This window comes from Varanus komodoensis, unplaced genomic scaffold (assembly GCF_004798865.1).
Source record: "Varanus komodoensis strain SLA01 unplaced genomic scaffold, ASM479886v1 scaffold1, whole genome shotgun sequence".
Taxonomy (NCBI): domain Eukaryota; kingdom Metazoa; phylum Chordata; class Lepidosauria; order Squamata; family Varanidae; genus Varanus; species Varanus komodoensis.
Window position 1 is genome coordinate 62,800,504 of NW_025335268.1, and position 72,089 is coordinate 62,872,592.

Sequence of the window (72,089 nt, forward strand, 5' to 3'; positions counted from 1 at the left end):
GTATCAGATTTCATGCAAACTTTGTCCTTTGCTTTTAGAAAATATATGTTTGTTGTACACTGTCCTTTAAGTTTGGGATTTAGGTGAGAAATGGAATTAGGAGGAATAGGAAAAAATAGGACTTAGACTCAAGAGTGAGAGTAGGAACCTGAGGTTAACAGGAGGGGGTGGATGGAAAGGCATCAGAAGTAGTAGACTAGAGTGGAAGATTGTTCTCTTGTTCTCCTTGAAGAACTAGTCTAGTTTCTCTTAACTCCAACTGAACTTACCAAAATATGAACTTGTAGAATTATAGGACATGTACTGGAAAACTGATATGGATGCACAGTCTGCCTTAGGATGTTGGGAAGTGGTAGACCGTAAACATAATGTACTTTTGGCTCTGAGAAGGCAGACTGGGGGTTTACATGAAACAAAGGTCAGAGATTTTTCACAAGATATGGTGTTTATAGCACTGTTGCACCTCTAACTTTCTGTGACAGAAATAAAACAGGTTATCTTAACCAAGGCAGGAAAAGTCAAGAACAGTGTTTTGGGACACACGATTCCTGGCTAGAACAAAATGGGTATGCAGCTGCATGCAGGTCAACAGATCACAGGCTGAACACTAGATTTGGGCAGAAAGGCGCTATGACAAGAAAACTGATCTCTACCGGGAGTATTTCTGGCTACGGTAACTTCTACTGCAGCATTTTAGAACATGTTTAAAGAATACTGAGGTACAAACTAAGGGGAGAGAGTCTTTTTACTCTTCCCTTTAAAGGGAAATTCTGACAGGAGGGCTGCAAAGTTGAAGGTAGAAGCAATGTTGGGAAGGGGCAGCTTAGGCCATGCAGGCTATTTTGGTGATCAAAATGCACTCAACTACAAGTGTCCTTTTATTTATCCCCATTCAGTAAGGAAGCAAATAATCACCCACACCAAGTACTGTTACAACTCCACAACTCTTCCAACACTTGAATAAAAGGCCCAATGAAACAGGGGGCCAGCTAACACTGGACTTCACTGCAGGATTGTCATATACTCCTCTTTCTCAACTTCCCTTCCAGTAATATGAGAACAACTTTGGGCTGTTTTGAAGTACTGATGAAATCCATGCACTCACGGCCACATCTCTCATCCCCCTTTCAGTGTGATTCATATGATTTGTCCATTTATTCAGAGTTTTCTGCTAGTTCCCAGAATCCCACGTAGCGTGTGTGCATGTGTGTGTGTATACCACATTAAGGCAAACATTAAAAATTAGCATTACAACTTATCATTAAAAACAATACAACTTAAAGAGCTATAAAAGCCTTCTCGTTTCATTCCTTCCTCCCACACACAGCAATTAATCCCGTCCCGGAATCCACCCCTCGCTTCACTGGTAGCTTGCACTGAGTTACGTGGAAGGCGCGCACGCCAAAAAGCGCTGACAGCTCCCGCGGCTTTTGCTATTTGGGATACGCGAAAGCGAACGCTCCCGCGCCTGCCCCTTCCGCGCCGCTCGCCGCGTCCCGGTCAAGCCCGCCGTGCCCGCCCCAAGCGCCGCCCCCTTCCTGCGGCGACCTTCACGCAGTCGCCGGCCGCACCTTCTTCCTGTCTGGAGCTCCGCCCCATCGGGAGGACGACCGGAGGGCCTCGGTTAACTCTTTCGCCGCCTGCGAGGGGGAAGTCGCGCCGCCGGCCCCATAGGTTCGGGCGGGCGGGCGCGCGCTCCTGGGGGGCGGGGGCCGTTCGGCGCGAGGAGGTCGACGCGTAGGCGCGAGGCCCAGGCTCGCTCTGCCCGCCAGCCTGACTTTATGGGTACGCTGGCGCCTCGCCCCAGTTGGCAGGGAAACGGGCAGGAGGTATCCGTAGAGCGCGAGGGAGAACCTGTAGTGAGAACACGTGTATGCGTGCGCGTGCGCGGCTTCCTCGTGAACAGCACTGCCCGGGTAGAGTCCCTAGCCCAACGGTTTTGCGGGTGCGCTGCTGATGTTGTGTAGAGGCCTGGTCCGGCAGCTCCTGCAGGGCAACACCCAGCGCCCGCTTCCTCAACAGAGCCAGTCCTCTCTGCTGAATCGTCAGGGGAAAGTGGGCAGAGGGGTCGGCTCACACAGTCCCCCGCGGTAGGACGCTGGGACAGACTGGGCCTTGTGATCCAGCCCAGTAAGCCAGCCTTTGTCCTCTTGTTCACCCCCTGCTTGCAGGTGTACCTCTGCTCTCTGGCCAGCGCTTTTTTGGGGGGGGGGTCGTGGGCTCAGCTGGGCTTCTGCAGTTCTCTGGACCATGCTGTGGACTTGATGGCTTCCAGGCTGTACTGCTACACTGACCAAAGTTAGCATACAAGCGAGTGAACAAGACAATGCAGGAGACTCCTGTCAGCATGCCTGTCCTCCGCACTCTGCTTGGTACTGTGGTGTGAATTGTGAAGATGAGTAAGTACATGAAGGCAGCAGCTTACTCTCTTTCTTTCTCTGGACAGTGTCATGGAGCTTGTTCTGTCCTTGGCATCAAAAGCAAGTCCAAATGAGCAAGAAAGGTGTCGCAGTTGATCTGCAAGGGGCAGACATTTCCTTAAGTTTTTCTCACACACTGGAAAACCCAACTGGGCTATTCTACTTCTTCCTGCTGTGCCATTCTGAGAGATGAGTGGACAAAGACAGGAGCAGCCTCTTTTTCCTAACTTGCCTTCTTTTGGGTTGCTTGGTAGGCTAGATCATTACTGCAGCACCTCACAGAGAGAAAATATTGGTTATTGATTTCAGTGGCAGCTGTGCCTTGCAGCTTTTAATCAGATACCTTGGTGAGTGAGCAAGCAGCAGCTACCCAGTACAATCTCCTTTCTCAGCCTGGGTGGTGGTGGTAGTGCGAGGTGAAGGTCATATTGCCATTGCACCTACCTGAGGGGGTTGAAACCTGATGATGGCATCATTGGGCCTTTAAAGTGCTCCAACATCAGCTATTACCAGCAACTGGAAGAGATGTACAATTTTTAAAAATTGAAGCCATGAAGAGAGAACTTTATTTTACAGGTGGGGATAAAAACAGACTTTTTAGGAAAAAATAATAAATATGTAGTTTTAATTCTCTTAGGCACATGAATTCATTTTAGGAGAAAAATGTATTGGCTGACTCAAAATTATCATAAGAGGTAAAGCATTTTATATTTAATATATAAAGATGATAATTTTGTGAGCAAACAAAGTTATGTGTAATTTGTTTTAGGTTCCTGTTTATTTCTTCTTCTAAGAAGAAACTTCAGTAAGTAGTCTCAGAAACATCTGAATTAAAACATCTTAGAAGTCAGATGAAGCAGGAAGAGCTGGAGGCAGAGGAAGATTGTATTTGTTCATGAGTGTGAGGATAGAGGGATTAGAGCAGCCATCCCCAACCTGGTGGCCTTCAGAAACATCTGGACTGCAGCATACAGAATTCCCATCCAACAAAGCCATTGACTGAGAATTCTGAGTGTTGCAGTCCAAATGAAAAAAGGGCCCTGCCATAGGAAACTAAAAAAGACAAGACTCACAAGGAAAGGAAGGTCAGTATTTCATTATTATAAAAGAAAATATTTCATAATCTAAAATTGCTCAGTTTGGAGGAAAAGAACAAAAAGAAAAAGCAGATTTTTTTCCCTCCAGCCTTTATCCCAAGACAGTATCTAACTCTGCTTTGACTTGTATAGCAGTCACCAAAAAGTCTTAATTGACCTTTGTGTAGCATGCCAATATCCTGAAACTGTCTGCCTAATGGCCATGGCTTCCCTTTAATTAGAATTTGCCTATTACCTTAAACTGATTGGATTTCTCTTTCTCTCTTGACTACCCTCTACCAGTCTTGTGTCCTATAAATGCTCTGTGCCAAACTAGAAATAGGCTATGCTTTTGGTATGTGAACATGGTTCTTTGATAATCAGCAATCAGTCTGGTTATGGTACAAGCTTATATAATAGTTCAGAACCTTTCGTTATAGATTTGAGAGGCTGTTTCTGTTGGTGGAGATACGTGTTTGACTGGTAATGTCTTTTCCTTGCTAATGGTTAGGAACTGTAATATTCCAAATCCCTTCCACTTCAGGGCCGGCTGCTTTCTACAAAGTGAGAGTTAACCTTTTTTTCTGGGACATAGACCTCCTGGTTGCAATTTGGACAATCTGATCTGGTATAGTTACCACTTTTATAGTCATAAGGCAAATTAGAAGGTGTGATGATGATAACACTGAGTACAGAACTGTTGAGAGTCTGTAATGAGTGGTAATTATTATAGAGTTATAGTAAACTCAGGTGGTGAGTGTTGCCAAGATTGTCATTGAAATAGACTACTGAAAGCAAGAACAAAATTTCTGTATGATTGAGGGAATCCCATATTTAAATAAATAGAATCCTTTTTTAAAAAAGGACATAAGTGGTTTGAAAGCCCCCGAAGGATGGACCTACAGGATATTAAATGAAAAGTATAGAAAGGCCTGAACAAGTGAAATGCTCTGCTTGGAAGAAATAGCTGGCTGAAACCCTGAACATAAATTCTCCTTCTATTAGGGAGGATATAGGGCAGTATTTTGTAGCAGATTCCACTTGTTCCCCTTATTCATGAACTTAGCTTAACAGCTGCCTTTCAGTTAGGAAGTAAACTGGCATGAACCACCCATAATTAAGATAGCATAGACCTGAGGGCTTGTCTCGGTAGGTAAAAGTATGCATGTAAAATTAAAAGGAAAATAATTTAAAGAACAAAATGCAAGCCTAAAATGACCCATTAAATTACTGTGATGTGGTATTTTGAGGATGTAGAAATAAGAACATTTTGGACTAATTCATCTTTCTGTCTGGAAGAGGAATTTCTGCATTCATACTAAAAACCAAAGTCTGGCATTCCTGTCTTTGTTATTTCCTTGTCTTTAGGATAGATGGAAAGAAGGAACAGAATACTCAATAATTACAGCTGTGTTCAAATCCTAGATCACTCCATTGTTTGTTCGGAAAAGTGTGAGTCGACAGATATTTCCTAGGGACATGTTCATTTTAAAGGCTCTTGCCCTGTATTTTGGAAATGCAACAAATATTTTCTGTTCCCTGTAGTTCTGTCAAGAGTATGCTATTAGCTGTGCTGTGTCACTTGCTTCCTTGTGAGGAAGCCACTGCTGCTTCCTCCCTTGGCCAGGCGACTGTTGCTCACTGTTGTTATTGCCTCCAGCAGCAGTGGTGGCTGGCCCTCCTTCACTTCATGCAAAAACAGCAGCCACAGCCAAACCCAGCAGCAGGAGAATCCTCTCTTTGTCCCTACTGTCATCTTCTCAGGCAAATAATGGACTGATTCCTCTTCCTCCATCTGTCCCTCTTCTTCCCACACTTCCTCCTGTTCAGCGCTTCAAGCAGTACCACCTCTCTGGCTGTCTCCATCCGCTGTGTGGAGTAAGGGAAGAGCATTTCCACTGTGGTCTTCTTCTGCTTCCCACCTAGGCACAAATTAGGTCAGTGTCCCTCTTGGGAGCAGTACCAGAGGGCAAAAGCCTACAAAGAATCATGAGTTGCATTTATTGCATTCCAGGGCCCTTTAGTGATATGTCATCAGTAGCAGCATGGCAAGCTTAAATCAAATTGGGCAACTCTCCTTCGGCATACCATATATCCTTCTCTTGGTACTCCTGAAGGCACAACAGGCAGAAATTTAGCAGGGTAACTTCCTCCTTCAATGCACTCATGTGCGTCTTTGTGAGATTTTGTAGGTGGAATCTTGGTGGAAACAAGATTCTCATAGTTTTCAGTTTGACCTATTTAGCAAGGAGTTTCCTCTCATGCCTTGTTTTCAGCTCTTCATTTCAGAGTCTCTAGCAGTTAACTCTTAAACGTCTGTACTTGGATATATCTTGTCTCTTGTGGATTTTAAATTTGTGATTACAAGTGTACCAGCTTGTTTATAACAGGGAGTTCCATTTTATCAAGGGAATGTGTGTGATATTCTCTTCTTCATTATTTGGCATCCTCATTCTGTGTGATAGGTGATGATGGTGGGAAGAATTTAACCCATTTGGAGAAGGGAGGAGGAATCATGAGTACCAGTGTTTGATGTAGCATTTCTGAGCATTTGAACTGCTTTGGGCAATTAGCTTGATACATCTTATAAGAACCTGATAAGGTAAGCCAGTCTGTATTACCAGCCTCATACTGTGATTGGCTCACTCTGAGCTACTAGGTTAGATATCTGAATGAATAATTAAATGCCCATGACATTACATCTGGGTTATGGCAATGTAATCTGTTTAGGGCTGCCCTTGGCACTTGGTCCAAAATGTAGTAGAGAAGTTAACAGGGGCCTTGTGTGTCTTCCCCATCAAAACAGCTGCATTGGCTTTCATCTGCTTCTAAGCAGAGTTCAAAGTATTGGTAATGGCCTTTAACACCCTTTATTATTTGGGATACCTGGATGGCCATCTTGTTTATATGGTGATCTTTTCTGCCTTTTCCTCTTTAATGGCTTTTAGAAATTGCTAAACATTTTCTTTTTAGAAAGGTATTGAATTTGTAAATTACCTTGATACTGAACCGGTTTTAACTGTGCCTGTTTTTAAAAAACAGTTTCTCCTACTTAGTGATTGCTCATTTTGTGTTCTGATGCCTTTTTTAGTGTTCTATGTGTTTAATACTAGTTTGTTATTGTTTTAGATTGCTTATTGTATGATTTTAAGTTAGCCTGAGTACTTTTGAAAAAAGTCAGGATGGAATTGTTCTAAATGAATAAATCTTTTGCAGAAGACTAACATGACCATTAAATTTATAGAAGAGAATACTCTCAATACAAAAGCAAGAAATGCATGTGTATGACATAATCCCCACAAGGCCTTTCTCTGGGTAGCCACTCCTTGGATTTCCTTCAAAGAGGGCTCCTAAAGAAGGACCTCCATTCCAGATCTTAGAAGCCAGGCAGGTATATAGGGAGGGAGGTGCTCCTTCAAATATCCAGGTCCTACGCTGTTTAGGGCTTTATAAGTCATCACTAGCACCTTAAGTTGGGCCTGGACTTCAATTGTAGGCCAGTGCAGATAGTACAGGACCAGCATTATGTTTGTATATCTGCTGGTCCCTCCTAGCATCCTGGCTGCTCTGTTCTGAACCAACTGAAGTATCCAGACTGTCTTCAAGGGCAGCCCCACGTAGAGTGTGCTACAATAGTCCAACTGGGAGGTTACCAGAGCATGGGTCACTGTTGCAAGGCTCTGCTCATCCAAGTAAGGGCATAGTTCATGGATCAGTCGAAGCTGAAGGAAATTGCTCCTTGCCACAGTAGTCTCCTGGAACTCCAAGGATAACTCTGGGTTGAGGAGTACTCCCAGACTATGTACCCTACCCTGAGGGGAGTTCAACCCTGTCCAGAACAGGGCAAAATCACTTACCTGGAGAGTTGAACCACCTACCAACAGGACCTCCACCTTGTCTGGATTAAGTCTCAGTTTATTGGCCCTCATCCAGCCCATCACTCCAGCCAAACACCAGTTAAGGACAGCCACTGCCTCACCTGGATTAGATGTAAAAGAGAGGTAGAGCTGGGTGACATCAGCATATTGTTGACTCCTCAGCCCAAACCCCTGGGTGACCTCTTCCAGAGATTTCATGTAAATGTTGAACAGCATGGGGGAATAAAATGGAAGCCTGTGGAACTCCATGGCATAGTGTCCATGGTGCAGAGCCGTAATTCCCCAGCACTACTTTCTGGAATCAAGGTAGGAGTGGAACCACTGCAGAGCAGTGCTTCCAGCCCCTGACTTGGCCAGAAGGATACCATGGTGAATGGTATGAAAAGCCACTGAGAGGTCCAGGAAAACCAACAGGGACATACTTTCCTGTCCCTCTCCCTACACAGGTCATCAGATACTATGCGTGTGCGTGTGGCATATTTTTTTTCAGCAGTTCTTCCTAACCTTGTTCAGGTAGTCTTTAAATTGTGGTTGATGGATGACTGAAAACTGGATGAGAGGGAAAATGCTGTACATTCATTGACTGGATTCATATAACATGAGAATCCACATGTAAGGATTGAGTGTTAATTGCTGTTGAAGCACAGGTTGTTGTTGAAACATGGGTTACTGTGTTGTCTAAACCCAGTTGCACTAAGAAAACATGCTTGGTTAATCATGAACAACCACAGCTCAGAACCCAACAACAATCTGTGGGTTTGCCTCATGACAACCCACCTTTCAATAGCATTCCACGGTCATGCCATTCTCAACCCTTGAGTGTGGATTCCTGTGTTGTCTGAATGCAGCCATGGTCTCTTTTTTCTTTCATCCTGAGTTTCATCCACATGTAGCAATTATAATTCCAAAGGATAGTCGGTGTGTTTTGTCCTAAAATGTGGTAATTTAAACTAATGGATTTTGTTGGTTGGTGTATGTATTACAAACAAGCCAGTTTATTATTAGTTTCATGTAAAGTTGTTTATCTTGAACCTCACATCTCTGTGTCATTGTTAATATTGTTATTTAATGCTGTTTGATGGGCAATCAAAAATAGAGTTCCTGCCCTTGAGAGCTTGCAACACAGAAACAAGGGGTAAAATCCAGCAGTGCTTGCATGTAAGCAGAATATGCACTGTTGTTGAAATGTATTCTTTCAAAATCTGATTCATAGAGTTGGACCCACTGAAGCAGATTGGGTGCATGTGCCAAGGGATGGTCTTATTGCATGGGCAGAAGTCCACTTGCATAAGGCTAGATTTCACACTAAGATCATTCAAAACAGAAATACAAGGATAAACTTGTATTAGTATCTGTATAGTTTAGAAGTCTCTGTATTAAACATTTTACTAATATAGTTTAGGTAAGATGAATAAGACAAGTTTCTATTATCATATTGGTAAACTTTTGTTTCTAGTCCCAAAAGGAGGTGAAGTCAAGAGATTTTTTTTAGTGAAACGCTTGCCTTCAGTTTTGCATTGACCACTTTGGTTTAGACTTCTTATGCTCACTTATAAAATAAAACAATGTACAAATATTCTAATGATCTAAAGGCACCTGTTAGAAACAGTATGCTTAACCAGAAAATGGAACAGATGGTAGGTAAAATTGTTCAGTGTTTATTTACCTTTGGCAAAAAAGGTTTCTTTTTTTGCTGCTAAACAGTTACCATAGCAGATAAGAGTTTATCTAACTAAAAATTGATGAATTTAGCACCCGTTTGGAACAACTTTTGATTAGACTTTAATAATACCTAACTATGGATTATCATAATTTTAATATTGCATATATTAATAGATTTTCTTTGTTGGAGCATCTTTTCTGTGCATGCTTCAAAAATATACTCTTGTAATATCTATATTAAGCAGAAAAAGTGTGTGAATGAATGCTTGGGAGAGAAAAGTAGAACTAGAAATAAATAGGCTCTTGGGTATGCAGTAGAGTGAGACCATTGTGCAAAATCGTGTATGTGATGGAATGAGAAGTTCAGATTGAATGCAGGGAATGAGAGGATGCCTGTGGAAGGAAGTGAGGAGGGCAATGACATTAAAGTAGTGAGAGAAGAAGATAATTTCAGCAGTTATTTTGTACCGTGTGAAGAGCAGAGATGATACAAAGGTCAAATAAGAGGAAATTGAAGTTGTGCAAATGAGAAGGTGGTATACCTGTGAAGAGCAATTCTGCAGGAATGGAACAGACAGGAATATTTTGGATTGTTGTAATATTATGACTCCCTGAAAAGAAAGGTGTGGCATGTATTTTCAATTGTTTAATTTAGACTGGGAAGATAATTATTTCTGGAATCACATGAAGTACAGTTTTATCAATGAGCGGACATAGGTTCGTCAGATTTGATGTGTATGTGGTTCATTTATAGTATGGGTCCACAACATTTGTTTGCCAACAGCTGCCATTATGTGAAGTGACACAGAATGGTTGCTTTGGTAGGCATGGCCAGTCATAAGGTACCTATTTTCCAGAAGGTAATGCTCAGAGACAGGTAATGCTCCTAGAAATTGAATATAAGGGAGAGTTGTAGTCTGGGCACCAAATGTCAAGTAACATTTGGCCTAGTCCCCTGTAACAATCCAGGACCCTTCTTACTGCCTCTAGATTACCCCTTTCCCTTTCCCTGCACTGCTGGGCAAGCTTCAGATGAAAAGTATTCTGCTTCTGCCGCCCAACATATTTATTTTCTAAGAATTCTTTGGGAATATCTCCAAGAGATATTGTTGAAAGTGGAGATGGCACTAGAGGCCAGTGTTTTGCTTAGCTTTGCTGCTGGCCTGCTTCCCAGTTAATTTTTTCCTTAATGAAAAACAGACCAAATGAAATAAAAATCAGAAGGCATAGGGAGACTGGTGGGGACCACACTGGGAGAGTCTCAATGTATAACCTGCCTTTTCATGTACTCAAACTTTCAATGAAACTGAAAAAATAACAGTTTGTTGTAACCTGGGGATTTAACCATTGCTTATGGTTGCTCACTGCTGATATTTTAGTACCGCACTATTGTATTGTATTGTTTATTGCAGGTTACGTTATTCCTTTAAAAGACTTATTACTTTTCCATCAACACGATGTTGTGAGCTTAACTTGTTGAATAATAAATTTGAATGATTTTCATGCTGTTGGATGAAGGTGCCTGTCTGTCCTGCTCTCTGGTCTGATGTCAATTTCTCACACACACACACACACACACACACACACACACACACAAACACACAAAATTGAATGAAACAGTTCAAATTTTCTTCATCTGTAATTCAGATGTTCTTTATCTGTCTCTGGGAGAAAGTAAGGGAAAACTAAGGAAAAAAATACTAATTTGTAACATGACCTGCTTCTTTTGAATACGCTGAACACAAGCAGCTAGGGCCGACTCTAGATAGCATCACGTGACTGTCCCAGACAGAAAAGAATGGTGTGAACAACTTACAGCAATGGGAGCAGATCATTTGGGGAAGTTTTGACAATTCTTTGCAAAGTGGTCTTCTAGCAACATTAGCTGTTGACTGGGATGGTTTTTACACTCAGTGTTGGTCCTACAAATGGCAACTCATCGTTTAAGTTATTAAAAAAAGCAGGAAAAAATCTGGAATTTACAATGACTGGGCTGTTAGCACTGGTGCATCTCAGTTCAGCTTTTAAATGCACAAACTGGCAAAAGTATACTATTTTGCTCTATATTGTTTACTCATGAACTGGCAGAAATTGAGCTAGTGGAACAAATGCCTTTTCTTCCTAGATGAGGCTTCAGTCCCATGTACACTGAAGTAAGATAACTTTGTTTTGTTTGTTTATTTTATGCTGTGCTTTCCCAGTAAAAATAGTGTTCAAGTTGGCTAACCATCCATGTGTACATCTTTACAATAAATCAAATACAGATAAAGAGTTACATAATTAAAAGGTAACTACATTGAGCTACTTCTAAGTAGATGTACATAAGATTTCCGTTTCCATGTTAGGTGCTCTAGCCTTGAAATGATGATGGAAGCTATTGCCATTTCTTGCCTTATTTTCAAACAAAATAAATATTTGAAGTGCCTTTGAAATATAGACACCATTAGTCCAGCATACTGCATGTTCTGGTAAATGTCGGTTACACAAATGCTGAATCTATTTTAAGACCTATTTCGTCATCCCTGCTGCAGACTCCAACAGGTTATACAGGCATTGCTTCTTATTGCCATTGAAGATAAACAACTAAGAGCAGAGGCAAGAAGATTAATTTGGGGCATCTTGGCTCATACGTTTGTACAGAAGTATCATTCTCAAGGTTAATGTAATTCTGGGGCTACTAAGGCATTTTGAACACATACTTTCTATGTTTATTATTTTATTAAACTGCAACCTCATTTTTTCTTGTTAATAGAAAATTGTGTGTGTGTGAGTTTTGCAACATAGCTGCTTAGAATTGAATTAAATTTAAAAATTGATATTATGTGGCAATCCCATTTTTAGACTCTTCCCCATGATGCTTATATTGTTTGTGTTAATATGTCTAGGCAGTGGCAAAGCAGGGCTTTTAAAATATACATTTACTTAGCCTTTTTACTTGTTATTTTAATTTGAATTGTATTTTTCCAAACCCTTTTTTCTGAAGTGTTTTAGTTAGATTGCAAATAGTAGTCCAATTCTATTTAGATTCTTATAAAGAAAGTGTTTCCAGTATATTTAAGGTCTTGTTCCACCTCTTTTATATTCCCTCCCCAGCACGACCTCTCTTAGTATTTCCTCATAATTATCATTTGCATGTTATAAAAGTTGGGTCCTTCAGAAGTACTTTTTGGACATCAGTAGACATTTGTTAAGTTTGATAAACTAACACTATGCACAATAAATAAGGGGGTAAGAATGAAACACAGGAAATGAAACAAAGTTTTCATCGTTTTGGGTGTCTGAGTATGAATGCATTTGGTGCCTTTTCATAACCTTTGGGCAGTTTGATATTAGCCCAATCTTCCATATTGTGAGGCTTGCGTGCTTTGACTGCTTCGAGATACAGGACAATGAAGCAATGCCTTTTATATCCTTGTTTGTGTTAAAAGAATTTTAAAGAAAAACCTTAGACTAATTAAAGAATGTTGTAATCCATGGTGAATGCAGACCAGAAACTGCATCATGTAGCCAGTAAGTGGCTTTGATATCATCAGGTGTAGTTCAAATGATGGTGTGATGTATAACTGAATATGTTGATGTTCTTCAGGATTAGAGTAAGGTTCAGATGAGCTTCCAGAAAGGTGGATTACAAAAGAGAATACATAAAGCTTTGGTGTGTTTTACATGCATTTGGATTAGTTGTTCAAGTGTAGTAAAATAGTATTCTTACAGGTGGATGGCTTATTCAAATCTGGTTTTGTTATGCATGTGAACATGAAGCTGACAAGCTACTATACTTGCTGCTTGTGACAGAAAATGCTGCCTGCCCTGTTTCATTGTTGCAGTACCTCAGGATTATGCAGATTAAATCTTAAAATATATTGTAGAACCTGAGGGCCATAGAACAGTAGAACCAGGATTTTCTGACCTGTCCCACATCATAGCAGTCTGGAACAGGTTGCTGGTAGAGACAATTTTCTTTGCTAAAATTCTCAGATAAAGTAATAGACATGAATTTGTGACTATACCAGTCCCAAAATGATGCTTTTTGACCCTAGTTCAGTATAAATATGAAAATCTACCCCACCAGGAGCATAGGTATTAGTATAAGGGCTAACACTGGCATGTGCTTGCAGGTTTGTGCATAGGCTTACAGCAGCAGCAGTGGCAGCTCCTCAGACTATAACATTTCAGTTTCATTGCAAACACTGGTTAGCAGAGCAGTTGCTACCAAAATTAAAGAGCTTCTTACCAGTGAAAGAAGTTTGCATAGCATGGTTAAGCAATCCATCAGCAGTGTATACTTACTGCCATTGCCACAATAAATTGTGATAAGGTAATGGCAGGCACTCTTGGATGATACTGATTATCTAAACCTTCTTTAGTCTAGGTTTTGGACTGGTTATGGAACTGAGTAAGTCATGGTCTCTGTCAGGGGAGGAACAGGAAGAGTGTCACCCTGTTTATTCAGAAGAACAGTCACCTTGTTTATTCTTCTGGCTCTCTCATTGGCTTTTTATGCCATTGACCATGGCATCTTCCTTGATCTGCTTGGTGAATTGTACATTAGAGACACTGTGTTTGAGTAGTTCTGGTGCTACTATAAAATTCAGAAAGTGACTGTTCTTTTTGAATTACCTCAGTTATTAAATGATGAGTGGGATGAGGGCTAGTAAACAGAGTGAATCCTGACAAGGTAAAGTGCCGATAGGTGAATGATTTCCCAGTCTGGGATATAGGTTTTTTGCCTATAAGGGTGAGGTTTCACTTCTCTTGAACTCTAGGTTTCTTCTGGATTCATCTTCATTGCCAGAACTCCACGTGGCAGTTCAGAATGCCTTCTGCCAGCTGCAGCCTCCTGGATAGTGATAGTTTGGTCAGAGTGGCGTAGGAGCTAGTAACCCCAAAACTTATTATACAATACACTCTGTATGGGACTGTCGTTAAGGTTGTTTCAGAAGTTGCAGCTAGTGCAGAATGCAGTTGATGTACTGATGTCAGGAACTCTTCATTTTTGGTATGTTTTGTTATGAGTGTATAAAGTCCTAAACAACTTTGGACCAAGGTATCTGAGAGAACACCTGATCACTGAGTTCATCAGCCTCCTTCTTGTTGATGACTCTTTGTTTTCAGCACACACTGACTTTTCTTTTTTTACTAAAACCTCTTCTGAATTACCAGCTATGGCTTTATTGATACAATCTGATATTACAACCTTTACTTCAGCGTTTTAGTTATTATTTGTACTGATAATAAGAATTTCTCCCCTTTCTAATGGTTACCACTTGGATATTTTAGTGGATAAAGAGTGATATAGAAATCCTTAAACAAACACCAAAGATTGATCTATCCAGATTATGCTGGCAGCATAATTAATTGGCTAGTAGTCTTTGCGTCTTATACAAAACATGTTGCAGAAGGGGGTGTTTACCTATTGATTTTTGTGTGTGTCTGCTTCTGCATGGATGATTACCTTACCTGAACATTTAGAAAACTTCTTGTCTACTTTCTTACAGGTTTGGCCAGTTGTTCACCCAGTGGACACAAAGCAAGAAAATTGCTGCTGAGCCCCATAAAATTTAGGAACCTCAGTGTTCTAGTGGAAGAAATAACGGTGTGCTTGCTATCTCTTTAAGAGCCAAGCCAGCATGGGGAGGTGGCTTATGAATAAACTATAAGAATCAGTTTTATAGCAGAAGGCTGATGATGTGATTTGCTTGTAAGATCAAGCTGAGAACAGTCCTGGGATTGATGGAACTGGCAAAAGTTCTTGGTTGAGTTGTACGTGCTCCTTTTTACCCTGTCCAATTTTTTCTGCCCTGGGCTTTCTCTGTAAAGTGCAGTAATACATAGTTAAATTTTAAAGAAACTCTGTAGATGATTTCTGTTCTCAGTAGCCTCTCTGATCATCACTTTTGGGGTAATAGCTTACAGAGTCAAATAGGAAGTTTATCCCTAGTATTCCTAGCAGGTGCACTGGAACAATTGCTTTGTTGATGCCTCAACTGTCCCTTGGAACAAGCAACAGTTGTGAGTGGGAGCAATGAGAACTACACTGTAACATTGCTTTGAGTTCTTTGAGAGAGTGACGAGCAGAGGACAAGGATACACATGGAATGATGGTGGTGGTGATGATGAATATGTAGGTTTTTTACCCAAATATTGGTTGCATCAGGTAAACTTACCTTTAATAAATTGGACCTGGTAAAGAGTTGCTTGTGATCTGCCATAGGGCAAGAAGGATGTAACCAACTTACAATCTCAGCAAAAAAACAAGTTTGGAAGGCAAATTTCCTTTGATAATTTATAAGTTTACCAAAATGAAAGCAAGAAAGAAGTCATTCAAGCAGGCTAGTTGGCTAAGTATTACAATGTATTAATTATTGTAATAAAAGAGCTTTGTTTAAATTATTCTCTGTCTGATACTTTCTGCTCTTAATTTTATTCATCGTAAATAATGTTTACAGGTAGTATGATAATTTATAACTTCCTGAGATTGTAAGATACTCCTTTTGCATTCTATTAAATTAGTTTCCCCTATCTAGTGAATTGACATTCATGGTTTATTAATGAATTTATTACCGTTAAATACTGCATGCTAAGCTACATGATACATTTATTATGTTGCTATCCATGTATTTGAGTACTCAGTCTAAAAGCTGCATTGGATGTGTGTCTTAAGGGAAGGGTCCCAAGACTGCTGCCCTGATATGTGGAGCTGGCCTTGGCTCAGGAAATTTCTCCCATGCTGGGAACTGAAAAGCTGACACCCCGGAACCTAATATTAATGACAAGTTAGTCATGGTTAAACATCTTTGCACACTGATTTCAGTGAGATTGTAGTGTGCTTAACTTGTTGTGCAATCAGTTCTGCTCAAGTCTACTTAGAAGTAAGTCTCATTAAATTCTGTTAAATTTATGTTAATTCATAAACTTAGATGAGCTTAATGGAACTTACTTTCAAGTATTGGATTATAGGACTGGAGCCTGATGCTGGATCCAGTCCAATATGTTTACTATTGATGGTAGATGAATAAAGCTGTGTTAAATAAGCATCCTGCCCTGCAGAACTGGAATGAGCATGTGACTGGCAGGGAGGAGTTGGAGGGCTGCATTTTGGTGGATTTAGAGTAGCCTACTTGGTTTGAAAGATCGGTGCAGAGAGAGGAATGCTCTGTCCCTCCTCCACCATCCTGCTTATTCACCTGCATGAAATTACAGGTACTCTTCCTCAGGCAACTCCTCCTGTCCCATAGTGGATAGACTACTACTTAAATAGAAGGCTAAGATAGATCAGCATAGCTTTAAGCACACTAAATAATGCTAAGTGCCATTATTTTATTTCTGTGTTACCTTCATTAAATGGTATGATATCTACACACAGTTATGAAAATGTCTTTACAATTTTTCTTGTGCTTCTCTGTATCATATATTCATTATTATATAAAACTGCTTTTAAACGCACTGAAGTCTGCAGTATATTTCTTCAGAAATATCAACTAGCAAAAGTGGTGGGAGCTATAAAGTTTATACATTTCACCCAGAAGTGATTACACTGAAAGAGATCATACATAGTAACACAAAATGGCTGCTATAAATAGACTATATTGCCCAAGCTGGCTCTTGATACACTTTCAGTCCATTCACATTTTATGGAAACAAAAGGACTCTACTTTTTGTATTCACACACATATCCATATGCATGTTTCACACCTATTTAAAATTTTTTTAATGTGTATGTTAGAAATATATATATATTCCTTTCTTAGGAGATAGCTTCATGGAGTTCTATTTTTGAAACCATTACTGAGGTGTAAAAGCCAACTCTGCTAGATGGATATGTGGAAGACAACTAAGATTTGGGCTCAATCAAGTATTCTTTTAGAGTCCAGAGCTTTTTCTATTGGGGTGAGTGTTCTAACATTGTGTTAATATTTATTTTTCATGTGGGGTGTGGAGTGAGGGACACTGGTGAAGCTTCTGCTTTCAACAGGTAAATTTTGCCAACTTGATATAGTTTCATATTGAAAGTACTGGGGTTGGGATATAGTTACTGGACTTGTAGAAGAAATACCTGAGGAAATTCATATGGACCAATAGACTTGCTTGTTTTATCAAGAATTGCTAGATAGTACCTATTCCTGGATTCAGACACAAATTGTTTAAGTTGGATAGTATATACTGTAAGAATTCTGGCACCTTCTGTAAATTTGGGGATTCTGTGAACTATATCTCAGTATATTTGGTTCTTACAATCCCCTATCAGGATTTTGGATCACAGTGGTTTACTAATTTATATGGTGAATCCAGTATGGGATCATAAAATGGCATAGCTATGTAACAGGATTGCACAACCCACAGGTGGCCCTTATTTGCAGCCAGTGTGGCCTCTCAAGCCAACAGTACCCTTTTCTTGGCAGGTAAAGGTCTTATTTGCATATGATTAGCATGAAGAGCAGTTCCCACTGAAGAGAGAGGTTGGGTCCTAGGAAGGAAGCTGCTGATTGAGTCAGTCCTATATATGTCTGAGCCTTGTTCTACAATGACCCATCTTGGTTACTTCTAAGTAGGCACACAGGACCTTGGCATTTATTGTTGTAAGCCGCCCCGAGGCTTCGGCGAATGGGGCGGCATAAAAATGTTTTAATAAATAATAAATAAATAAATTTAGAATCCTGTTTAAAAGTGCCCCTGAGTAATTTCATTTCTGCTTGCTTAGGAGCAGTAAAGTTTCCTGCTGCTAGTGGCAAAGGAGAAGCTACTCACTAATGGTGTAGTGTGTGGGTGTGCGTGTATACCCCCCCCCACACACACACACGTGCATGCATCTGCACTCATGCATATGGCACCTTTCCCCCACCCCACCTTTAGGACCAGAAAAGTTGTGCACCTTTGCTATGTAATCAGTCTGTGTACTCCCTTGCTCATTGTATTCTGCAGAGCATCTTAGGTTTCCTTATTCACATAAGGTATCATAAATGTTCTTTGGAGTTAAGATTCTGATGCTGAAATCAATTGGATGTTTTTTAACTTTTCATGGGCATGATGTGCTTTATTTGCAAGGCTTTTAAGGTGATATGAAACAAACTTATGTTTTGCCAATTGTTTCAATCTAAGCTGCAGGTGGCGCAGTGGTTTAAACCGCTGTGCTGCTGGGCTGGTAGATCAAAAGGTCACCAGTTCGAATCTGCACAACAGGGTATGTTCCCGTTGCTCCTTCTCGGCTCCTGCCAACCTTGCAGTTCGAAAGCATGCAAATGCAAGTAGATAGAAAGGTGCCACTTTGGTGGGAAGGTAATGGCGTTCCATGCACTTCGGTTCTTAGTCATGCCGGCCACATGACCACAGAGACTGTCTGCAGACAAACTCTGGCTACCTCAGCTAGGAAACAGATGAGCACCGCCCCCTAGAGTCAGGCATGACTGGACTTAACGTCAAGGGGAAACCTTTACATTTAAGCAGCAATTACCCTTTAACAATTGGTTAAGCTGTGCATATGTGCCCGCCCACCCCTTGAGATCTGCAGGAGAGGCCCTTCTCCGGGAACCCTCCGTGAAGGAAATTAGGAGGGTGAGTACTCAGAGGAGGGCTTTCTCTGCGGTGGCGCCCAATCTATGAAATGCACCCCCCAGGGAGGGCCGCCTGGCACCGTCGTTATTTGTTTTTTGGCACCAGGCGAAGACCTTTGTATTCAAATGGCATTTTAATTGTTAATAGTATTTATTCATTGTATTCTTTGGCCAGGGCGACTTAATTTATACTGTTAATTTATATTAATTTAAGGAAGTTTATTTATGGGTGTGAGCCACCCCAAGGCTTCGGCGAATGGGGCGGCATAGAAGTCTCCTAAATTAAATAAATAAATAAATAAATAAATAAAGCAAGCAGATGGGAATTGTAGGACAAAACAAGTTGCCCACCCCATGTTAAGCACTAATATCCACATGTGGCATTTCACATTAATCCATTTTAATGCCATATTAAAACTGAGCAACTTTAATCACTAAAAGTAGTTTTGTATGTTGAATTATTTTTTGTATTGAATGTACTTCATTGTTTTTCTTTTTATTCAGGTGCCTGTTTTTTCTTTAGAACATCCCACAAAGAGCTAATGCTTGTGTCTTGAGGATTCCCAACACTTAGCAATCCTATAATATCTATCTGGATGTCACCACCTTTTCCTATGTTAACAGTTCTGAGCATGTTTTACTATATTTGCCTTCGGCGTCGAGCCAGGACAGCAACAAGGGGAGAACGGATGAACAATCGGAGAGCTATTGAATCAAACAGAGCCTTACCTATCAATGTTGAATTAATCCAATATGCCAAAGAAGTGTTGGATTTCAGTTCCCATTATGGCAGTGAAAACAGCATGTCATATACCATGTGGAATTTGGCTGGAACTCCTAACGTGTACCCCAGCTCTGGTGACTTCACACAGACTGCTGTATTTAGAACTTACGGAACATGGTGGGACATGTGTCCTAGTGCACGGTCACCTTTTACAAGAACACCCTCCAATTTCCATAGTCAAGACTACGTAGAACTTGCTTTTGAGGAACCAGTTTATCCTACAGCAATTCATGTTCTGGAAACATATCATCCAGGGGCTGTTGTTCGGATTTTGGCATGTTCTGCAAGTCCTTACTCCCAAAATCTTCCCAGTGAAGTAAGGTAATTCACCTTGTAAATTTTCCCTTCTGTTTCTTGATAATGAGATTTTTAAATATTTTTAAATATTTAAGAATTTCATTCTTAAAAGAATCTGTATAAAAAGTTTGATGTTTAAACATACATAACCTATTTTTTCTGACTGAGAGATAGTGGCAAACGCATGTAAACTATGGTTGAGTAAGATCACATTTGGGCAACCTTTTCTATTTTCAGCACTGGCTTTTGGATATAGCTTGAGGTGACTGAATAAGTAAAATACAAGAAGCCTAATTACAGTCAATTCATGCTTTGAATTGCCCAGTGAATCACTTAAGAAAAATGTAAAATACATTTGAGGTTTTTTGAGGCTGGAAAAAGCTTCAAGTTTCTGGTCATCCGATAACTAAGAGTTTGAAACCTAAAAGTGAATCCAACCAGTGATTACCTATATTAAGGCCTAGGACTGCTTGAATAATAAAGGAGGAAAATACAAACTTAACAGTCAATAAATAGCATGCAACAACATGATCATACAACCTCCTTTGATTTCTGTATAGTACTTAGTATAAGACTGAGTCAGACTGGGAAGTTAACATTTTGAGGTCTGTTGTGGCCTGACCATGCCTGGCATGTTCTTTCTTCAGAGATATATCTATAGAGTGAGAGAAGCTGGGATTCATTCCACAGGTGCTCCTAGGCTCTTAAAGCATTTTTCTGATACTTTGATTTATTTTTAAGGTGGCTAGATTTCTGTAAGGGAGATTGAATTTGCCATGCTAAAAGATTAAAATACTTGACACACTTGGAGCAAGTACTTTCATTCCTTGCAAATGCATTCCTTTGCAGTAAAAGGGTAAGAAAAGAGAAGAAGAACTTCAACTAGTATTTTTTGACCATAACAGTTAAATAACGGTGCTATTAGTATTGCATCTGAAGTCTATAAAGGTACTTATCAAATTACCCCTAATATTTTTAAACAGTTTCTACTGGTATTGGAGAAAAACATACTATACCTTTGTGATATATTTAGTTAAAGAGCAAATGCACAAAATCTCAAGTTTAAAATCTGTTATTTCTCCCCAATGGTTCTCTGGTAGGAAATCTGGGAAATGTCTCTATCTGAGGCCTTGGAAAGCTGTTGCCAATCAGAATACTATGAGCTACTGGAAACCCTGCTGGGTCAGTGGTTTATTTATGAGTCTGCTTTATATGTTAATTACTGTCATAGCTCACACTTCACATTTCAGTCCTCAAAATTATTATTAATTAGTCATATTCATTTTGCAGATTGAAATCTGTAAACTTCTATTCATGTATGTTAAATTACATACATGTAGAGTGCAATAGTACATAAGCATGGATTCCTAGAGATGAAATGGACTGCTGCTGGGATCAAGTTCCACTCTTTTTTTCCTGCTTGCGACATCAAGCTCAAAATGTGGCTGGGTATAGTAGTATGATAGTAGATGAATTGGGGTCCACAGAAATCCTATTTAATGAAGCATTTCGATCCTTTTTATTCTTAACACACTTTTTCTTAGATGAGTCTTAGTTTGAGTTTCTTGTTATTCAGGTAGATTTACATAAATGAAGGTTTTATCCTCAGAGTTACCAGATACATAAAGAATAGTGCTAACAATTGAATAAGGAATTTATTAAAGCAGACCAAAGATTTAGTAAGTACTTCTTTCCTTGTTGTAGGAGCCGCAGAACTTGTTTCATCACAATCGGGTTAGATGGCTAAGGTTTTTTTTTAAATGATTCTCAATCTACATTTTAATGAAACTGATTTTCTGACCATCATTTATTCTATGTTGTTTTTGTAGTGTAGCATATTGGAAAATGATGAAGTTATATCCTCTGGAACTGTGTTCACATATATAGGGCTAACTTTCTTAGCAGATTGCTAGGCTCTGTATTTGCATGTTATCAAAGCCATTTACATATAGGCATGTTTAATACTTGGTTCTATGATGCCAAAACAAGGAAATGGGTTGGGTGCAAGACATGCAAAGTAGTCTTGCTTGTTCTTCTCCTTGTTGTGAAGATCATAAATCAATCCCTGCTAGATCACAAGAAGGTCCATCTAGTCCAGTGTCCTGTTTCCCGTAGTTAGAAATCAGGACATGAAGGAAATACACCTCCCCATCAAATGATATGCTGTCTCATGCTACCTCTGAACTTCCCTATCCCTGACTAATAGTCATTGTTACATGCATGATAGATATATTTGTCTCTCAAATTCATTGAATCTGTTGAGATTGTGAGGAATGGTGGAGGTTGATGCTGCACTTCTACCTGGCTCTCTTCATTGCTAGGTGTGAAATGTGCTTAAGCAATGAGTGACAATATGGACTTTACCCAAAATTCAGTGGAAAAGAGGGAGCTTTCTTGAAAATTTCATGGCAGGAAATCTTAATTGTTGAGGGGGTGCTAGAGTGGAGAACATTGACATGAAGGGGATAAAGAGAAGATGGCTAAGTGGTCTTTTGCTCTTACACAAGAGCCTGGGGGAAGTGGGGGACCTTGCAAATGTAGTCTGGCATTCATAAGGGCTAAGAAAATTATTTCCCTTTGTGTTCTGAGCTGGGGGTAGGGGGAATTTCCCACCACCACTATCCACCCACCTTGACTTCTTTCCATGGTGGCCTAGTATAGTATGAACACACCCTGTGTGAGAAGGGGGAAAAGGAGGTTCAGCACTCCTGTTTTCAGGGATAGCCCTATATATAGCATAATACCCACTTCCATTCTAAAGAGAGATTCAGAAAAGGCTTAGGAAGCTTTTTTGAGGCCAGGAAGAAGAACATTCTTCATAGCTTCTCTATTTCTTCAGATGAACTCCATCACGTTCCCACCATTGTATGTTGTATTATTGTGCAATTAAGTCAGAAGTTTTAATTTATCATGAATAGCTCTGTTTCTTGTATGCTGAAAAAGATATTGTGACCACACTATGGATCAAATGGGGCACACAATTTGTGTAGTTCTGATTGCAGTAGAAGAGAAAAAAAATGACTTTTTACTTGCAGTAAACCACTGTCCCTGCTCTTAGTGTGACCTTTTGAAATAATCTGTTTTCAGTTTGTTGGGTCTGTGACTGTTGCTCTCCTTTTCAGTCTGTCTAGTCAGAGCATTTACTTTTAAACTGAACTTCTCTGTCTGATATTTATTGTCTCTTGCCAGTGAAACTTGCCCTTTGCTAGAAATTCCTATAGTTCTTGTCATAATAATACTTTTTGATTTATGCTCTAGAGTGGCCTTGAAACTTCTCTCTGACTTGTGCAGGTACTCATCTTGTGTGTCATTTATTCCCAGAATGTGACCAGCCTAGCATAATTGTGTTGTGATGTGTTTTGCTTAAATATTGCCAGTTGGATGGTTGTACTTCATTATTCTGACAGGAGGTTGTCACTGAATATCTGTTCTTTATTAGCAGAGGAGCACAGCATTCAGGTGCTGATTGTGAGCCCTTTCACAATAGAGCTTGCAAACAGTTTCATATGCACCGTATCCAGCTTGGTCCTTTTTATTTAAAAGTGTTTTGGGAAGTTATTATGATTACTAATCCTCCTCTCTGTTTTATTCTCACAACTGCAGCACACCTGTGAGGTAGGTTAGGCTAAGAGTCAATGACTGGCCCAGTGAGCTTGGCTGATGGCTGAGTGGGGACTAGAACCCAGATCTCCTGAGTCCCATTTTAGGGTCGAACAATCATCTCACACAGGTGCCTTCAGTTATAACCCAAAGAGGTTGCCTACTAGAAGATTTTCACAATGACCACCTTTTTATTTTGCTAAGGGTCCTGCCTACGTTCTAGGCATAGTATAGTCCCCAGTTTGCCATCTGGGTAGTTTGTCCAAGATGGATAGCCCTAAGCAACTTGACTAATGTGAAGTTCTAATGTGTGAAGGAACTTGGTGTTGAGTCCCACTCTTCTCATGAAAGATGGTCATTTGGGCCCTACTACAGTAGACCCCTAGATTGTTTGCTCCTACTGAAACCATTCATATATACAGTAAACTCTCAATGAACTGGCACCCATAGAGATTGGTATATGCTGGATAAATGTAGTTTCTGGTTGCTTGAGAGTTACTATTAAAAATACGCTTAAATAATACTATGCCCCATACCATACCATAAACTCTATATTGACTTGATATTAATATTGAAATTCAGTAATTAAAATCAAATTAAGACAAGTAAAGACAAACTTCTACCTTCTGAGACTGAGCCTTAATGTCATAGATCGTTGATGAACCAACCTTAAATTCCTCCATGAGCACTGCACCACTCTCACCTTTCTCAAGCCTCTCGCATATTTCCATCTTCTGCTTGAGGGTAAGCACTATGTGTTTATGCTTACTTGGAACCTATTTTGGCATACTTGGGGTTGGGTGAAAACACAAAATTTGAATAAGAATAGATCCCAATGACCAGTGTGTTTACACACAGTGAATTTGTGGGAGTAGGAGACAAACATGTGGTGCATGAAGTGTGGGCTTACTCATGGTGTGCTGCACCAAGTTTAAACTTGCATTCCCACTAGAAATTGATTTTATGTTAATTTTTATTTAAAGTATTATTTCTTCAGGTTTTTTGCTGGTTGAGAGTGCTGGTCACTTGAGTTTTGGTTAACGGAGAATCTACTGTATTAGCTAACCCAACCTGGTGCCTTCCAGATAGGCAGCAGGACTGGAGGGCACCTGCTTGGGGAAGGTTGCAATAAATTATTCAAGTAAAATTGCTCTTGAAATTACTTCAGAGTTCAGTTTTGTTGAGCCATCTCGAAAGCACCACTGCACTAAATTAAAACTTAGTATTTTTAACATATTGGCAGACCTAATCTGGCCCTGCACACTACTTTCAGAACTTCAGTTTTGCAGGGGAGATGGTTTATTTCTTAAGCTGTTAAACTACAGGCTAGTTGTTTACCAAAAGAACCATTTTTCCAAATAAGGACTGCCTGTTTAAGATCCAGGATTGCAAACTGTCCAAGAAAAAAAATCTCCAGCCAAAAAAATATGTCCAGTCTCACAACCAGTGTCTAAAATACACAGATGCAGTAAGAGTCCCTGTTATGATTCCATCTACAATTACCTGTAATCTTTCAAATGGACTGTTTAATTGCCCTTTTACTGAAATGCATCTTCACTATGAAGTTATTCTCAACATCCATTTCCTCCCTACCACCCTGCCTCCTGGATCTGTGATACGTTAAAAGGAAATTAACACAGAAGAGTCAGTGAATAATGCTAATGTATTATCTAATCCTTTTTTCTGTGAGATACTCATTAAATTTTGCGGAATAGGACAGGTAAAACATTTGATGCTCTTCATTCCTGTAGTTTCAAAATGTAGAACTTTAGTGCTAATAAAATATTTTTTGGTACTGATAATGACATTATATGCATGCTTTTTGTTTTGTAGATGGGAAATCCTTTGGTCTGAGCCTCCTTCCAAGGTGAATTCACCTCAAGCACGACGTTTTGCACCTAGTATCAAACAAATAAACTTTCCTACAAACTTAATTCGTCTGGAAATAAACAGCTCCCTTTTGGATTATTACACTGAATTGGATGCAGTAATACTACATGGTTTAAGAGAGAGGCCTATGCATTCACTTAATACTTCCATTATTGATATGAATGATCTGGATGATGATGATGATGATGGAGAGAGCGAAAGCTTCAGCATGGATAGTCTTAATAAGCAGTTTGGTGCTGCTTCCTTCAGGGAATGCTCAACTAATGGATACTTTGATAAATTGCCTTATGAGGTAAAGACTGGGGGAACTTATTAGAATGAAGTGGAATTGTCATAATGAGTTTGGATATACAAGTTTATTATAGGTTCTCACATGTAGATGGTAATGGTTTCACTTATGCCTGTTCAGAATCCATCCATGATTTTTTCTTTAAAAATACTCCATTAGTATGTTTTGGTAAAGCATTGGCACTTCTCACAACGGTGTTAAACAGTCCAGGTATTGTTTCTTCAGCTGCTAAGATCCAACATGAAGCCCACTGATGTCCAATTATTCCTGAATAAAACTTCTCTTTTTTCATGACCTATTACAGGAAAGAACCCTTTGAAACCTAATTTATCATTTGCCCTTCATGGCTTTGTAAAATGCTTCTTAAAATGAATATATCTTGTTCATTAAGTTCTGTTGATCTTAGAGGAAAGTGTCCTATTTTTGGAACTGTTATTTTAAGCATCTATTAATCCAATTGCTCAAAACAGGGGTGTATTTTTTTTCTCTAAAGGGGAAAGTTTTTGCTTTAAATCCTCTGTTAAGATAGTAAAATACCACAGCCAATCTGTTTCCTTTCTGTGCAATTCTTACGTAGGAAGATTACAAAAATTTCTCCAAGGTTCTTTTAAGTTTTAAACCTGTTTTAAAAGATAAAACATCAGAAATAGCAGCTGCCATATTTTTTTCAGTAATGCACTAGTTTGAAAGAGATTCTGCATGTTATAAGATTAGCTTTCAAAAGCAGATACTCAACAGCATTTTGGGAGTCTTCCTGAATTCATCATGTCTCCTCACATATTCATTATAGTATCAAATTGTGCTTTATGCTATGGTACACACACTCTTAAAAAGCAAATTTCTGACAGACACCAGACTCTAAACTAGCAATGATTAATAGCTATTAGCCTGTAGGCTTGGAACCAGTTGTCTTTGTTTAATCAAAAGCAAAAAAGTACTTCAGTTACATCTTAATGTCATAATCATAATGACATTTCATTATATCCTTTTCATTTCAGGTATTATGAAGTGTAATTTTAGTCTAAAGTGGGATTAACTTTTCTGGTGGTGATACTGACATGTTAAGAGATTTATATCAGTGATGCAGAATTAGTGGTGTGTAGATTATCAGATACATTAAAATGAAATTAATTAAAAGGAGCATTATTGAGTTTTTCATAGTTTTACTAACCATGCTATAACAGAGAAACAGAAGAAGCAAAACTTTGTTCTCTTTGAAGAGTAGTATTTCCTAATTCTTTTATGGCCTTCCTTTACAAATTTCATTGCAATTGCAATGAATACTGTCAGTTTGAAACTACATGTTGTGCTTTTTCAACTAGTTGCTTTGTAGACTCACAAGTAACGACATTCAAACTGTTTCTGCTTGATTTTTTTGTAAAAATTAAAAAAATCTTCTAAGTCATAGCAGCACATAGTATTAGACTATGTGTTAACTATGTATTAGGAGTAAGTAGAAGGGAGACAACTTGCTTCTGTAATATTTCTGACCTGATTCCATCCTCCACTGCGATGACACCGTCATTTCTGCCAGTCACCATAATTATTCCTCAGTCTGTTGGGTTTTTCAAATTTTCATATAAACAACCTCAGCAAAAGTATTTGTTTTGGCCACAGTTGCACTGAAATAATCAATGTGAATGTTAAATAAGCTTGATTTTTCTAGTGATATATGTCAAACTAAAATACGAGCTTGAGATGTTTTCCTGGTGTCTTGCTTTGACTGGGTGGCAACATAGAATAGAATATATCAAGTGGCCATATTCTGAGCAGCTAGAAGATGAGCTTTTATTTTTATTTCTGATATGACTTGGTTTGATTTTATGAAGTGGTACTATTTTATTTTTAAAACTTATATCCCATATATCTTCATCTATGCAGTTTGGAAGAGACTGTTCTGTTGTATGTGTTTGTATTTATAGATGGTACAATCAAACCCTATTAAGAGTCATGGAATTTAGTGAAGCACATGTGTTATTCTCCAAGTGAAATTAACAGGACTTGAAAACTGGGTCATGCCCCATAATAATCATTGCTGAAAAATAACTGATTTTGTATCTGCTTATTGGAGAGTTCATGTGTGCACCAAAGGACTTAACAAGAAGTTGCATGAAAAATGTCTTAAAGACAGAAAATAAAAATTTAAAAAACCCCTTTGTTGGAAGAGTGCAGGGAAATACAACATGGAAGAATTGCATCCTGCACTTTTTCCCTAAGCTGTATTACATTTTTAAACATATCTGTGAAATAATACGAAAAGAAAGGTGTATGATATAGTTTGACTTTTAAATATTAGATAATAATTGGTGTAATCTACTTTCCTGTATTCTCAATTCAGCTCATCCAGTTGATTTTGAGTCACCTTACCGTCCCAGATCTGTGTAGATTATCGCAGACTTGTAAGCTGCTATATCAACACTGCTGTGATCCTCTACAGTACATTCACCTCAGTCTGCAACCTTATTGGGCAAGGATAAATGACACAGCTCTAGAATACTTACAGTCTCGCTGTATCCTTGTCCAGTGGCTGAATTTATCTTGGACGGGAAACAGAGGAGCCATTTCCCTTTCAGCTTTTGGCAGGTCAGTGTTCTCAATAATGATATATTGTACTAAATATATGAGAATTCTCTTCCTCCCTGGAATTCATAAGGTTTTCAAAAGGAACACAAATGTTGTTTTCTTTCTTATTAACCCGACCCTAAGTTAGCAATAGTATTCAAAACTCATAAACAGGTTTCTACACTTTGATTTAAGACAGCAGAAGCACAAAAGCCTTCTTTTGCAGACATTTTTAGGATACATACTTTATTCCAGCCTACCCAAAGCCTATGCTCTTTAAATGCTTTGAACCTCAACTTCCACCAGTTCCAAGCACCACAGCCAATGTTCAAGAAGACTGGGAGTTGTCCTAAACATCTAAGAAGCACTAGGTAAGGAAGTTTCCTTTTCTGCCTATTGCAGAGTGTTGATCACCTTCTGGGGTGGAGGTGGGGGTGTGTGGATGCCATGATTTTTTTATTTTAATCTCTCCATTCCCCTGCTTCCTGTTGGACAGTTGGCTGTCTTTGACAGCTCAGATGATATTTAACTAGGGGTGGAAGGGTGAATGGGTCACTTGCCTCCTTTGGTGCTTCTGATTTCTCACATTGGGACAACTTCAATCTTCGTTCAGGAGGAAAGTAGGAAGATTTACTGGATCACCTACTGCTAGTTAGAGAAGGCTAACTTATCTGAAGGAAAACTTTTTAGATAGAAAAACTAAACTTGAGAACTGCTAAATTTATTATGTAGATTGCAGCCTTAACAAATAATTACAGGTCCTTTGCATAATTACCCAATGTGAGAACAGTGGTTTCAGTACTAGGGTTTACAGTTCAATGGGGAATTATGATGACAGGACATCTGTTTAAACCATCATTTTTGAAATTGATTCAAAAAACATAAATTTAGGATTCCATCTTTAATGCACACCTTAATATGGTGAGGGGGTTTGAGAGTGTCAGAGAAGTCAAAAGCAATGTTAGTACGGGGCCAGACTAATCTGGTCTCCTAGCAGGATCGGCCAAGACAGAATGGTTAAAATTGAGGCAACAGACTACGAAGCACCCACTTTTTTCAGGAGTAATGGTCACATCAGCAGAAGAGAATGGATAGCTTCAACGGTGATTGGGGCAGAGAAATTACTGAAGAGCAGCTATTGGGCAGCATCAATAGCTGAAAGTGACATTGGCAAAGGATCTTTCATAGACAATGGCAGCGAAGCTCAAGCTGACTCTGGTTAGTACTGTGCAGAAGGAGGGAATGGTAAACTGTTTCTGAATATTTCTTACTTTGTAAAGCCTATGATGAAGCAGTGCAAAATGAAACAAGAGATAGTGCCAGAAGATGAGACTCTTAGGTTGGAAAGCACTCGAGCAACTACTGAGGAAGAGCAATGGACAAGTACGAATAGTGCTGTTACTGAAGATGCAACTAGATTAGACCCAAAAGGAAGCCTAGTAGCTAGCATGCACAGAAGCAAAAGGAAAGTCTGATTCAGCACAACATATACAATTGGAACATGGAAGATGAGAAGTATGAATCAAGGGAAACTGACAACTATAAAGCAAGAAATGAAATGGTTAAACATCACAGTACAAGGTGTGAAAGTGCTAAAGTGGAGTGGAATGGGTCATTTTCAGTCGCAAACATGAAGTGTTTTACTCTGGAAAGGACAAACTCCAGTGAAATGGAGTGGCTCTACTATTCTGACAAGATATAGCCTAAACAATAGGGAGTGTAGTATAAAGTCTGACCAACAGATGTTGAAAAAAAAGAACTTTGCAAGCATTCAAGAGGAAATTGCTAACACACCAAAACAAGAAATACTGGTCATCATAGGTGACTGGAACGCAAAAGTAGAATCTAGTAGCAAACAAAGCAGGTGAATGATTCCTGGAATTTTGTGAAGCCAACCAACTATTTATTTATTGCAGATTCATTAATTAAGCAACCAATCAGATAACTGTATACATGGACCTCACCTGATGGTCAATATAGAAACCAAATAGATGACATAATTGGAAATAAGAAATGAAGAAGCTGTATTCTTGCTGCCAAAACAAGACAAGAAAAGAAATAGACCGTGACAGTCAACAATAACCTTTTATATTAAAAATTCAGAGTAAAAGCATAGTGCCAAAACACAGCTTTAGTAACATTTCTGAGGAATTTAAACTCCACATAAAGAAACATTTGCATTACTGAACTCAGTTGACTGTGAATCAGAACAGCCAAGGACTGAAACCAGGGACATTATTAAAGAAGCATACAGAAAGACTGCAGCAAAAAGAAAAAGCCTGGATGAGGGAGGAAATTCTTACAATTTCTATGGACCATTAAGAAGCAAAAGAAATAGGGACAGAATCCTTAATGAAATTGTTTAATGGCTACCATGAAGGGGGAAAATACTTATTACAATGGCCAGTGCAAAGAAATAGAAGAGAACTACAAAAAGAGTAAAATCTAGAACTCTCTTCCAGAAGATCTAAGAAATCAAAAGGCAAATCAAACCTGAATGCTAAAGACTAAGAGGTGAACAGGCTACTTGACCAGGAAAAAAATAAGGAGAAAATGGAAATAATATAGAGAAGAACTATACAGAAAAGATAAAAGGATAACAGCCTCTTGTATAGTGGAATCCTATAAGGAAAAACCTGCAGTATTAGAAAGTAAATGAAAGCTGGAAGAATTAAAGCACTCAGAACAGACAGGGTACCAATAGAACTATTCCAAGCTGCAGAGACTCAATTGGAATATGCCAACAAACATGGAAAGCAAAAAATGACCCACAGGTATACATTCCAATCTGCAAGAAAAAACTTGCAAAAGAATGCAACAATGATAGAATTATTGCCCTAATTTCCCAGGCGAGCAAAGTAATGCTTAAGGTGTTGCAACAAAAAATATTGCCCTACATGGAGCAAGAAATGCATGACATCCAAGGTAGATTCCAAAAAAGGAAAGGGAACTAGAGATTATGCAGCAAACATCTGTTGGCTAGTGGAGTGCGCCAAAGAATTTCAGAAAAAGATCAGCCTGTGCTTTATAGACTACAGTGGGGTCTTCGGTTGTGTGGATCATGAAAAACTATGGGTAGCCTTTAAAGAAATAGGTCTTCCTCTGCATTTGATTGTCTTGATGGATTACCTGCATCATGGTCAATAAACTACTAGTAGGACAGCATGTGGGAAACAGAATCATTTCTTATAGGCAAAGGTATCAGTCTGTATGCAGAACATAAGAAAAGCTGGATTAGAATCAGAGGACACAGGAGTGAACTTTGGTGGAAGATCTGTTGATAATTTAAGATAATACTAGCAGATGAAAGTAATACTATGACAGTAAGTTTAAGGCAGAAGTTGAGCAAGACCAATACGATGTGGATTGACTCCTCCAGAAAGGAAGCTATAGCCTTGAGTTTACAGGAGCTGAGCAGGTCTGTGAAGGACCAAGCATAGATGACTTGATGGCCTGTAACAACAGATTAACTTGGGATGGATCATATTATAATTTAAACAGATGTTTGGTAGCAAAATTAGCTAGCAAGGAGAAGTTGTTTTCAGAATATTGCCATTTAAAATATTAGTGCCAACAAATATTGAGTTTATATGGATTTTGCTCCCTCTGACTTTGGCTAGATGGATTTTGATCTTGTCCAAGATACTGCTATTGGTATCCTGTCTGATAGGATCAAAACCCCTCTTGTTCAGCTAAAAGATCAAACTTTTAGCTAGCTAAGCTCTTACTATTTTTAGTATTTGTTTTTCTCTGGATTGTCTCCTAAAGGGGGAGGTGTGTTTTTTTACTTGCATTTTTAGATCTTTCCCTTGGCGGCACTACAAGGTAGCTGCCTTCACAGGCAGGGCAAGAGGCAAGCGAGCTGCCCCCCCCCCCCCAACAGAATAAAGTAAAAGAACTTGGGGTCTCAGCTCCAGCTCATTAAACAACCACTTTGAACCTATTTTCAGTACCAACAAAAGCATATTTAACAGCATTGGACTGTGGAAGAAACAGGGTACCATGGTGGATGTCTGGAAAGGTGTATGAGGGTGCATTGGTACCCATGGGATAATGGTTATTTTTACAGGTATTCAGCTGACATTTCTGCAGAAGCCTGATTTTCTAGCCAAATTCTTCATTATATGAGTATATTACTGTCAGGTGATACATAAAAAGGGTGATAGTTTTACTTCAAGAGTAAAAGTAACCAGTCACTGATGCAGCTGTTTTCCTAGATTGAGAAGTCAAGTTAATGCATATGTAATGATCCCAGTTGCCCTTAACCATGGTTAAGGAATCATGACCATTAAGTATGCACAAGCTATCTACATGCTTAATTGTAGTTCAGTTTACGATATTTACAGAGCAAAGATTTTTAAATTGTTGATCTAGAATACAGAAAAATGCTAATTATTTCATGCTTAGTTGGGAATGGAAATTATATTAATAGTGAAAATTGGACTATGAGCAGTTTTTACTCTAGTAATTTAAAGGTTTGTATGCCTTTCTTAACCTGACTTATTAAAAATGAACAAAGTGTACATTTACAAATGGAGGTATATTTTCTGTAAGAAATAATTTGCTCTCTAAAAGTTACTCTGATTAGCATTCTATTGTTCTGCAATGCACAAATCTTATTGAACTCTATGAATTAATGAACAAATTATAGGTAGCATTAATTATTGTTAATATATGTTTGGGAAGGCTGGAAATGTGAAGTTTATTATAGAGTCCATTTAAAACTATAGGATGTTATTTGTTATGTTCTGAAAATGTAAGTATTAGTATGTATAGTAGAATAGAATATGTATTAGTAGAATAACTCCAAGAATATATAACAAATTAGAATAGCAATCTAAGAAATCTGACAAGCAAACAGTATATTATCATGAGAGGACAGAATGCTTCAGGCATGTGAACATCCTGAGGCAAAGCTGAAGGTAATTTAACTTATTGATAATGTCCATCTCCTTTGGGTTATGTAAGAATGTCATATTGTTTCACTCATGAGAATTACTAAGTTTGATAAACTTTTATGCTTGAGCTAAAAAGTGAGTTTGGAAATACTAAATGGGACTAGAATTTAAGGGTATTGATATATTTGAATAAATTTATATCACTCTGTGAAACTGTGATGTGACTAAGCAAGGTTCATAATCACATTACATACAGAAAAATTGTTCTGGGGTCTGTAGAATTGTAGAGGTTGGGGGTTTTTTTACCTTTCTTGAAAAGTAAATTTTAGGAAAATGAAGTTTGTGTTCTAGCAGAATGTTCTGTTCAAGTGCTTTTAGAGGGAAAAACATAGAATAAAGTTTTTAACAGTGGGTTCTACAGTCCACCTCTTATATTGATGAAGTATATATTCAGTGATGTTATGCCCCAAATTGTAAAACTTTGTGTGCTTCAGACATTCAGTTCTGTGACTGGACTGAGACTGGTAATCTAAATCCAGACAGTTTTGCCTACAGGGCAGTATAGAAATTAAAATCATCATAATCAAAAACAACTTAAATGAAACAAAATGCATGCTAGCTTCCTTTAGAACAGAAGAGTGCAACTTGTGGTCCTCCAGATGTTTTTGGACTACAACTCCCATCTTCCCTCCCTGTTGGCTATTCTGGCTACTGCTGATGCAGTCCAGCAACTTCTGGAGGACCACAAGATACCTAGCTTTATTTTTGAGTATTGTTTTAACCAATAAGAAATTAGATATGAATTACTTCAGAAATAAATACAGGGTATTTTAAGAAAATTGTACTTTGTAAATACAGTCTGATCTATACATAAATATCTTGGATTAATATTTGTATTGTATATATTAATATATATGAAATATATAAGGCCCATGCACCTTTTCACTCTACTCTTGACATGCCACAGCTCACTCCAGAAGTCTTCAGTGAATGAGTGTTTCCCATTAGGTTACTAGCTTTGGAACAATATCTGAAACCAAGGCTTGAAATTGAATTTAAGATCTTGGCTTTTTCCATTCGGAGAAATGTAATATGAAACTGTTTATTAAAGACTTCCTGGATTAATTGCGACACACCAAGGTGAAAGGAGGAAAAGTGTGACATAAGCTGGAGCACACAGGCACAAGGCTCATGCATCTGTTGAAACTGGAATTGTATGTGTGCCTCACAATGCAAGATGCAGGATGTCCTAAATTATATCTAAAGACATAGTTAATGCTGTTCACAGTTGTCTAGCTCAAGTCTCCTCTTAAAAATATCTCCCAATGTTTCTCTTGATGCAAATCCACTAAGGACGTTATGGTGATGATTTTTTAAACTATTTGTTTGGATGATTGATTAGCTTGTCGCTTATCTTACTTTAATTAAATATAAACCTAATATTGCATTTTTCTTAAACGATACCTAAAGCTACTACATGCTATAACTGATGTAATTTTATAATTTTATTTCTGGTGAAAATGAATTTACTTGATTAGTTAGCACCTTGTTTTGTGTGAACTTTTTCTGTTGTAAATGAGAAAATTTAGGATGCATGCATTTCTCACCATCAAGAGCCCAAATCCTGCCTGACCAGTGGCAAACTTTATCTGCACATGCCGATTAAACATGCATTGTGTTGTGGCAACATATAAAGAATCTCATATGGAATTTCACTGCTATTTTTTCAACACTGAGAACTATTTCACAAGTTACGAAGTGAGAATGCTTCATTTTAGCAATTAACACACAATTCTAGTGTAAACATGGGTTATGCAACACATTGTGTTTTGTGTTTTTGTTTTGTGGAGATTAAAATAGGAAGCTGCAACTGAGTCTCCAGTATAAGCACACACCAGACACTTCTGAACAGGAATTTTGTAGTGGTTGAAATGGACTTTAGCTTGTTTGTTTAGTTGCATCATGATGCTTGAATGGTAGAATTTTAACTGCTGTAGTTCTGACAAAGGGAACTTCCTTTAGCTAGTTAAGTTGCCTTTTCTTGGATTCTGGAGGTCATTATGCTTATCTTCTCAGTTTCCTGTGTTAAGCTACTTCTATATTAACAAGGTTCATTGTTAGGCTTGCATAACTTTGCTCTGGAGCTGCAAAGACATGGCAGGAGAAATTACTGGTTTTATACCCTTTTTCATGCTGAATTACTCCACATGAAAACGTGCCTTTTACAGGTTTCTGAAGGTGTGTGGTTCAGAACTGGTGCGTCTGGAGTTATGTTGTGGCCACTTCCTCAATGAGGCTTGCTTGAAGGTTGTTGCTGAGACATGCCGGAATCTTCAGGAATTAAATCTCTCCTCCTGTGATAAGCTACCACCTCAGGCTTTCCATCACATTGCCAAGTTGTGCAACCTTACCCGTCTAATTCTTTATCGAACAAAAGTAGAGGTAGGAACAATACTTTTTATTCATTGGTACTCTTGGGAAAAACTGAATTATGGCAGTGTTTTACCAACATAATAAACACATATCAAACATAAAGAAATAAAACAGAATATAGAAAACTCTTAATTTTGGAAGATTCGTGCTTGAAAAGACTTTTTAAAAAAGTGTTGTAAATACTATAGCTACATTCCCAGCTGTGACAAGAATTTCATTTTGGTTCATTTTTGTGATGAATTACAAAAATGGAAATTTCTTAATGTTCAGGACAGAAAACTTGTGATGTAAAACATTGAATGTGAAAGGAAAGGAAATGGACAGATTTGTTCATTCAAGCCCAGGGCACTGAGTCTTAGGTCATCCTTCTTTAACCTGGTGTCCTCCAAATGCTTTGGACTGTATTTCCCAGAATTATGGATCATTGGCTATGCTTTCTAGAGCTGACAGGAACTGAAGTCCAAAGCATCTGGAAGGTACTAGGTTGAGGAAAGCTCTTGTAGCTCTTAAAAGTCTGGGTGCAAATCTCTGTTTATTCAGCCATATTATTGGTGCTGAGTAAGATTGTAATGTCTTTTTTCTACCAGGTTACCAATCTTTAACAGGCACATGGCAGGTATGCATACACTCCTGAGTGTGGCAAGTGAATATGGGTCCTTTTTACAGAATGATTTATTACATTTCTGTGCTGCCTAATAACCAAAGCTCCCTGGGCAGGTCACAAAAAATTAGAACTCTAATATACAGCATGGTGAAATGTAACAAAACAGAATATAAACTCTTTAAAAGGTTAAAGCAGAATAGAAACAAAATGAGAACCAGCACCAAGGTACATAAAGATCTAAAAATGTGGTGAGACGTTTAGAAATTGAAAGTCTAAAAAGCCTGGAAAAATAGTAAAGACTTCACCTGATGCCAAAACCCCCGATACTGTAGGCCCCAAGCAAGCCTCTTGTTGGAATTCATTCTACATCTGGAGTGCCACTGCTACAAAGACTTTCTTCTCAATTGCTTCCTACCTCACCTCATTTGGTTGGGGCATCCAGAGGAGGACCTCTGAAGATCACCTTAGATTTACAGCAGGTATATACGGGAAGAAACTGTCCTTCAGGTTACTGGACCTAAGCTATTTAAGGTATTAAATATTAATAGTAGTGCATCCAATTGGGCCTGGAAATGGACTGGAAGCTAGTGCAGATCTATGCCCATATCAACCAATCCCCATTAACAATCTGATTCCACTATTTTGGACCACCTGAAGTTTCTGGACCATTTTCAAAGGCAGATTCCGATATAAGGATTTGTAATATTCTAAATGAAGGGTTACCAGACCATGAATAATAATAGTCAGGTGTCTTTGTCTACATAGGATTTTATTTGATATATAAGTCCAACCTGAAAAAAATTGTCCACGCCACCAAATCCACCTGTGTCTGTGATGACAATGCTGGGTCCAAAAGCACTTTTAAACTATGATCTTGATTCTTATGGGAAAGTTAAAGCTCCACCAGAAGTTAAAGCCTCACCATTTAGCCAGAGCAGTTGAACAACCCATCAGTAGTATATCCATCTTGCCTGGATTGATGTTTATTATACTGGCTCTCATCTAGTCCATAATTATACCAAGGCATTGATTCCGAACCCTCACGGCTGCTTCTCTTTTTAATGAAAAGGGAAGAAAGAGCTGGGTGACCTCCACTTATTGGTGACACCTCACTTTGCATCTACAGAAAGCCTGGGATTTCATGTAGCTGTCGAACATGGGGAACCCTGTGCAACTGCAGAACTGTTGGGACACAGAGCAGTGATTCCCTCAACACCACTTTCTGAAATTGGCCATTTAAGTAGGAGCAGAGCCAGTGCAATGCAGTATCTCTGGTACTCAGCTAAGGCAGCTTATCCAGAAGGATGCCATGGTATTTATAGCCAGTGACAGTTGTATTCAAATCACTTGCCTTTCACTTATCCATCCTTTTCTGAGCAAATGTCATTCTACCTTTGGCAAAGATCGTTTTCATTGCAAAATCAGGCCTGTAGCCTGATTAAAATTGACCAATTTAATTTGATAGCTTTATTCAAGAACATGACTAGTAATCATATGGTCAAGCAGCTTTCCTAAGAAAGGATGTTGGCATTTTACCTGTAGCTCCTAATATCTTCCAGATCCAGGTTAGTTTTTTTCTGGAGTGGCCTACTTATAATCTCCTTTTAGAAGACTGGAGCCACCCCTTTTCTCAAGGAGAAGTTTACTTTTGGATCTAGGCTGATATCCTCTCTCTTTTAGATATAATAACCTATGAAATGCTAGAGTGAAGCACATAGGTAGTTAGCTGGATTTGGGCCAACAGCTCATCTGCATCCTCAGGCCTCAGCAAGTTAAACTCATCCAGTAAAACTAGACTATTCATACTCTTGATATCTCTACTAATAGTGCTGCATTAACCATGACATCCCAAATAGTGTCTGATTTGTCTGAGAATTTAATTTCAATATGATTCAAAAAATGGCTTCATATCTGAAATGGAAAGAAATTGATACTTAAAAAAACAAACCAAAAACATAACACTGCATGTAGCAGAATGTAAAACCAACAGGATTGTCCATCAATTCCTATTTACAACTCTGTTTTATTGAGTATATGGGTTGTCTTGTTCAAGTGCTGAAAAGTTGGTTGCTATTTTGATTAATGTCCTGAGTTTCATTCATGCAAGAAAAATATCCAAGTCCAAGAAATGTAGAGAAAGTGCAGTTTCTTGGACAACATGCATGCTTAATTCCAGCTTTCTAATAGTTGTACAGATACCACACGAAGTATGGTACTTCCTGAGTAAATGATTGAAAAAACAGATTATGGTACAATTGCTTTGCTCAATATTTTTACTTTCTTCCTTATTGGTAACAGAGCACTGAGCTATTAGTTGAACATGGCAGCCAAATGTTGAACAAAATGATTTTATTCCAAAAGAAGTCACCAGTAATTCTGGTTTTCTGGAAAAAGTGGAACTGGAAAAATGTTTGGATGCTCTCATTAATGGTTCCTGATTTAGCCTGTTTGTTTGACTTCTTTTTACAACCCAGCACACATTTTTTTTCTCAATAAGCACACAGAACTAAAATCTAATCCAAAATAAATATATAAAAAGTTTTCTCAAAGGAATAATATATTTTAACCACAATATTTGCCTAAGAGGAAATTAAATTAAGTATAAAATATATTTTAAATCACATATTCAAACACATTCAGCAGTTCATTTCAAATTTATTTTGTTGGAATATTTGTAAAAATGTTACAATACCATATAGTTTCATGTGATACTTGTATTTAACAGAAAATAACATCACCTAAATGAACATTTGTTTTTAGGACAGAACAAAAAGAGTGGATATATCTTATATCAACAATTTACTTTTCTTTTGCAGAGGTAACTGCAGCATCTTCAGGTATACAGTTTCATTGCAGTGTTTAGCAGTTCCATTTCAATTTGAGAAAAATCTGATTCGGATTACAGAGCTGTTTCCCTAAAGAAAGCATATAGGCCAGAGGACATAGGCTGGGGAACTTGGGCAGGCAGGAGGTATTGCACTCCTATCCTGTTTGTTGCATCCTGAGAGCAACTGGTTGGCCGCTAAGCAAACATAATGTGGACTGGACAGTTGCATTAATCCAGCATGACTTTTCTTTCATTCTTAAATGAAAGGAACAGTGATCACAGTCTTAGTTTCAGTTTTTCATGGAAAAATGTTAGTAATAGAGGGACAAATATTAATAATAGAGGGTCAAATATATGATGTATAAGTCATAACCAGACTCAGGCAAGAGCCAACTGCTTTGTGGACAAGAAGGGGTTATCATACCTTATTTTTCAGCCCTCCCACAGTACAGTTTGTCAGTGCTTGCCTTAGAAGAATATAGAAGTTCATATCCTGTACTGAACTCATCTAACTTTATTGCAGAACTATGAATAGACACAAATGTATGTGGTATGGAAAAATTTCCATGGGAAAATTTTGTGTTGGAATTTTTTTACCCCACTTCATGAGAGAATATATGCATATACAGCATATTCCATTTTAATACTTAAATTCCAGCGTGCAAGTGTAACCTCACTGCCAGCTTTCTTCATTTTGGCCAGATGTTGTTAAAAGCACATGGCCAGTCATTCCGGAGTTTGGCAAATAGTGGATCAGTTTTCATCTTGTCTTTTAGACCTTATCCAGTCCTGCACTTTAAATAACCAAACTGCCATGTCCCTTCATAAGATGCAGTGAGCTCTTTTCAAGCTCAAGTTGCAATATATCTTTTGAAATAATTACTCCTTAAAAGCTTCTTAACTTTTGCAAACACTTAATACTTAATTTGTTTCAACTAGCTAAGTAATCTATACATTCTGCTCAGTTAAGACCACTATTATATGCATAAGATTTTTGTGCTGGTGGTCTTGGTATTTGCTGATACATGACTCTTTAATCTTTCATTCATTGAATATGCATTCGCAGCATACTTCCAGAATTTGTTGGCATTGATGCATTTAAGGTGCACAATGGACAATAAAAGTACTTTGTTCATAGTAACTTGACAATGCACATCATTATTTTGTCTTGTATATATACATTATCTCGATTTGATGCTTATCTTTAATTTCTGTTTCCACTTTTGTGTTGGAGCCAGCATGATGTCTTTGTTAATACGACCAAATATAATAATTCTAGTATTTTACAATCTGAAAACATCAGCATTTTATATGGTTTAAAAATTAAGTATCAACTCATATTTCATGTAACTAGCAGTCAAACTGTTTCAAACTTTTTATCTTTCTTACTGTTCTGACACTTGACTGTTCACAATAACTGTTCAGTTTGTTGGAAACCATTGGGTTATATACAATACTAGCTGTTCTGCTTGTGGGTGAGTGGACACTACTGGAAGAGAGGGTTTCCCCTCCACTGCAGGCCTCTGCTCCAGTGAGTTGGGAGGACACCTGGAATAGATAGATATAGGGAGTATATGGGGGTTGTACTGGGAAGAATTTCTGTCATATGAGCAGAAGTCCTCTTGTGCCATCTTGAATCTGTATTTGTGTAACTGTTTATATTTTCACAAATTCAGTGCAAGATGGTAACATGGACTTGAACACGGCATACTAGAAATCAGTGTCTTATCTGTCTGCCATCTAGGTTTTAAGGTACCTGGAACTGGAGCTAATATTAGCCATATTTGTTGTTGTGGTCCCTTCCCTTCCCTAAGCACACATACAGAACCATCCTTGTTAAGAATGGATTTGACTAGTTTTCTCACCATCTTATGCTGTCTTTTCCTACCTTTGCAATCATTGCACTTTGCGGTCCTAAAAGCACCTATGTCAAAGATACAATTCTCTGCCTGCCAGCTTTTCTAAGCACACACTTTAACATCCCTCCACTGGCACTTGTTTTAGGTGCCATGAATATGATACTAGTGGTAGAACTAGTGCAGCTACGTTTCTCCTTCCTTAAGATCATGAAACACAGTATTTCCTGAATGTAGCACTCCTTCCAGACTGGAAAGGTATAAAACAATGATTTCGCAATGGCTTCTTTCAGCAGTTTAATGCCAAGAAAGTTATCAGTACTTTATGAAGCCTGATGAAGAGTTTGATGCACATTATTGCAGTTGGCAAACATGCACTGGGGAGAAGGAAAAACTGATAAGCAAAGGGAGAAAAGAGACCAGCAGGGAACAGGGAAAGTGGACCATTGGTGGGAGAGACTGTCTAACGTTAATCATCTGCAAGTTTTTGTTGAATTTATGGTAGGTCACAAGACCAACTTGGAATTTGATGCAGTATCTACAGAAGTTGTTGTACAATAAGAGCAATTATAATACAATTTATATTGTTTTAAATGTATCTTTTGCCCATAGAGGGCAACATAATGAATTTTCACAAACTATGACCTATATTCTGTGTGCATGCATGCATACATGTGTGTAATAGAATGCAATGGTACCTCGGCTCACGAATGCCTCAGTTCATGACCCAAATCGGGTCGTGAACAAAAATTTTATTAAAAAATTGACTCAGGTCACAAAAACCGCATTGGGTGGCAACCACAATTGCAGCCATTTCCCCATGCCCCCGAGTGGGGAGATGGCCGCGATCGTGCTGGGGGTGAGGAGGAGCTGGCCGAGATCGCACCCATCTTTTCTGCACGAGTGCACCCGTGATTGTGCCCATCTGTCCTGCACAAGTGCAACTGCAATCTCAGCCATCTCCCCCCTCCCACAGCATGATCACACCTGTCTCCTCTCTGAGCACACCCCCATTCATGCCCATCTCCCCCCCCCACGTGCCCACGATTGCACCTGTCTCTCACCCCCCAGCATGCTGGGATGACAGGCATGTGCAGGGATGATGGGAGCGATCGCGGTCATGCTGTGGGGGCGGCGGGGAGATGGCCGCTCTTGTGCTTGGGGGGGCGGGGGGGGGAGATGACTGCGATCTTTGTTGTTCTTTATCACTTTGCTTCACATTTTTCTGATAAAATAGTTACAGAACGGATTAACCCTATTTACATTGAACCTTATGGGGAAATTTAACTTTGCTCACAACCAATTTGGGTCACAACCAGACTCCTAGAACAGATTAAGTTCGTGAGCCAAGGTACCACTGTATAAGCCATCTTTGCTTGCTTTCTTGAAACTATTCTACAAATAATATTTATTCTTAGAATCTGAACAGGGAACATTTTGTTCTGAGTTGCAGAGAGTGCAGTTATATATCTGTTAAATATTTCCCCATTTAATTAGGATGATTATATGAAAATACTTTTCAGTCAGTTATCCAAACAGTATTTTCCTCTGGTGGGAGGGACAATTCCCATCACAGTTTAACAAGCTTGCTGAATCCATGTGTATGAGAAGGCTATTTCTGAAACCTAAAGTCAACATAGACGTGCACTTAGAATAGTTGTGGGAGTAAGAAAGTTTCTGTTATACTAACTATATACTGGTTACCCTTCCAGTCTATTAATTTATTAATTTAGGGCAATGTTTTTGGCCTTCAAGGCTCTATGTGATTTAGGATTGCAGCACTGCCTATTCTCATCTGAGCCTGTTTGTACTTTGACATCTGCATATGCTTTCTTGGTTGCCAGTAAGAACTGTTCGAATGGTGATTATCAGGAAATTGAATGAGATAACTTTGGAATTCTATCCCTAAGAAAATCCATATGGCTCTGTCAATACTGGCTAAGAGAGTTCTGAAACCATTTTTATTCCAGTCTGAATGTGTTTTGCTTTGAAAGTCTTATTGGTGCTGTTCACTTCCAGTTCTTGTTTTTATATTATTCATGTTTTTATTTATGAAATATTTGTAAACTATACTTTGAGAGTAATATACCTTGAAAGGTGGACTTTAAATTATTTTAATGGATCATTTGCAAAAAAAAACTGTACGTTTTCTAACTGTACGTTATAGTACAGTGATAGTTATTACCAGGGCTCTGATACCAGTGAACAATTTGCTATTAAATAAAGAGATTTGTGTAGAATTCTAGTAGTTGGTCTTTGCCTTTTCCCTCTTTTTCTCTCATTGTCCTTATAACTTTGTAGAAATGCACTCTAGAGACTAAATCTATGCACTCATCATATGTGTATATTAAACCAAGCCCAATTAGGATTCATCTGTCATTAATAATCAATAATAATCAATCACCCATAAATACCACAGTATTAAGAAGGCTAGACTACATATGCTTGAACACTGAAATCCAGTATTTGCTTGCAGAAAGGGCAAGTTGTGATATAACTATTAACATGGATTCTTTGTAAATGTATCTATTTACATTTTAAATAGTACATAGCTGTAATACAATATTTGAGATAATAATAGTTCTACTGCAGGCAGATACACTCATTCAAGTTTTCAGACAGTGAATGTGATTCCAACATTACTTAGACAGTTAACCCACTAGACTCCCTTACTTCCACTGCCTCATCTATCTTCTATTTTCTTCAATTAAAAAATCTTTAGAAGACCTAGCCTTTTTCAAGCTTCTGAATACTAGAGATCAAATGAACACATGCCAAGCAGGATGAATGCATACAAACTTGTCAAGTGATGGTGAAATATAAGGAATAAAGAAGCAAGACATTTCTTCTTCTAAATATATATAAACTATATATTTCACCTGTTTGTACCTGAGTAATTATTTCCCCAAGTCAAAGCATATTTCTAAACTGAATATTGCAGCAAGTCTAAAAAAGCATAACACAGAAAAATATATTTCAGATAAACATAAATCAGTAGTCTGGGATAGTATAGTGCAGGCTCGTATGTGTCTGTGTATACACACACACACACACACACACACACACTCTCCCTACAGCTTCAAAAGAATTGCCGTTTCTCAAGAAGCATCTGATATTCTGGTGGAGTTTGTTTTATCTTTAATGATGTGGCACTTCACTGTGAACATGCTTAAAATGGCAGCAACATGACTGTAAAGTGCACATTATATTTGTTTCTGCCTGCATGTTGCTAGTGACAGGTGCTCGATGATTGTCAGCATCCTTGTCAGCAAGAGCATCCTGTGACATTAAAGTCACCAGCTCGATCCTGATGCTGTGTGACTCTATTGGCAGTTCCATCAGGCTGTAGCCGATCAGTGAATGTCAGAGATGCTGCACTTTTCCGGGATGTCACCAGCCCTCTGTGTTTTTGGTTTGGCCTTGCTTGTTGTTTGAACTTACCAGACTTCTAAGAGTTCTCCTGAGGGAGAAGAGCTGATAGGTCATGGGAATAAAGGTGTCTTCAGGGCATGCAAAACCACATCCAGAGTGACTTATTATATAAAGCCTTGTAATGATTACCTTGACTCTAAGCCAATCAATGGTTAGAGCATCTGGGGACTCATTAAATGGCATTTGTGGTGTCTGTTACCTAGGTTTTGAGCTGAATTTCATGGAAAGTGGTGACAGCCTTTAATGTCTAATTGACCCTTTCTCTTTGTGTTTGCTTTCTATATTTGCTTCTGATGTGTTCCCCAATGGCAGCAAACAGCACTGCTCAGCATTCTGAACTTCTGCTCAGAACTTCAGCACCTTAGCCTGGGTAGCTGCGTGATGGTAAGTTTTTTAGGTCCAGACTTGTGCATATGTTATCACAATTTAGACTCCCCAGTTCAGGTACAGAAAAATTATCTTCTCTTGTTATACCCGTATACTTCTTGTGAACTATCAACATAAAAGTATGCTGGAAGTTACTCTTCTCTGTTTGCCAAGCTTTAAATTATCCTATATTTTACTGCTTGAGCCATTTTGCAGGAATTACAGGAATCCACTCATGTACGGAGAGGATTTTTCCCCCAGCTCATAAACAACCATTTTGTGCTTGGCTGTGGTATGCAGCCTTTCAATTAGAACTACTGTGGGTATGACTTTAAGGCTATATTTTTGTCACAGGTTTGTTAAATGCTACTGCGTCAGCCTTCCAGTGTGTTTGAAAGAGAGCATATATGTAGGTATCTGGGTGTCAGAATTGGACCTGGGGAGTCTTGAGCTCTGGCCCCGGAGTATACAGATTGTGTGAAATCTGAAAACACTGAAGAAGTGAAAATGAGAAAAAAAAATCTTTTTTCCTGTATTGGCTGCTTTAAATAAAAGCAACAATGTTTTAAATACAACATCTTTGTATTTAAAGATAGGCACCTTCTCAGACCAGGAAGAGGTAATGAGTAGTGCAGTCCTGGGCTCAGGGATCTTTGAAATTTTTATTAATGATCTGGATGAGGAGATGCAGGGAATACTTCTCAAAGTTGAGGTGACACAAAATCGTATCGGATAGCTGGAAGACAGAACAAAATTCAAAGTGATCTTGATAGTTTGTGGTACTGGGCTGAAATCCACAGAATAAAATTTAATAGGAACAAATGCCACATTCTTTACCTAGGAAAAAATAGCAAATTCATAGTTACAAGATGGGGGATATTTGGCTCAACAATACTACAAGTGAGAAGGAACTTGGAATTGTAGCTCATAAGCTGAATCCGTGTCAACAATGTGATATGGCTGCAAAAGGGGGAAATGCTAACTTGGGCTACATTAACAGAAGTATTACATCCAAATCATGTGAAGTACTTGTTCCCTTCTACTCAGCACTGGTTGGGCCTCCTTTGGAGTACTGTGTTCAGTCCTGGACACCACAGTTTAAGAAAGGTGGAGACAAAATGGGAAAGATTTAGAGGAGGGCAACAAAGATGATCAGGGGTCAGGAAACAGCCCTGTAAGGAGAGACTTAAATAACTGGGCATGTTTAGTCTTGAGAAGAAAAGACTGAGATGCTAGTGTGTGACAGCAGTCTTCAAGTACTTGAAAGGTTGTAACACAGAAGAGGGCCTGGATCTTTTCTCTATCATTCTGGAGTGCAGGACATGGAATAATAGGTTCAGGTGCAGAAAGCCAGATTCCGGCAGGAAAATTTTCCTGATTGTTAGAACAGTATGAGAATGGAGCAAATTATCTGGATTGGTTGTGGGCTTTCCCACGCTAGAGGCATTCTGATGCAACTAGACAGCCATATGTTAGAGATGCTTTAATTTGGGGTTGTGTGTTGAACAAGGGGTTGGACATGCTTTATTAACTCCTTCCAACTCAACTATTCGCCCCTTTCAACTCTGCTATTCAGTGATTCTGTAAACATGGAGACTGTGTACATTCAGGAATGTGCTTCACAAATATCGCTATTTTCACATGACACTGTACTCTTTTCTTATTCCCCACATGTGTAGCAGGAGGGTGTTGATACGCCTTATAATTTGATGTGAATGCTGAAATAAAGCCAACTCTACAAAACTGATTCTTCATTTCTTTTGAAAGCAAGCAATGTAATATTTTGCATTACTTGCTATTTCTATATTCATGCTCAGTTGGCGGTTACATTACTTTCTTGAAATACAGCATGCTACATTTTTGTGTTTTGGAGAAGCAAGAACTGACTTCAGCCATTTATGCTGTAGTCTCATCCAGATTAAACTACTGTAATATGCTGTACGTGTTGCTCTTCTTGATAACAATCTGGAAACTTCCATTGGTTCAAAATAAGGCTTCAAGAATTCTGACTGAGATTAGTCATTTCATAATGATCCCAGTCAGAACTTCACTGGCTGCCAATTGTTTTAAGCTGTGGAACTCGGGATCTGGTATGGCTTGCCCCATTGTAGCTTGCCTTAGAATCAACTGAAATTTAAATAGACAAGGAAAATAGTTTCATTCCAGTGAGCTTTTGCAGAGTACTGTCCTTAATCTGTTTTTAAGTTGTTGGTGCCTGTTAATTTATTTAGTCCTTCTCTGTGATGGTTTGGTTTTAGATATTTCACTTTTCATTCTTATTTTGATTTTAAACTGGTTTGAACATTTTTTTAAAGAAATGCAGGTATAATGTTGGAACAATAAAATGTGAACTTCTTTAGTTTTTCCATAGATCTATATAATGAACTGCTTCCATAATTAGGCTTTAATGTTACTTTTAATAATTTGCTTGTTGGAGCAGTCCATTCCATAAATTCCTTCTGTTGGCAAACACGTTATTTTAATACAGTTATTGCTAGTCACAGGCAGGTAGATTTAATTTATGTACTTCTAGATTTCTGGATTAAATGTTTTAGATTTCTCCATATTCAAGTTCCATGTTTCTAGAGGCCAGTGTGCATGTGCAAGCTGCAGCCTGCCTCAGATGGTAGGGAGAAAGCAAAAGGAGCTGGCTATTTCAGTTGCACGGCAAAAGGATCTTGAGATGTGGATGGGAGAGCATTTTCTAGTCAAAACCCCTTGCAGAGGAGAAAGGATCCCTTTGCCACATAGATTGTAATGTCCAAGTCTGCATTTTTTTAAAAGTTGAGAGAAAAACCTATGTGTGACTCAGCATCACATGCCATATAACCGGCATCTTTACAGCACCAGATCTCACATTTTAAAGCAAAATTTGAGTAATAACTGTATATATGGATGGTTTCAATTCATTCGGAATCCTCTATAGCTGAAGAATATCTGTGTTGCCATATTTGTAATGCCACTTTCTCATATGTGGCATATAGCTGAGATGACATCAGGATGTACTTAACTGACTTGGCCACAGAACAGGCTTCTCATACATTATGCTCCGTGAATAAATGGAATTGTTTCAGTACAGAAATGCACAGATGGTATATTCCAACATTTGTTTGCAAAGACATCAACATGAATAGCACTCCCAGAGTACTTGAGAAGACACATTAGAATATCCAGCTATTCAAAGAAAGAAAATTAAGAAGCAACAAGTACATCGCCTTAGACAGGAACTGACCCTATGACAGATAAAATGGGGCAGAAGGCAGCTTTCATCACTGACTGGCAACTAAGAGAAGAGGGTTCCACATGCTTAAGGCCAGCTTGAGTTGCTTATACAGCACCATCCAGATGTTCTGGTGGTGAATGGACTGCAGCACCCAGTGTGAGCTGATTATGTCATTGGCACAATTACCTGATGACTGTACCAGTCATTTTCCCTTTGAACAAAGGCAGCTTTTTATTTCAGTCTGTTCCATTTCATTTGCTGTCATTAGAACTGACTTTCAGTTTTCCAGTTGCTGTTAACTTCTGTAATGAGTGGGCTGTTAAGTTTGAAAGTTTACTTGCTGTTGTCCTTCAGAGTAAAATACAATATGCAAAGTACAATATGAAATAAAATACAGAATTTTTCTTCTTTTAGGGAGATGAATTCTGTTTTTTGGGAAATACTCTCATTTTATAAAAATAATGTGTTGTGCTTCTGCTTATACACGAGTACTCTAATAAATGGCAGCTTCTTAAGTTTGACAGCATGTCTATTATTTTTTTGGACACATTATCCCAGACACCTGGGGTGTTTATAATCCATTGCAAATAGTCCTGGCGTATAGTACAGTTTAAGAATCCCCCCATGGTCTAACTTGTCATCTGAACTGTGTACAGTCCACACTTGAGGAAGGCAAGTGGGTGGTGGGTGAGGCCAGGATGGGGCAAGGAACCCCACCCATCCCTGTTTCCCCTCGTCCAAGCAGAGAGTGGGGGAAAGCAGGTGGGAGGTGTCTCTTGCTATCCCATCAGCCAGCAGAGCCAGCTGTCAACATCAATTCCACCAGGCAAGCAAGGACATGAACTGCCTGGCAGCACGTGCTTCCTCTCACCCAGGAGGAAAGCACCTCTTCTCCCACACATCAGCCGGCATGATGGCACAGGCTGGCATGGCACCCAGACTGCATACATGGCACCACGTATCTCCTCCTCCTCGAGTACAAGCCGTGTGGGTCAGGCACTGCATCCTGCCTTGTACCACCTTCCGAAGCCACACTTGGGAGGGGGCACAAAGCAGATATCCACTGACCCTCCTACCCCGGCTGGTGTGGTGGCCATAGGTGCTGCACTACCCAGGATAGGGGCAAGAGGCAGGTTCAACTCCACCACCCCCTCTCAAAAAGCAAAACGCACAAGATGGAGTCTGTGTGTGCCTGCTTTCTGTCACCAGATAGGTTCTGTGAGCTGCGTAAGTATGCAAATCTATGTCTGCTGAAATTGGTGGTATTTACACTGTCTTTGAGGGCATAGCCATCATATCAAACTTGTATCTTAAGGATTTTATAAATGTTTAAATATATGAGTGAGAGTAGGTATAACCATAGCCGTAACAAAGGTGTGTTTTTTCACAGATTGAAGACTATGACACAGTAGCTAGCATGATAGGAGCCAAGTGCAAAAAACTTCGAACATTGGACTTATGGCGATGTAAAAACATTACTGAAAATGGAATAGCAGAGCTAGCTGCTGGCTGTCCGCTGTTGGAGGAACTTGATCTTGGCTGGTGCCCGACACTTCAGAGCAGCACTGGTTGCTTTGCAAAACTTGCACGTAAACTCCCAAACTTGCAAAAGCTTTTTCTGACAGCCAACAGGTCTGTTTGTGACTCTGATATAGAAGAGCTTGCTACAAATTGTACTAATCTTCAGCAACTTGATATTTTGGGTAAGTAACCACAAGTGCATTGGAGTCGTATTTCAATTAATTGATGGTATCAGTAGCAGAAAGGAAATTTATTTATGGTAGAAAATAAGATGTTTAGGAAATAAAACTGGGTTGGGCATTTTTTGTCCTTTCCTGGAGACTGATAAACACATAAAATGGTTCTTGAACAAATGCCCCCTCCTGGTTAAAAGCATAATGGAATATGGGGCTTAATCAATTCAACTCTAGATTCTTTGATTTACTGGATTGTGACTCAGGCTACAAGTTTGTCTAATTACTTCCCATTTTCCGCTGCTCCTTAAAAAAGAGACTAAGTTTTTATGGTTTCCTGAAAACCATTCAACTGCTTTTGCCAGTTTTCAAAAGCTCTTGGAATTTTAATACAGTGTGACAGGATATATTTATAAAGTGTGAACCTTATGATAAAACAGTTTCTCGAAGAATATAGAATAAAGCTCTCTACTGAACTGCATCTTTCAAAAAATAAATTGTGTTTTTTAAAGAAATAAACATAAATTTTCATTTCTGCTTTAGTAAGTATGAGCATCTGGTTTCCCCCAAAGGTTAAAACTGTAGGTCATAAGTAGAAATTTTTTTGCTAATCCGAAGAAAAGCTTTTTTCTGTGCTTTTTCTGTATGTTACACCATCATATTAGGTACATTGGCTCAGAACTCAGGATAATGGAAACCCTCATTGTGTATATAGAAACGCTACAGGAGGGCTTGTAGGAATCTTCTTGTATATACCATGGTAAGAGAAGCTAAAACAAAGCTACTTGGTTGATTCAGAGAGTGCATGCAGTTCCAATTCCTTACCCTAATACTCTCACTGGTAGAGGGCGGTTCCTTTAAAGCAAGTATGGAATGCCTGTTCTTGCACAAGATTTTGGGCATTAAGGAAAATTTGTACCCAATGGAGTACATTTTCTCTACTCACTCTTTGTCTGCTGGTGTATCCCAGCTGTAGTCCTTTATATAAACCCTTCTAATGTAATAGAATTTGTGTTTTCAAACTTTGCATCAGTGGGCTTGGCAAGATGGTACCTTCCAGAGGAACACTTCTGGATATAGGCAACATGGTACACTCCCAAAGATTTTGGACTACAATCTCCAGTATTGCCAATGACCAGGCTTTATGGAAGTTGCAGTCCAAAACGCATAAAGGGCACCAGGTTGCCCAGCCTGTATACTAGGGATGGGTGGTCTGTATCTGACCACCTTTTGAGGGTTGCATTCCTTTGGTGGATGCCATCCAGTAGAAGACACAGGCAGTGTATAAAAATTCCCCCATAATTTCATTGTTACCAGTTTATATATAGCAGGAAGCTTTTCAGTTCAAAGTATGTGTGAGTATTATGCCTGCTCACAAGTAAGGAAGACAAGCCTTTGTTTATTTTACTGAACTTTAAGCAGAAAATAATCACTTAGAAGCACTTTCAAATAGCAATTGCAACACCAAGCCTTTACATAGAGAATAAGAAGTAAGCATGGGTATCATAAAGAAGAAGAGCAAGCCTCTATATAATTATTTAGCAGTAAGCAGGACAAGATTCAGAAGGAGGCAGTTTTCTCCTATGGACCTATCCCACCTGCTCCAGAGGGAAAAGCCCGTACCTTCAATTGGCAGCTGATTCCCTGCTAAGCATTGAGAAAAGGAGCACTCTTTTCTCCTTCTACGCACTGGAACATAAACTTTCTTTAGTGATAAGCAGGGGAAATTCCATGGCTGTGATCATCTTCTAATTGGAGATGAAAGGGTGTAAGGACCAGGGTAAGAGTTGTCAGGCCCGACAGATAATCCTATGGCATTTAACTGGTTGCTGAGACTGAAGGGTCCCCACGCCAGTTGTTCACTGGTATGAACAGCACTTTTAGTAGCACTTTTTAAATGTTGTATGTACATACTGCATAGTTGTCAAGCATTTAAAATTGTCTTTTTTCACTGGTGGATTTAACTAAAACATCTTAATTGTCTTTCAGTTGAATAAAGTGACTTACAGTTGTAAGTGTATGCATGTGTGTTTAATATGATTTTGATCCTAAGAGGCTAAATATGATGGGGTAAATCTAGATCATTTTAAAAGGCAATTATGTCAAAACTGTACAAGGCTTAAGGTGTCTTGCAACATAATTAAAACTATAACATACAGACAGATTTGCACTTTCTGCTTTTTAATTCAGTTTTTGCTTTTGAATGCACCATTGCACTCCCCCCAACACACACATACATGTGTGCGTGTGCTGAGTTGTTGAGCTTTATGCCTTTAAACAATGAAATTTGTTCCATACTGCTTCCACAGAGAAAAATGAAATCTCTCCCTGATATCTTTTCTTTTGAGAAGCTATTTCTACTCCTTATGCTACCTAGCTTTTCTTCTGGCATCGGTAATGAGAAATTAATAGCAGGCAAGGGTGCAGTGTTCTCATTCACTACTATACAGACATTTTAATTTAGGAATCAGTGCAATTGCACAACAAATTTGAGAGGCACATACAAATGGACATAGATGCCAGTCTGCAGGTTCACCTTTCAAAGCATTATGCAGTAGTAAATACTTATCTCTGTTCTCAAACATGGGCTTCTGTAGTGTTTGTTTCTCCCCCTGCTTCATACTTGTAAATCCTGAGGTTCCAGATTTAGTGGGCTGGTTAAAATGTGAAAAGGGTAATATGTGAAAAGGGGATCGTTATGTCCTTTGCCTATGGGGCACCAATTGTAGTGCTGTTATGTGATCACATAAATCACAACATATTGTGAATTATGCTTAAATAAGGGAACAAAGCATGCTCCAGAGAAATAAACTTCTAGTTGATATTTTGACTGGAGCCAGGCAGCATAAAGTAGAGTTTAGGAGAATATGGTGGGTTTAGCCATCTGGATGCACTCTACTCATTTGTTATCTCAAATCATGGAATAAAATCTGTAGATTCACCCACATTTAAAAGTTCTATTTTCAAATATGTAAAGTCATTCATGTATGAAAGTAGGGATAACAATACCTTCTTCCCTTGTACAAGAATATTTAACTGCCTTTTAGATGTTATAAACCCAAAAAACCTCCCACAGCTTCCTAGAATGCCAAAAGCTCCAACTGTCCCCTTTGTGGCTGTCAAAATCATCAGCTTCCGTTGACAGTTTCAAACTGTAGTTACTCAGTTTCTGTATGGAAATAAAAAACACGTTATAGTCCCCACTCCAGAAAGGCCTCCATGCACCTGAATTTCTAAGCATTTCCTTACTTGAAGTATCCCCACGCACACTCATAAACCACTCTTCCCACCCCTGAATGGAAATGAGTGACCTAAAACTGCACAGGAGACCATATTCTAATTTTCAAAGCTCACTGCAATTGAAGAATTCAAGACTTCCAGAAGTAGAAGACAGAGTGGAGAGTGCGCCTATCTATGTTTTCCCTGGGACAGGCCTATCATTGGCTTGGCTCCATCCACTGCCGGAATGTAGCCATAGATTATCTCTGTGGACGGCCCCTGGCATCAAAAAATGCCATGGGCCATCCCCTACCTCTGCTTTAGCCCCCTTTCTCCCATGCCCTTATTCAGCCGTGACCTCCAAGAACACTCTAAAGCAGTGGTCCTAAAACTTATTTGGGCTATTGCCCCCTTTCCTCTTGGGTGACAACCCTAACACCTGACACCTCTTTCTTTGTATTAGGTCCATTCCTCTACTGCAAATTTAGAACAACCAATCTGGCACTATAAAGTTAAACCAGTATTTCATAAAAAAAACTTAACTTTGTAAAACAACTTATTTAAAATCTAATGTCTGCCTGCTGCCCCCCTTTTTCTCGCTGCCCCACTGGATCTTTATAACACCCCAGGGGGGCAATACCACCCACTTTGGGAATCATTGCTCTAGAGGAAGTTCTGACAACAACTGGCACTGCTAAGACAGTCAACTCCTGTACCAAAGATCCTGTAAAACCTGACATAATGTCCCATATGATGAACTGGTACCAAGCCAGATGACTCAGGTGACACCTGAGCAAGTATTAGTATAGAGGATAGCAAGGAATTGCCTGGGATCTGGAAAAATTGACTATTAACTTCAATTTTTATTTTATTTATTCATTTTTATAAGCTGCCAAGTAGTTCAAGTAGAGTCTCTGCGTGGCAACGGCAGTAACATTACAACAAAATAATTAAAATCATTAAAATAATAATACCACCACCACCAAGATGAATTCAAAAATTCCAGGAGAGACAGACAATCAAATTTACTAAAATATAATAAAATTAATAAATAGCTCAAATCCATCATTAAAATTCATTAGGGAGAAGAGAAGTGTTTTGCCTGGTGCTGAAATGAAAGCAGAATTGGCACCAGGTAAACTTCTCTGTGAAGCTTGTTCCATAGGTGAGGGTCAGTCACCAAAAAGACCATTCTTCTATTTATCACCCCCTTACCTCCTTGAGGGACGGCACTTTCAGATGGGCCGCTTGCCCAGATCTTAATGATTGGGTAGGCATATATGGGAGAAGGTGATCCTTCAGGTGTCCAGGCACTAAGCTGTTTTAATGACTGTTCATACCATTAAAAAAGTTTGCTTCTCAGAATAAATGGAGAAAAATATGTGTTGCTGAATTAATTTCCTAATGACGTCTCCCAGTGGTTTCATGTAGATGTTGAAAAGCATGGGAGACAAAATAGAGCCCTGCGGAACCCCATGGCACAGCTGCCACGGTGCAGAGCTGTAGTCCCCCAGCACCACCTTCTGGAATCGACCAGCCTGGTAGGAGCAGAACCACTGCCAAGCAGAGGCTGCTACTCCTAACCCTGCCAGCCTATCCAGAAGGATACCATGGTCGATGGTATAGAAAGCCTCTGAGAGATCCAGAAGAAACAACAGGGACGCACTCCCCTGTCCCTCTCCCTGCACAGGTCATTGTACAGGGCGACCAAGGCAGATTCAGTGCCATAATCAGGTCTGAAACCAGACTGAAATGGGTCCAGATAATCCGTTTCATCCAAGAGTGCCTGGAGTTGTCCTGCCACCACCCACTCTAACACCTTGCCCAGAAATGGGATGTTGGTCACCGGTCTAAAATTGGCAGCCACCTCGGTCCAGGGCTGCCTTTTTCAGGATAGGCTGGATCACCGCCTCCCTTCAAGGGGGTAGGGACCCGGGCTTCCCTCATTGAGGCATTGACAGCCTCCCGGACCCAGGGACCAATCCCGTAACTGGCTTCTTTAAGTAGCCAAGAGGGGCAAGGGTCCAAGAGACAGGTGGTAGGACGTACCATTCCAAGCATCTTGTCCCCATCATGAGGCCGCAATAACTGAAACTCATCCAAAAATGATGGACCAGACAGCGCTCTGGGCACCTCCTGTACTGGATTTAAATGAACCGTGGAGTCCAGATTGCGCGAATCTGAGCGACTTTTTCCCTTAAGTGCTGGGCAAAGTCATCACAGCGGCTGCCGAAGGTGCAACCACTTCCTTCTCCTGGCCAGAATGTATCAGGCCTCGCACCACTCGGAAAAGCTATATGTGGAAAGAGCAGGTACATTTGGGATGTTGCTGATGGAGAACAGTCACTCAAGTAAGAAATTATCTTATGGTGCCTACAGATATATATGGTGAAGGAGGTGGAGACAATAGCTTGCCTTGTTTTACTCAGGTCTACAGTTTTTAATTTAGGATTAAGTTTCATGAAAGCTGCTTGCTCTGCTAGTTTTCTATGGGAGCTGGAAGTTTCTAATGGCAGCTGGCCAACTCCTATGACATCACAAAGTCACCTGCATGGGACAGTTCTTCAACCTTTAAAAACTGATTGTGTGAGTGTGTTTTACAACAGCTGTTTGTTTGATAATGTTTGAATGATAATGTTCTGCCACACTTTGGAAATAAGGAAGACAGATAACTGCCTAAAAGCTTAGAGAAGATGGCAAAAAGGAAGAGAACATCAAATTCAGAAGCAAAGCCAGGGGAAGGCAGTAAAGCTGAGGTCACCCCTCAATACATACAAAAAAGTGTCTTTTGCCTGTAAGTCAGGCTCTCATTAGACGTTGAAAATCAGTATATTTATATGGATCATGCCATATAACCAAATTTGTTTGTCAATGTTGAAAAACCATTTTGCTGATAGGAACATGCATTAAAATAAGCATGTTTGTAATCTGAGTTTAATAACAAATGGAAACTGTTGACTTGACCTGTACACAAACCAAGGTTACAGTGTGCCAGTCACTGACTATTCAGTTTAAAATGATTTTGCAGTTCTTCTTCATGTTCTCTGTGCATCACATATATGGGCTCTGCACCTTTGTGGGGCTGTTGTCAGAAAGTTTCCTTCCTGGTTTTTCTGGAAGCTTGGTATATACGGGAGGGGTTCCCACCCATTTCTTCAGTTCTCTTCCAGCCGCCATTGTAGATGCCTCAGGACTTTTCTCTGTTGGTAGCTGTCACTTTTCCCTAACCTCTAGATGTTCCTCCATCCCAACATCGATACCCTATTCATCATGGCGTGGAAGATTGTCCAGTAGACTAGCATACAGCTCTCCAACTGGACATAATGGTGATCCTTGATTCAGCACCAAGACTGTCCACGAAGAGATCATGCACAGCGTTTATCCAGCCAGAATCTTTCAGTCCTCACCAGGCATCTGTACATCAAATCCTTGAGTTCCTGCACCTCTTAACTGCAGTGGCCTGAAACCATCCCCCATCAAGATCCACTTGGTGGTGATCTCCTTGTTCCATCCACTGATCCAAGGTATCTCAGTCTTCTTAAACCCATCAGTTCCTAAAGGACTGCAATACGTTGTTCCGCGTGTCTGGTCCTTCATCCTGAACAGAAGCCTCTTAGTCATTCTCCGAGCCCTAATAAAATGACCCTTCAAACTTGGGCTTCTCTCCTGAAAGGTAGCCTTCCTCATGGCCATAACATTGGCCAGAAGGGCCAGGGAATTCTGCTCACTCTGCATCAACCAGCCATAGAGACAAGGCAGTCTTTCATCCAGATCTCTCATGCCTCCTGAAGTTTGCTTCACCATTCCACCTTAACCAGGACATTGTTCATCACAGTGTCAAACCCAGTGGATTCTACCCTATAAACCTTTTGTGTACACAGGACACTGGCATTCTACCAGTCTCGAACTGAATTCTTTCACTGTTCCTAGAAACTTTTTATTTGTGACAGTGAAAGGTCCTCTGATTAATACATTAGCCCCCAACAGCTCTCTTACTGGATGGTGAAGACCATCATGCTTGCAGGACTACAACTCCTTGAATGACCCTGATGGCCACCTCAACAGCTCTTCATGTGGGCATCCCTTTGCAGCACCTTTACAAGGCAGCAATGTGTTATACCCCACTGACATTCTTTCAGCATTACTCCGTGATGGCTGCACCAGGCAAGACTGCTCCTTTGGCAGGGTGGTTCTTTTTTTAGTCCTCCACTGACAACACCTTTCCACCTCCAGCTCAAAGGTAAACTCATTAAGTTGCCCATATGTGTGATGCACAGAAACCATAAACAAGAAAGTCAGGCTGCTTACAATGTAACCGTCATTCTTCAAGTGGTTGTCTGTGCATTCGCACAAGCCACCCACCAATCCCACATTGGTACCGATCAGCTGTGATACTCTGCAGTTCTTTCACTCTGTAGTTCTGGGTTTGAGGTTGGCCAATCACTGGCCTGCTTTTGGTTCCAAGGCTACAATGTTGGTCTCCATGGAACTGAGGAAGTGGGTGGGAACCCTCCCAGATACAACAGGGTAGGAGGGGTTCCCACCAAAATGAGTCTAGCTAGAAAATATTTCTGGCAGCAGGCCCTGTGCAGGTGCAGAACCCAAATGTGTGAATGCACAGGTGACCACTTGAAGAATGACAGTTAAAAGTAAACAAGCTGATTTTAAATAGTGAAAATATGGTGGCTAAGCATCTGGCCAAACAGCAGATCTATCAAGACAAAACTGCTTTCTTGCAGGCTGGCCTAAAGCACAGATGGAAGAGCCACATGCTTTTGTTTTAGCAAACAAAATTTCATTACTTTAGAAAGATAATTCTTGCCTAAGTCTACCCAGTGAACTTCAGGGGTGAATCGAGATTCAAATCTTTGTCTTTCGTGCCTGCTATGCTGCACTGGCTTGTAAGTCTGCTTCTGCATTTTAGACAAACTTTAACTGATATTATGAATTACATAAAGGGAACAAAACAATTGAAGTGTTCTGTATGTTGTGAAATTTGCAGTCCTCTCACTCCCCCAAGTATCACAGTCTATTCAGTTTCTTTAAATGTCAAGTTTTGTAACTTTCAGTCGGTCTCTTTCTCTTTTCCTTTTTTCCTTTCTAGGCACAAGAATGGTAAGCCCTGCTTCTTTAAGAAAATTGCTGGAGTCTTGTAAAGATCTTTCCTTACTTGACGTGTCCTTCTGTTCACAAATTGATAATAGAGTTGTCCTAGAACTGAATGCCAACTTTCCAAATGTGTTCATCAAGAAGAGCTTCACTCAGTGACTCAGTTCATATGCTGTTCTATGGAACTGATTTGACAGTTCAGCTTCCTATTTGTGATTTGACTTTTTTCAAAGGAAAACTTATCCTGTGAATAATGGGGAAAAGGTTAACTCTTCTTCATATGAAGGTTATATGTGAAATCAAAGATTTAAATTGTGGTGAGCCACTATTCCATGTATTGTATCCAGTTACTATACTTGGCAAGCAGACCTCCCTGTTTGAAATGGAAAGAATCGTGTAAATGTTAGCTGGCATACATTTTAACGCCTGTTAAAGAGCATTTAATACCACTTGGATATTAACATTAAAATAAATGGGAGATATAAATAGAATTCCACTTTAAGTTTTAGTGTGTGCCTTTAAGGGGCAAATGTACTTTGGCCTCAGTTGGAACCTCAAATGTTTCATGTGCAAATAAGTATGAAACTAATTTCTTCTAAAGAATAGTGGTTTCATATTGTTTCTTTAGTTTTTTTATGCAGATAGTTTTGCTATTTCCAATAAAAGAAGAGCAGCTGTCCATCTTAGCATTTTATATTTATCATATAATGTTTTTAAGGGAATGTGTGAGGCTGAAAAGAGCCTTTTCCCCCTGATAATCTGACAATACAAAATGTGTGGATGATGCAACCGGGTGTAGTGCAGTGACATCCAGTCACATGTTTTATATTATTAGATCAACAGGAATGGAGGAATTAAAACTGTGCTCCTTTTCAGTTGGCCTCCCATTGCTTCCAACAAGATACAAAATTTACTTTGGGTTTTGACTGTTTCCATAATATGTCGGGGGTTTAAAAGCAAGCATATTTTGCATTGAGTGACTTCTGATTAGGATTACCAACTTTAATCAAGGTGATTAATAAACCACACTTGAAGTTGCAGATAAAAAGAATTAGCTACCAGTTAATCAGTGGGTAGACAACAAGTGCAGATCTTGGGATTTTTAAAGGGCCTGCTTCCATGCATGTTATACATTTTCCATTTTTGGAAATGGAGATCAGTTTTTGTGCACTGTTCTAACAGGTTTTCTGCAACATGCAGCTCATGCTAAAGTTATTCCATTTGTTGGTTTATGTAAAACATTTAAATATGAACATGGTACTTTGATGACAGAGCACTACCCTGTAAAAATATTTTATTTTGCATTTTTAAATGAGTTTTATAACTAATATATATTCAGTGTAATTAGGAATTTTGCTTATACATACCTGTTCCAGAAGAATTTGGACAGTGTATGTTTACACATTTTAATATTTTAAATTAAGCAGTGTTTTATGTAACTCAGGATGTGCATGGATATGTTTTCTTTAAAAAAAAATATGTTTAATGGCAAAAAGTATTACAACTGTACTAATTAAAATGTGTGCCTTCCTTTTTTTACAATCAAAAGAACATATAAGGACACTTGTGTGGACACTGAGTATAACTGAAATCATTGAAGAATGTGTGTTTTGGCTTATGATGCAACTGTCTTTGTTTACATACCAGAGCAAATGGTGATTCTCTTCACAAAAATTGGACTGGAGTCACAAAAATGGTCCAAGAATGAATTAAACTCTTTATTTTGACATTCTTAATGTTTGTTCTTCTTGGGATATGTCAGCCACACTGCACTAGTACATCTTAAATAATTATGGCATGGGGTTATTTGAAAGGACTTTGGAAGATGAACAGGCAAGAAAATGTAATTTGCATATTTCCAGGAATTGTCTTGAAGACTAGAGAAGCAAGTAGCTTTAAGGTATAATTCTATGCCTGTTTAGATAGAATGAAGTCCATAGGACTTATTTCTATCTAAACATGCATAGGATTGTGCTTTCAGGAATTCTGTCCTTTAAGTCCAGTGTTCAGCACTTGATGATTTTCCAATTCCCACTTTTTAGTCTAGCTTATGGTGCACATGGCTGCTTCCAAGACTATGCAAGGCTCTGGAATAATTTTTAATATGTGAAAGACTGTAGCCTGTAAGGTCCAAGGGGGCCTACTTCACATGCAGAAGCTGTCGAGGGATGCATATTAGTCCTGAGCACAACTGTCTGGATCCTAACCCTGAAGCAGAAAGAACACAAGGTGGAAACTTGCGACTGTTGGGATAGGGGTTTGTGTTCCTCTTTCCTAGACGTAACCACAGGAAAATGCTTATATCAAAAGGCACATAATTTCATAATTTAGGCTTCCCTATGTTTAAAAACAAACCTATATCTAATCAAGATTCAACTCAATAGAAAAAATTACTTCAATTTTAAGAGTGTTCAGCATGAATATTGGCTATCATCATTTTGTTTTTCTATAACAAGTTGTTACTTAGAATCATTCCCCCCTCCCCCACCGCACTGCTTAATTGCACTTGAGGGTTGATTAACTTCTTGGCTGAAGTGAAAAAGGCCTTGAAATAATTATATCAAGTATGGAGTATAAAAACCAAAAATATTTGGGTCATTTCTTTAATACTGTAGTGTCTGTCTTTGAAAGGAGATGAAGGTTTAGAATGTCCTGAAATGGCACTTGAAAAACATTTTGTTGACGTAGAACTGTGGGGAAGCCAATACTAATTCCCTTTTCTCACCATTCAAAAGGGATCAGTTCTTTTCATCTCAGCCAGCTTGCTTTATGCACAATGAGGTTTGAGTCTTGCATTACTACTTTAAAAACATGATCATGATCTTTAGGTCAGACACCTATGTCTGATATATTGGAGCGGAAGTGTTATTTTCTTTCAATGTTCTACATGTAAGATAAAGTCCATGAATTGTAGGGAAGCTACAGATTTTTGTGATTTGGTTATTTATGTATGTGAAGCATTTTCATCCTACTCTACACCCCAAAGCAGAGTAGCTTACAAGGATTGATCTTAAGACAGTCTCTTGTCTTCAGGATTAAATTATAAAAGATATAACACCAAAGGGGTGGTGGAGGAGGCACATTAAAAAACAGCCTTGTGCAACAGGAAACCAGCAGTTCTGAGTTGGATGCTAAAGGAACTGGAGTTTCTATCCCTTTGGACAGAAGACAGGTACAGCTGTGGCACAAATTTGAAGGAAGTATGGCGTGAGGCAAAGGATGGGGGAGAATTGAAAGGTTTCAGGCACAAGTGAATGGAAAGGCTCCTGCAGCACTGTAGTTAGATGAGTGACGTGTGTGAGAGAAGGAAGAATTATGAAGACTTTAATTTGTAACCACTGAAGAGTCATGACGGTGCAGTGATTAGGAGCATGGGCCTAGGACTCAGATGACCTGGGTTCCAGTCCCCACTTGTCCATGGACCCAACTGGGTGACTTTGGGCCGGTCACAGATTCTCAGGCTGGCAGGACCCCCTAGAACTGCCACCCTCTGGAGCGCCATCTTGGCCAAAGGAGTTTCCAGCACCACTCCTCAGCAATCCTGCCAGGCTGACTTGGCTGCCTCTGAGGGAGTCCTCCCTCAGAGGCAAGCCTGTCTGTAGGGGCAAGCTCTTGGGACGCTCCCTTCTTTACTTGGACCTGAGGAAGGAGCCCCTCCAAACCAGCGAGTTCAGCCGGGCAGGCTTTGCAAAGAGCCATGCATGCCTCATAGCCTGGCTATAAGGGTAAGAGATAAAGGGAAGGGTGGATGTGATGGGATACAGGTAAGGCTGAGGAATGTGATAGAGCAAGAGCGACGGAGGGAGGGTGCATGAAGGGGAGGCAGATGCCATAGTGGGAAGGAAAAGGTGGGGAATACAAGGGGTCGCTTTTGTGGAAGCACCTGTGTCGCTGGGCAGCTTGCCCTGGGACTGGCACAAACGGCACTTGGCTTTGGGGGATTTTTCTTTATAAAAACAGCAACCTTACTAACTTCCTAATTTTAACCACATTCACTGCGACTGGTGGAATTTGTACTTCAACAGCAGCAGGTTGCAGGTTACCCAACTGACAAACATTACAAGATGAGGCAGTAAGAAAAGCACTCTTTTTCATAAGATCTCTTCCGGAGTATTATGTCCAGTTCTTTGCTCTACTATGCCAGGGCCTTATATTGCCTTATATTAATGATATCAGCGGAAAGCTAAAAGGATAAAAGGTACTTAGATAGCTTTTGTGTCCAAAAAGGCAAGGAAAAGTAGATCTATTATCCTTAGGAAAAACGGAACACATTTTCATTTTTTTAAAAATCTGGGAAGATATCTGAAAAAAAAAACTGAGTAAAGAAATATGCTGAGAAACCCATGCAGACCTTAGTTTGAGTGTGGACAGATTTTGACCTCGTGCTATATGATTCTGGAGGACTGGTGGAGACCAAAACACTGATACTTGTGTTGTCAAACACAAAGAACAAGGAGTAGGAAATGTAGGCATATGATCAAAACTAAGTATCTGCTTCCTTTAGTTCTCCTCTCCATTCATTCTAACCTAAAGTGTTTCTTTTCCCTGTATCAGTCCAGTTACTTTTCTAGTTCACACTACCGCATGTTGAAATGTTGTCACTGTAGCCCTGCCCATGCCACCGAAACACCATCCAAATGTCTTTAATAAAAACTCCCTTGTACTACTTTTTATTTCTTAAATCTCTACCATGGTTTTTCTCTCCAAATGAGATTCAAGTTAGTTAACATGTTTAAAATATCATTAAAAATGGAGCCTAAATACAAATAGATCCTGAAGAACGTAAGATCAAATTCAGATCAAATAACTGGAGGGAACCTTGTAAGTCATTTAGTCTGGCTGTGCTCAATTCTGGAAACTTAGAGCATCCCCAACAATAACTGTTTCAAACACTGCTTGAAGACCTCTGAAAAGGAAGACCCCACCCTTTCTTGGGTAGTCTGCACTGCTGTATCAAGAATTACTGCTAATGTTCAGCAACTCATTAGATACAGCTCATTAGCTATAGTCCTGCACCCTGGAGTAGGAGAGAACAAGTTTTGGTCTCTGTATGACAGCACTACCCTTCTGGTATTTGAAGAGACCTATAATGCTTCCCTTAGCCTTCTGCACGGTAAACATTCAGTTTCTTCATCAGCCTTGCTTTCCATACTGCTGATCATCACTGCTGTCCCCCACCTGCTCCCATTGTCTGTGTTCTTAAAGTGTAATGCCCAGAATTCAACCTAAGAATAACCATTTTTCATCCTCCTCCTGAAAGTTGATACCACCCAGAGATACCATCCATGAACTTACACTAGCCCCTCCCTTGTCCATTATGTTGAGACAACACAAACATGGCCTGCCAAAACATTGCTGCCCAATAGGCCAGTTGCCTTTGGCCAGGTAAGACTGGGCATCACTTTGTCAGGATCCTTTGTCATTATTAAAGCGTCTGGGAGGTGGGCCAGCAATGAGGAGGCCTTCAAACCAAGGGTGTCTTAAGGTAGAGGCTGCATCCTTGCCACATTATTCTGTTCATTGAGCATAAAATATATTTTGTTGAATAATAAAAATTGAATAATATTAAAAGCTATAAATAGAATTATGCTTATAATTGTTTTACATAACAGACAAAAGTACAACACAGAATCACTTAACTGATGCTCAAATACCTATTCTAAGGGCTGATTTTCCATATGTGGAAACAAAAAATTCACCTGAAATCCTGTTTTATGCACATGATAACACAAACTTAAGTGTGCTTGAGACCTGTATTAGGTGACATTGTTGTGACACATTTTATGTAAAGTCATCAAATTGGGGGGGGGGGGCTTTTATTGATTTGCAGGGCATGTGTTTCCACGTTGCAATATCCGACCCTGGCAACAAGCCATGGTGCATTGACTGTTCCATGAACAACCCATGATGTACCCAATAGACAATTTGGCTCACCATGGGTTGTTGGCCCGTCACCGCTCCTTCTTCCCCTTCGCACTTGCCATGGGTATCCCAGGAGACATCACATGCCCATCACATACCTCTCCTGTCTGCACTATAATTACAAGCTGGCTTGCTTCACCCACCCCATCTTGTTTTCACTGTCTCCCTTTTTAGAATCTATATACCTGTATAGTTTCCCATCCATTTTTAGACATTTTCTAAATACCACTTTGTAAATGGAGCTTTACTTTTGACAGCTGTCAAATATAACTTCAGTTGTAAATGGAATAGCTCACATTTTTGCATTTTCATGAGGTGGTAGAATCTTGAGAACAAGTAAAGTGTGGACACATCACCCTCTCCCCCCCCCCCAACGTGAGGTTGTTGTCATGAAAGGAATGAAGGGAATGAAGAAGGCACCACTCCATTTTAATGAGCTTAGCTAAGAACACTTGTGTCTTTGTTACATCTCACAGCTCACCTTTTGACAGTTGTCAAATGGATTCAAAGGGGGAAACAAACTCACCTGGGAGCAATGGCTGGGGTGAGAACCTGCTGGATTATGCAAGCAGGTCCCCACAACACACAGCTGCAACCTCAGTCTCTCTGCTCCCTCACCCATGCAATGCTGGATGTCTGCCATTCCACAAGTGCAGGTGATTTAACTTCTTTTCTCCCCAGATATTTGCAAATGGGGCAAAAACATTTTTAAAACAGTGGTAGCCAAGGGCAGCCCCTCCAAGGTACTTCTGCTGTAGTTTGATTGGACTGTCTGTAAATGTCAACATGGGCGGTCATGAAAACCAGTATGGCAGCCAATGTTTGCATTTTCCAGAGAAAAAGAAGGCTATGACACGCTGAAACAACTCATGACTGCAATCACAATGAGAGGCCAGACGATGCCAATTCACTTTGGCAGTTTTGGTGGGACTAGCAATGGCAGGAACCCAGAAGCTGCTTGGCAAGAACAACAAAGGGGTTTTGCCATGTGAATAAAAAATTCATAACTTGTCAGCCCAGAGAATGCTCCTGGACTATTGGTTAATGCAGATTATGAATTCAGTTATAAATGAAATGATAAAATAAATAAAATATTGGTTACACTAGTTATTTATGTTATCCATATATTATAAACAGAAGGTATTCTGAGTTTCAGCCATATATGCTTTTTACTTGATTTGTTTTCCTTATAGATAGGGTAAGGGGAGATGGGCATTGGAGTCCAGTACCTGGAAAGCCAAACATTCCCTACTCTTACAGGCTTAGAATATACTAACTAGAGATGCTGCCAAATTTTGTAAAGGTTGGCTCATTGGCCAAAACTCATCCATTCATATAAATGGTCCCTCAAAATTTGCCTCTCTGTTTGTCAGCAGAGAAGCTGGGGAGAAAATTTCACTGAATTTCTCCAGGAGGAGAAACCCAACCAGTTTCTCACAGGGAGGGTTAACCATTGGCAGGGATTTTAGCACAACATTTTTCTTTAATGATTTTGTGGGTTTACATTACCACCGCGAGTTGCAACATCCAGTATGTTGTCTGTTTAGCCCCATCTCCGCAATGCAAGGTGTGTGTTTGAAGTGGAGGGGTTGCATCCTGCTTGAGGTGGGACTGGTGCTGGATCAAACTCTGCCCAGTTTCCTTCAATTTCCTGGACTTTTTCCTTCCTCATGAAGAACTTTTCTTCCACTTGCTTTCAGGGAATTTATTTTGAATTTATATTGCTGGTTTTTGGAGAGTACCGAAGCACGGCAAGGTGGCCTAGGGCTGCTGTGTGTCTGTTGGATCTTTATGTCATAAATCTCTTCATTCTCTGGGGCCTTCCTGCACTTCCTGATTGGACAAACCCTAAGAGAGGAAGCACCTCAGTCCCTTTCCCTGAGCTTTAACTTGTGGGGAGCCAGGAAGAATATGGCTGCCAGAGATGTAATTGCACAGTGAACAACCGGTCACTCTTGTACACTCCTTGGCCACTTCATACGTAAATAGAGTAAGCACAAGAACCCTGAACCTAACCCATAAGGATTTCTCTGAAATGTTCACCTTTAATTTTCTTCAAAAGCAATGCATTTTGGAATTAAGCTGGGAATGGTTTGGGGGATTTGGCGTGTGCGCACTCTGTGTCTGTACAGTCTTATTTCTGCACATGCACTGAGCTGGTTGGCTTAAGCGTTAATTGATGCAGGGCCCCCACTGCTGCAGCCCCGGCCCTGCAAGGAGGAGCAGGACTGTGGGTTCCTCTTCTCCCTTCTGCATAACAGCGATTGCTGAGTAAATGCCATGTATGCAGGTAAGCCGCACAAAAGAGATTTACCAAGGAGCACATGCCATGGTGACACATGACCTCATGCTGAAGGACACAGTTCCAAAATGCCGCTCCCAAGATGCTCCCCGATATTGCGCATGAGCAAAAATTCTCATATGCGGAAGATCTTATATTAAAGGAGGACTCTCATCTGAGCTCCTAAACGTTTTGAAGAAAGAATAAATTCACTCAGGGTAAGTTCAGTTATCACGAATCCTATGTATGCATAGGATGTATGTATGCATATGCTGCTTTCTCATCTACTTAATGTTTCAGTTAAACAAATATATGGGACCTCTATTGCACAGAAATTATTTAGACATCTCAACACTGAGGAGTAAATGTAGTGTACCTTTAATTTTACTACTGTTTTTCTCTAGACAAGTTCATTGTTCATAGCGATGAAAATTTCTAGAAAAGCCCTAAAACCTGATGATTCCAACTTTTCCCCACAACCTCAAACATATAATATTAATGTTGACTTCTAAGAGACGGCTTTCAATATTTGTTCCAAACCATATGTATGTCTGTCCTTTTTGTATTACTGTCCATTATACTCAGGAATGTTTTGTGTAAAATGCATAATGTTGTCATACATTATCATGATTGTGAGTGATGGAACTCTGATCTCCAAAGCTCACCACAACTCCCTGGCTATTACACTGAAGAACAAATGGTGAATCTGTGCTAAGTTTCAGGAACTGTTGACATGCTTGGCACCATGTTTGATTCATTTGTCTTGCTCAAGCACAGAATATATTCATATCCAATTATATTGGAAACAACTTGGGTGTGTAGTCTTCTTGGTCCTTAAGATCTGACAAACTGCTATGATCAAGCCAAAGGGCTACCTACTCCAGCATTCCAGTTTTAATAGGCAGACCTTTCAGAAGCTTGTGACCAGGGTATGGAGGAAACATTCCTTCCATGTTTGTTCCTATCATATGGTACTCAGAGGTATGCTGTCTGTAAGCATGGCAAATCAATTACTATTATGGCGAATAGTGGCAGAGCCTCGTGTCTCCAATGTCCTTGAGGAGGGGTATATCCACTCCGGGTTTCGGTGTGGTCTATTAAAGAACTACCTGTGATGCTGAACTCTAGCCCCACTATAGGTTCAGCAGCATGGGTGGCTCCATTAAAGTTCAGATTGAAAACAGGACTGCACACACCACCCCACTGACACTGGAGCCACTGGCTTCAATCAGCTGATCATATACTGGTACACTTGTTGGTTGAAATCCAGTGTGGAACTAGCAGAAGGGGAGCCTGCACAGCAGATCTTTCCCTTCTCTTCCTCTTCACTGAAGTCCCTGGCACCCCTGTCTCCATGGGCTTCTACAGAGAATTGAGGGGTCTACAGAACATTATGAATCATGCCTTAGCAGGCTGCAATGGGAAAGGGAAATCACCCACATCTGGGTGGAGAAATCTTGCACAAAGCTCCTGATTTTGCTGATGAACTGTCTTACTACAGCCCCATGAAAGCACCACCATGCTAGTTAGCCACTGATTCTACTCTGACCTTCCAGAGAGTCTTCTCAGGGGGTGTACAGAGCTGCAGGAGGAAGGAGGGGAAGGATTTATTGCCCAAGCTTGCCTTCCGCTTGTGCAATGCTGGGTTTCACCTATTGTTGTAGCTTTGGACAATATTTTAAAGTAAGTACTTTCAAAAGTAGGATACATAAAGGCTTACAGTATAACATGGGTGAGATATAAGATGCAAGAGAGTTGGCAGGGAAGATGAAAAGGAAACTGTTATGTGTGAGAAAAAAAGAATTCAAAATCCATGGTCAGACTGTGGATATTTTCTCACAGACCAGCATTAGAAAAACAAGTATTTGGATTTATTGAATGACACCCTTGGATATTGTCTATTGTGTCTTTTGAGAAGTGTGTAGTCAAGTGAGGTGAACTGCTGAGACTTCTTGTACACTATGATTGTTTTCTGCGCTGTACAAATGGTGGAACTGGCACAGGGCTGGAATTTCCTTCTCTTCCTGAAAATGGAAGGTCATCATGGAAGACTTTGTTTTATCTCTCTGTAGTTTTCTACATCTGTAGTGGTGATTTCTGAAACCTGCCTGCCTGCTCTCCAGAAAGCCCTTTCTCCTAATCTCAGACATCTTTTTGGCTAGTTAAAATCACTCCTGAGCAGTAAGGAAATCTATGACATATCATCATCATCATCATCATCATCATTAAATGTTCTATGTTTGGTGCTGTCATTTACAAAAAATATTAGGATCCGGTTTTGGTGGTTCAGAAGTATGTTACACTGTTTAATTTTATTTGCTAAAGTCAATGTTACTGTGCAGAAACCAGGTAACCACACCTTCCTTCAACTTGTGCCTAACTGTTAGCTCCTCCAAGACTCTTCTGTCTGCCTCCAGAAAGCAGTCAAATTACTTATTAAAGGGAAAGAAAGGGCGAATCCAACATCAATTGCAAGGCCATAATAGGATTTAATCCACCTGCTTCCATTAATTATTCAAAGAATTGCAAGAGCAGTTTAAAGTTAAGATTTGCATTGTTTTCCTTTGTCTCAAAGGAAACATTTTAAAACAAGATCTTAATTGCTAACATGGAACAGCCTGGCTTGTGTGCTTTTTTCTCACAACTGGCCTCAGGCCAACATCTTTTCAAAGATCCTCTAGAATCTATCGTCCTGCTTCTGATGTTTCCTATAAAAAACAGTTTTTATGCAACACCAAGCTCTGTCTTATTCTGTCTCTGTCTGTCTTATTCAGGCAAGTTTATGTGACTTATACCCTTACAATCTTACTAGGGTGGTAAGTGCAATTAGAGGGGGTTTTGCCAACATAATCCACATTTCCAGATGTATTTCATGTTATACAATATAATGGAATATGTCTTAGAAAATTTATATTTGGTTGCAGGGGGTGGAGCTGGTATTTCTATGTTTAGATTTTAGTACTCTCCATTTTGGGGAAGAAATAAATATGCATGTATTACATCTTTATGTCAGGGGTACACACAGAAATGGGAAGTATTATTTAATGGATGTTGGTCTATTGAACACTGGCTAGTTCCAGTGCTTATAAGCGGGAGTAAAGCCCCCTTCCCTCAACAATAAGGAGGTCTCCATGGGGAATCTCCTTAACCACCCATGGAAAGGAAAGTTGGTAATATCTTGTTGCCTCTCATATGCTTTCCCAGGGACCCTATAATTGTGCCCCTAGGTTGTTCTGAAACTATTTATTGTTTAAAATGTTGGAACTTCCTGACTTTAATTTTTTTACACATTTGTTTCATTGTGAGTGGAAACCTGAGTCTTTTGATGATATCATCTTCTTCTGTTGCAGGTGTATCCAGTGGGGGAAACATCTTTAGAGACCCGCTTCAGAGGGGCAAAGGCTGGCACATTTACTTCTTATGAGGTGGATGCCAATTTTTCTCATGCATGTCTTGGCTGCTCTGGCAGCAAGGACCAGCATCTGCTGCTGCACGCTATTTTATTCTGCAGTGTCATGGGTTTTTAAGGGGAAGGAAATGTTTTTGATGCTCACCTGTAGAAGGATTAATGGGGTTCTATCAGGGAAGTTTGAGGAAGAGGGAAGGATTGATGTGCTAGGTGCAAATTGCTGGTGGACATATTGTGCCCATTCCCTTTTCTGCCCTCTCCCTCACCAAGAATAAGAATGAGAGCTGGGGTGGAAAGCTGTGAAAAGGTTAGTCTGCTCCAGATACGAGGTATGCCTTCCTGGGAACTCAGCTCAACTTCAATGGATTGGAAGGCTGGAGAGCAGAAGTTGCTATAGAAATTCTGCTTCTCTCCATCTCTTTCTTTGCCTCTGTAGGATTCCTGTGCATTTACCTGCCAGTCTAGAATCTTTGTATCTTGTTCTGGGCATACAGGATAAATTAGGGATCCTGTGGGTAAACTACCCACTCTGCAACCCAACTATTTCCCTAACTGAAAGTGGTCTCAGATGTGGTGTGGAGAACTACCAGATGGATTGGGAAGCATCCATGTCTGCTCCTTTGGTGTGAACAGTACCTCATCACTAACTACGGGGCAATAGATAATGCCCTGTGCATGTAGCTTCTCACACTCAGGATCTGGTTTTCTCTATCGGACAGGAGGCTGGTGAGCCAAAAGTGGGCAATCTTGCATCCTTTCTCTTATTGCAGTCAGATCGCTTCCTGTTAAGATTTAGGTCTGCTATTCCTCTTGGAAGCATCGGGAGCCTTATTAGGATGGTTCACTTCCAAGGCCAATGGATTCCAGTGAGCACAGGGAATTTTCTGGGCAGCATAGTCGGTATACTTGTCAAAGTGCTGGTCACTGTATGGAAAATGGAGTTCGGCATGATCACCTGTGAGTATCTTCTTTACTGTGCTGAAGTTGCTCGGTTCCTTGGTATACATTTGAAATGGGAGCAAATTATACAAACTGGGAGTTATATGAAATGCGGGTGGAGAAAAGCTTCTTACACATCCCATCAATCATAAATAAGTTCATTACTTTGCAGTGAAGATGGAGAAAAAGCATGACTGCTACCTCTCAATGTTGTCCAGCAGAGTTTTTCCAAATCATTTAAAGGTTTGTGGTTTTTGGCCTAAGTGGGAAAGGCCTGATAGGAGCTTCAGGGCATGATGTGATATGACTGGAAAATACTTTTAGAATAAAATCATTCGTATCCATCATGACTTAGTACAGTGTCCTGCTCAGCTTATGCAACAGGGTGTTTGTGGTTCTGAAAATAATCTGAAATGAGCTTAAACTCTCATTTGCAGAACAGGGAAGTCAGTGAAGTTCACAGATGGGAAGCCCACTGACCTGTCCTAATTTAGAAACTAGGGTTTTCATTCATTTCAGGGGTAATTTGAGAAGGGATAAAGACCCACAGAACCAGCTGAGTAGTTCCATTGGATACAACCTTTTCATTCTACTGCTCAGATGTTCCTTGTGCCCAGGGCACCATCTGGTCCGATTTCGTGGAATGGCTTTCAGATTTTAGGACATGTGGACAAGGTATTTGGTAAAGTTTGATTAAGAACCAGTTCATTTTCCCCTTGACCCTCATGACATTACATCTAGCTGGGGGCAAGGGAGGTATGGCAGGATAACTAGTTAGTTACACATTCTTCCTTACTGAAGCAAGTGGTCTTAAAGGAGGCAGTGGTGAGACCACTTCTGGGAAAAATTGCCATTCATGGGCTCAGCATATCTGAATAATTATAGTCTTGAACTAACTTCCCCTTTGTGGACAGGTACTCAAATAGAAGAGGGCTGATCAGACACAGATACTCTTGGATGAAATAGACTTTCTAGAACTAGTACAATGTGAATTTGTACCTAATTTTTGCATGGAAACTACCTTAGTCAACCTATCAGATGATCTTTATTGGGAGTGAATCAGAGGGACCCTGTTGATTCTCCTGAACCTCTCAACAGCTGCATTTTGGCACCATTGACAATAGCATTCTTCTGGAGAGGTTTTCTGAGTCAGTTGTGCATAGTTCAACTTTGCAGTGGTTTTGCTCATACTTGGATGAATATTTACAGAAGGCGGTGAACACAGGCTTTGGAGTTGCAAAAGATTCTACTTTATTCCAAGATATTGATGCCACTGAATTAGGTCATTTGGAGACTAGAGGGCAGTATCACAGGTGAGCTTATGACACACAGTTTTGTCTTTTTCATCAGATTCAGGCGAGACAGTGGAAAAGATGAAACAGTGCCTGGCCATGCCAGTGGACTAGGTGAGGGAGTCTAAGTTGAAGTACCGTTCTAGTAAGATGGAACTACTCCTGGTTGGTGGCTCATCTGCCCAGGTGAGTTGTGCTCAAGCTCTTCTGGAAGTGGCTCCACTCCTCCTAAAGGATCAAGTCGATTGCCAATCTTACTTCATCACTAGAAGTCCAAGTGTTTTCTGTGACCCAGCGTGTGCTTTACCAGGTTAGGCTGGCATGCCAAATACCACCCTACTGCCTGGCTTCAGTGGTCTATGTCCCAGTGGCCACCCACTTAGAATACAGCAATGCATTGTATGTGGGACTCCCCAGAAACTTTAGCTGGTACAAAATGTGGCAGCTAAAGGACTGCATGGAGCTGGCCAAGATAACCATACAGCTCCAGTCTTCTGTCATCTTCCCTGGCCCCCAGTTGGTTTCCTAGCTCAAATCAAATAGTGAGTATTAACCCCTAAAGCCCTTCACTGTTTGGGT

At 39.7% G+C, this 72,089-nt stretch overlaps 1 protein-coding gene across 2 annotated transcripts; it reads left to right on the forward strand.

Moving 5' to 3' along the window:
- Positions 1-2,209: 2,209 nt before the first annotated feature.
- FBXL4 (F-box and leucine rich repeat protein 4) lies at positions 2,210-59,396 on the forward strand. Of its 2 annotated transcripts, XR_006414463.1 has the most exons (10): positions 2,210-2,399; positions 16,785-16,923; positions 19,089-19,689; positions 25,099-25,447; positions 27,783-28,027; positions 35,133-35,346; positions 44,369-44,440; positions 49,036-49,348; positions 55,793-56,082; positions 57,663-57,679. XR_006414463.1 is itself a non-coding variant. In XM_044427475.1 (9 exons), exons 3-9 carry the CDS (start codon positions 19,181-19,183, stop codon positions 57,824-57,826), a joined length of 1,866 nt encoding a protein of 621 aa, XP_044283410.1. In that variant the 5' UTR covers positions 2,210-2,399; positions 16,785-16,923; positions 19,089-19,180; the 3' UTR covers positions 57,827-59,396. The 2 variants fall into 2 exon arrangements, 1 of the variants encoding a protein (XP_044283410.1); XM_044427475.1 differs by lacking the exon at positions 55,793-56,082 and having other exon boundaries at positions 57,663-59,396.
- The last annotated feature ends 12,693 nt before the right edge of the window (positions 59,397-72,089 follow it).

What these genes read in the sequence shown, in the direction of transcription:
- FBXL4 (XM_044427475.1), top strand. Translation starts at nt 19,181, where the DNA reads ATGTCACCACCTTTTCCTATGTTAACAGTTCTGAGCATGTTTTACTAT. An exon ending in TCCCTTTCAGCTTTTGGCAG is followed by an intron (nt 28,028 to 35,132) that starts GTCAGTGTTCTC and finishes TGCCTTTTACAG; the next exon opens with GTTTCTGAAGGTGTGTGGTT. An exon ending in GCCTGGGTAGCTGCGTGATG is followed by an intron (nt 44,441 to 49,035) that starts GTAAGTTTTTTA and finishes GTTTTTTCACAG; the next exon opens with ATTGAAGACTATGACACAGT.